Source organism: Podarcis filfolensis (assembly GCF_964270895.1).
Source record: "Podarcis filfolensis genome assembly, chromosome: 2".
NCBI classification, from domain to species: Eukaryota; Metazoa; Chordata; class Lepidosauria; order Squamata; family Lacertidae; genus Podarcis; species Podarcis filfolensis.
In genome coordinates, this window is record NC_139605.1 from 72,802,786 (window position 1) to 72,866,959 (window position 64,174).

Here is a 64,174-nt window from a genome sequence, read left to right on the forward strand (position 1 = left end):
TCTCCCTGCGCGAAAGTCTTCTGCACAGGGTGGGTGTGGGCAGCGGAGGACCCGTGCTCTCCCCGCTGGACTCCGGCGAGGAGTCCTGGAGCCCCCTCGCCGATTCCCCCATCTGCCCCCATTTATCCCTGGTGTTACGCTGATTTCCTTCCCCAGCCGATGAGCCGCCTCTCTCCCTTCTGGGCCCTTCTCCAGCATCGCTTGGGAGCCTTGCCTCCGCCTCTGGCTCCGATGGCAGTTCCCTGACAGTGGGATATCCTGTTGCAGCCTAATTCACATGGGCTGCAACTCTAGAAAGGCCATTTTACATTTCTTGAACTTATTTAGGTTAACCATGGATGTTGATGGGCTTCACCTTCTATGCGTTTGTCTAAGCCAGTGTAGCAGATGATATATGTATATTCATCAGATTGGTGAGCAGATGTTTCTGTTTTGCTTTTGGTACATTTCACAAAGCTGTTTGCCCGGAGATAACAGGGGATAAGTAAAATGGAAACTAGTTGAGGGTGAGGCAGTTCTGAGCAGTCTTGACAACTGATACCAAAGGGATCAGAATGTGGGGACAGTTGGGGCAGTTAGGCCCAACTGTAGTGATTGTAGTAATTTAGAGACATGTCCTTAAAAGAAACACTGGGATGGGTGTTTTAGAGATTATCCCTGGAAGACAGTGTGCGGAAGTGACGCCTGACTGGCTGAAAGAGGTCCAGCAGAAACTTCTTGTTATAGCCGCTAATTAATTAAAGACACTATGTTAAGCCTTGTCTCAAGATATAGAACCCAAACATATTACATTTATCCTTTGCGTTGTGGCGATGACTCCCCTAAGTATATTTTTTACTGTGGAATTGTGCCTAACAGTTGTTCACACCATTGGGTGATATTTCTGTTCTCGAACTTTTTTTAAAAAAACCCCTGAATATTTTGCTGTTTATTTTATCAAACAACAACACACTTCTATGGCTATTTAGAGGACTCTGTTCATAATGAATCCTTGCAACTCCTTTGTTCAACTTGTCGTTCATTTTTTAAAGAAGGCTCAGTGAGAATTCCTGTGTCTGCTCCCAGAGGTGAAACATTAAACGGGTAAATATAAACAAGGTAAAACTTAAAACACGTTCCCATCCTCCTACAAAGGGTCATGGGAAGTTCCTGTTAACATCCCATAATGCTGCATGGGAAGCTGACAAGTACATGATAAATGACATATATATTTTCACACACTGAAGATTAACAACCCCTTTTCTCCCAGGACATCAGGCTAACGTGGGGGAGAGATCTCCTCCAAATTTCCCAGCTCCTGAAGCCAAGGGGAGGAGAGGAGGCATATCAATTACACATGTGGGTAATGTGGGCATGCTTATTTGCTGGGCGAGTCACTGTCATTGAGCAGAGATGTAGCCTTGGTTACATCCTGTTCGGATTAATGTAACACACTCTAATTGGGGCTTTCTTTGAAACGTACTCAGAAACTTCCAACTGGCTTAAAGAGCTGCAGCCAGACTGTTGACCAGGGCTGGATATAAGGATCATATTGTTGGCAGGGTAGCTAAATTGCAGTTAGAAGGCCAAACAATGTGCAGTTTTGATGCTTTTCTTGAAATTAAAACAATGTCCAAATACTTGTTAAAATATTCAGAAGCTTTTACTTGCAGAATCTATAGCTAAAGAAGAATATATGCAAAGTATATATGCAAAGTATATAGAATATATGCAAAGTATATAGAATATATGCACAGGTTCATCAGTTACCCACACTCTTAGCAATCCCGCTCCTGATTAGTATTCTAATAAGTATAACAAATCCAGGGGATCTCCTCACCCCTTGTTACTAGTTTGGGAGTCTTCTTTGCCTAGAAGAACTCTCCCCTCCTGGCTAGAAGGAGACCGGGGGCGTCTGTATTCCCACAGCTTCTGCCTCTCCTGGCTCAGACTCAGCCCTCCAGCCAACTCCTGCCTGTATACCTTCCCCACACAGTCAACCTGCTCTTCCTATCTAAGCTGTGAGGCTCTTTCCTCATGCTTTAGATAGTCTCCTCAGTGTGGATGTTCCACTCAAATCAGAACCCGTTCTCCCACAGTCAAATCCTATCCTAATCCCTATCTCCCACCTCAAATCAAGCCCTATCTAACTCTCTCCCTCAGAAACTGCCCCTTTTATTCTCCCTCCCAAAGTGCTGCTCCACCCCACTATGGCTTGCTGTCTTGGGAGCCAATCAGAGAGAGGCTCCATCACTCAGTGGAATTTCTGAGGGACTGCATCACTGGACTCTGGTCTGGCCCTTCTGTACATCACAACTCCCTTGCTAGAACAGCTTGCTGGCTACCAGTCTGTTTCCAGGCACAATTAAAGTGCTGGTTATTCTCTATAAAGCCCTACATGGCTTAAATCTGGAAGACCACATTCCCTCATACAAACCTGCCCTGGTTTTGAGATATTCAGGGGAAGCTCTTCACTCAGTCCCTGCACCCACACAAGCACCCTTGGTGGGAACATGGGAGATAGTGTATGCTTCAGCAGAAGGAGGTCTGCTCACCACAACATGACTTTCCCCTCTCTTCCACTGTTCTTCCTCTAAATTGTTTCCCCTCAACCCTCCAGAATAGATTTGGGGACACATGGGGAGGAGAGGGAAAGTCCTGTTACATGAGTGGACCTTGATCTGTGAAGTTGGACCTTGGGCAGAAGTTTACCTGAAACCCACCATTGGTGTTTTTTTTATATATATAAAAAAACTTGAAGTATAGGTGGCAAAGCTAGGTGGCTATTAAAGAGGGTTTCATTGTGCATTCATCTCTGTGTGGTTCCTCACTTGAAACATAAACGATATTCACCAGTCTGCAGTGGAGGGAAATAGGGAAGGCAGGGTCTCAATCACTCTTGCTAAGAAACCAGCCCCATCATAACAAAGTACAGGATACATAGGCATTTTGGATAAAAACCTAGTACTGGAAACATAGTGTGTGCACAGTAAACAGGAGTGTGAACACAGCCTTAGGCTGCTTTTGGGTTAGATGTTGAGCCATGGCTCTTCCACAGTTTGGGAGCTGGCAAGTAGGCAGGCCTTGAGGGTTCATCAAAAGTCAGACTGAGATCTTGGCTCAAACATCTGAAGATGATAATATGAGAAAGAATCACCGAGAAGACGAGAGACTGGGACGCAGCATCAAAATTCAAACTGGTATCTCTTGATCCAAATGTCTGCAAATCTTAAGGAAACATTGGATCCAAAGTACTGGTGCAGAGATAACAGAATAACCCCTTCTGATCTGCTGCCTCGTACCTTTTAACTAATCAACAGAGATCAGGATTTTTACAGAGCAGGGTGTAACTCTGAAAGTGGAACAAGATCACCTCTCAATAATTGATTCAAATACTGCAGCAGCTGATGCATACCTAGAAGTCACCACCTCTACCACAAAAAATATCAAGTCAAACACTTTCCTCCCTGGCCAGCAATGATTACCCTACCACTGATGAACCACCCAGAAGGGAGAACTTTAATGCTCTTTAATCTCAGTCAAATGCCTACCACCTCATCAAAAAGGACAGGAATGAATCCCAAGTCATTAAACCCTGGGCATAGGCCATAAGTGGGTAGGTAAGACATCTCCAGGTGCTGTGAGGCCATGCGAGGGAGCCACTATGCCATAAATGTAAAATGTTGCCATGGGCCTGGAAGGAAGCAGCTTCCTTTAGTTTGATGCTAAAGTATGCAGTCATCTAGACTTCATAAACTGGTCATTGGTGGGTTAATCCATTGACCATGGAAATTGTTTACAGAACAGTACACAGAATCAGATAAATAACAACTGGTAGCCTTGAACCTCCCCCCCCCCCCCCCGCCGAGTGAGACTATGGGGGCAAGCTCTGTACAGCTAACTGTACAGAAGGAGGAGGAGAAGCAACAGATTTAACCAAGATTTCAGAGAATGGGAGGCACATTTCAGCATAATCTGTCTTCCAGGCATGTGACAAAGTGATCCCCATTTTAGGTCATGCTGGATGTAGTAAATAAGAGCATCCCAATCTCATTTCAAGCAATGACAAGGACATTTCAAGTGAACTTTTACATCAGTGCTATGAATGGAGCCTGCGAAATGCATAAAGAAAACCCGGGAAAACGGGCTTGCTTTGGAAATGGGCATGCTTTGGATGAAAGAGACTGACAGTTAAACCCTACGCAGCCACAGTGCTCATTTTAGAACCTCATATGCTTAGCAGCCAGATCCAAGTGCATAGCTCTCTTTCTTGCATGACAGCAAGTCGCTTTTTATGGCTAGAACCTGGATGGTGATCAGCATCCCAAAGCCCATTCGCCTCCACCTCTCAGGTGCCATGGGTGGTGTATTCAGAGTACATGTAAGAATATGCAAGCATGGATATACCAACATGTGAGGCTATACATAGATAGGATAATAAAACCAGGATCATCTTGGGAAGCTGATAACAAAAAAACTCTATTCTGTTTCTGTGCACTCTTGCTGCTCACATTGAATAATTCGATGCTACTTAACATCCACATGAAACCATTGGGGGAGGTCATAAAGGGATTTGGAGCAAGTTGTCATCAGCTCTATTTCTTTTACTTCTGAGTCAAGTGAGGCCATACAGGTCCTATAATGATGCCTATATGCTGGACAAGGACCAATAAACTGAAGCTGAAAATGGAGGCCTTGTGGGTGAGTGTTCCCAGATCCAGGAATTAGATGAGTTGTCTGTTCCAGAGGGACGCGGGTGGCGCTGTGGGTAAAACCTCAGTGCCTAGGACTTGCCGATCGTATGGTCGGCGGTTCGAATCTCCGCGGCGGTGTGAGCTCCCGTCTTTTGGTCCCAGCTCCTGCCCACCTAGCAGTTCGAAAGCACGTCAAAGTGCAAGTAGATAAATAGGTACCGCTTTATAGTGGGAAGGTAAACGGCGTTTCCGTGTGCTGCGCTGGTGCTGGCTCGCCAGAGCAGCTTCGTCACGCTGGCCACGTGACCCGGAAGTGTCTGCGGACAGCGCTGGCCCCCGGCCTCTTAAGTGAGATGAGCGCACAACCCTAGAGTCGGATATGACTGGCCCGTACAGGCAGGGGTACCTTTACCTTTACTTTACTGTTCCAGACAGGTTGCACTCTGCTTGAAGTAACAGGTGTATAGTCTGGGGTACTCCTAGAGCCATCACTGTTACTGGATGTCTGAATGACCACAAAGGCTAGGAGTGTTGTTTACCATTTTTGGCTGGTATGCCATTTATTTCCAATCCAGAATCGGATTAACTTGGCTACAGTGGCCTGTGCGTTGCTAAACTCAAATGTGGATTTCTGTAACATGCTTTATGTTAGAAAAGTCACTTAAATAACACAGAAGGACTCCTGAGAGAAAAGTATTGATATCATTTTACTGGGGAAACTTAACGTAAAACTGTACAGTTGAAGGAGAAATAAACAGTGAGGCCTTGTACATAGCAGGACAACATTCAACAAAATATTCAGAGAGAAAACTCCCTCAGAACTAGAGCATGTGCCACCTCAGTAAACATTGTGCCATCCTGTGTGGTTGCCAAACTACACACCACTACCTGTCCCCCTCTTGGCTAGTAGATTTTAACACTAGAATTAATCCCTCATAGACAAACCGACTGATCCCTGCTGCTGTATGTCCAGCGCTCTATGCAGGGCTGCCTTTATGCTTGGGCAGAAGCTGCAACTAGTTCGCAATGCCGCAGCTGGACTGCTACATGCATGCAACACCTCTCCTGAAGGAGCTGCACTACTTGCTAATATGCTACCGAGCCCAGATAAAGGTTTTGTTATTGGCTTATACAGCTCTAAACAACATGAGAGGACGTCTTCTGTCATATGAATCTGCCTGCACTCTAAGATCTTCACAGGATAAGTTGTCCTGGCCTGGACCTGTCCATCTAGCAGTAACCAGAACGAAGACATTCCTTGAAGTGGCATTTGTGTTATGAAATAGTCTCCCTTCCCAAATATGGTGGGCACTTTGGATGTTAAGTTTCTTCCAGCAGTTAAAAACTTTATTTTTACACAAACATTTACTTGCCTTCTATATAGAATTAACTGTCCTCTGCTTAATGTTGTATTTTGTTTACTGTGTATTTATCTTGTTTGATGTGATGTGATTTTTATTTTATCCTTGTATACCACTTTGATTTTTATTTTGTTCTTGTACACCGAAAAGAAGTAAATAAATATTTTAAATAACTCCATTTATAATTACATTAGCGATACTGGCATAACCATACCCATATCTTCCATAATTATTCCAGCATCTCAGTGATGGCCCCCCGAGGACTATGGAGACATGATCTGAACCATTACTGCAGAATACATTAGTGGTTTTATGACCATATATGTGTCTGCACATGTAATGTCTGTCACCATTCACAAAGAAATACAACCTACATTGCTGTTCTGCACATAAAACACCTCTGTGTTCATTTCTAAAGCACACAGTCTCTTCTTTCTAGTTGCTTTAACCTACATAGGTTATATTCAGGCTGTTACCAAAATCAACTCACAATAATCACAAAAGCATTAAAAACAACAACATTGCACTCACTATAATATCAAACACAATAGCGAACAACAACAAATTCATCCAAACAATACCATTCAATGAAGCCAAAGTAACGCAAGGATACTTTCTAATCTCATGAACTCTTACTCCAGAACAACAAAAAATGGATTAGCTGCAGACTCCTCAAGTGTCCTGAATTAATTGGGACATCATGAATTGACAGAAGCTGCCCCGGCTTTTGTTCCCAATCCTGAATGTCCTGATTTTGCTGCCCTGTGCTGGTGGTGCCAGCAAGGGACCAGAAAATGGACATGGTGAGACTTGGCGTAGGCTGAGGCGGACTTCCGGCAGGCTGCAACAGTCTGTGCCACATTGGGAAACTTGGCGCAAGCCGGGGCAGCCTTCCACTAGGCCATGCCAGGCCATGCCATTTCTCCCAATGCAGTGCGGGCTAGGGCAGCCTTCTGGTAGGCCGCTCCAGGTGTTGCCGCTTTTTCCAATGCTCCCCGGAGGCTGGACAAAGGGAGGAGGTGAGGGAGGGAAGAGGTGAGCGGGCAGGCGAGGAAGGGACCAGTGGCAGGGAGGGGGTGAGTGACAGGGTCACTTTCTGAGAGTCCCAGGCCCTATAGATAGCAGCTGGTCAACTTTAAGGGGGATCTTCATGACTGTTGGCATAAATCCCAAGGGAGAGAGGAGCTTCCACTTCTACCCAGCAAGCTACTATCCCTCAATGGAAAACACAGACAACATTATCTCAGTGGGCCTCCCTCTTCGCGCTGAAGAGGTCACTGTCACCTCAACCTGAAGGTGACTTGTTTACCATGGTGAAATGGAGATGTCAGTCAAATGTCAGGAAAATGCTAATGAATGGGAACAGCTCATGTCAGGCTGAATGTACACTTTGCTCCTGAATACTGAAGCATGATGGCACACAAATGACTAAGCAGCCTTGATAAAGATTCAATAGGCCAATGTCAGCTCACTTTGATTAAACAGTCCTCTTGTATTGGTGTCAAGGCATTGAAAGGTGCATTGGGTTTTCTCTTCTTCCTGAGTCTAGCTCATGGGTAAGCAAACTAAGGCCCGGGGGCCAGATCCGGCCCAATTGCCTTCTCAATCCGACCCGTGGACAGTCCAGGAATCAGCGTGTTTTTACATGAGTAGAATGTGTGCTTTTATTTAAAATGCATCTCTGGGTTATTTGTGGGGCATAGGAATTCGTTCATATTTTTTTTTCAAAATATAGTCTGGCCTGCCACATGGTCTGAGGGACAGTGGACCGGCCCCCTGCTGAAAAAGTTTGCTGACCCCTGCTCTAGCTCCTCTTCAGCACTGAAGCTATGGAAACAACTTTAATGGCCAGCCTAATAAAACAGGCACTCAGTCAGAGGCCCCATATGCACAAGGACCAAAAATCACTAGTAGTACAGAAATAGCTAGGGTTGCCCTCTTGCAACCCAAAGATGCTACCTATATTTTACCATATTAAAGCAGCAAAAGAGGTTGCCATTTCTGCATCTTCTAGTCCATACTTCTGGTCTATGGCTGTGTACACACATCACCTTTGAAATGCACAGGGGTCATTTTTTCACAGTGCACTTTTGTACATAGTGGTTAGCAGCTGCACACACAATAACATCATCTAAAATGGCAGCTGCTGTTCATGTGGTCTGTATGGACAGGTGGGCATGTTTTCATTCTAGTGTGCAACAGTGTTCTCTACTCCCCTCTCCTAAATTAATATTTCTACATACCTTTTTTGTTTTTGTTTAATGCAGTCTTTCAAAAGAGAGGGACTGGAAACTGCTGTGTTTATATATACAGAGGATATATATTGGTATAAAGAGTTGGCAAGGTTAAGTTACTGTATTGCTTCCTATTCTGCCTATTTCATTAATAGACAAGTTCAACATGGGGGGGGGGGCAGTGGGACAGCCCTGCCCCATCAATAGATCTGCCCCACAGGAGGTGACATGGGAGAGAACTCTTTGCATACACCTGTAAGAAGCAAGAGCATTCTTGGCCCAAAATGGATTACAACCTTTCCATCAGAATGTGGTTTAGACTGGCAAATAGTGTGGGACAGGGATGACATGGGGATGATGTGTATACAGTACAGCACATTACCACACAGTGTGAGCATGCCCTACAGCAGATAGGGGAGAAGGGTCGGAGGTGCAAACAGTGGCAACATCTTGCACTGTATCAGTAAAGGTAGGTGATCTGTGGTGCCATATTGCAGCTCCAGAAGTAGCATCAGTGCTTTCCCCCACCTTCAATGATCTTCTGTATCGTTCCACAGAAGGTGCCAGGTTTAGTCTTCAGAAAAGGCTAGGTCAGGTACTGCCAGAAACCCTAAAGAGCCACTGCTAATCAATACACACAATACGCAAGATTAGCAGCCGAACTTCATATAATCAAAGTTGTTCTCAACTTCAGTACACCCACAAATCATGTCCCTACATACATGCAAAGGTGAGACAACAGTGTACTTACCTTTTATTTGCAAACAAGAGCCAATGCTGATCAAAGCACCCTCAGGCTGTTGTGGAAAGCAAAACGTAAGCAGATGTGTATACCATTCCAAGTCAAGCAGAATTTGAAGCTATAACTGAATATGAGTGGATATAGCGAAGTGATACATCTACAGAAGGTTTGTGCCAGTTGAATTGCCATGGCTTCACCAAGTCATGTTTGGTGATGAGTGTGCTGAAACTCCTCTGCTAGAGATCACTGGCTTTTTCACACAGAACGACAGCTCTGAGTATTCCCTGTGGGGAAAGGAATAACAGTTAACTCAGGTTGTCAGAAGTGAAGGACAAGATGGTGCCTCCTCCCCATTCTACGTAAATAAGTTGACTGGACTCTTACTTCAAAACTGGTGATGGGATTGTCTCTTCCACCATGCTTGAGGTAACAACCCAGATGGGGGAGTCCAGGACCAGCTGTGTGGCAACACAGGGGAATGACTGGGAAGGGTTCAGAAGGAAAACCTGGAGGCTGCTACTGTTGCACCAGAACATGTGGTGCCTGAGGCACTCATTCACCTCTCTGCCTAATGGTAGAGCAGGCCCTGTGTAGATGTGCCCTGTGTGGCTACTATCACAAAAGCAAAAGTTGCCCTGAATATTGTGACCGGGGGGCAGGAGTCACAATACTGGTAAGAGTAGATGTGGAGTTAGCCAGTGAGAAGCTTGATTCAAACACCAGTCAATTCTGTGCTGCCATTCTGTGTCGTTCTAGCCTCTCCTGTACAAATCCTACACAATCAGATGTTTTGCTTAAAAAAAAAAAAGAGCCCCTCACCCTCCATTTTTTAGGTGACTTGGGCAGATCTAGGATTAAACAAACAGGCCTGCTGCAGTCACATGCAGCTTGAGCTACAGGGCCTGTGCTATAATTGAGCTTGCCAGACTGTTTTCTGTTTTATTCCCCCAGAGAACGTGCATCTGAACTGATTTGCATCTCTAAACAGGGCCAAAAAATAACAGCAAGGATGTGAGCTGGAGCAAACTGATAGTGTTGCCCATGGAGAGATGCTTATATCTATCATGGACTTTGTCTGAAAACAGTAAAAAGCTCCCTGGTGCTGCATTCACAAGGGAGGCTGCAGTGCAGTGGTGACAAAATATAGGATGCATAGCTGTGTGCAAAGAGCTTTGTATGGATTCCAAAGAACAGAATGGAACGTGTCATGAAAACAAAGCTGGAAAGGAAGTTGCCTCTGGCCCTCTCTTCCATTGTCAATAAACCCCCGTTCTCAGTGAAGTAGTGAGCCTGTGTCCATATTAGGATCATGGGAAGCTGCCTTGTACCAACTCAGACCATTGGGCCATGTAGTCCAGACTTGTCTCTCCAATGACCAGAAGCATCTCTCCAGTTTTTCAGATGGGGTCCCTTCCCAGCTCTATGCGGAGGTGCCTGGGATTAAGCCTGGGATCATATGCGCGCAAACATAGCCTCTAGACAATCCCTCTAATCTTTCTCCCAGGTGCAGACTCAGCAGACTCAGCTCCTCCATTTATTTATTTTTAAATTCCCTCCGCATTAAAAATTAAATATCAGGGAGAATGAGTGTAGCATTCTCCTTGACATGCTAATTTTCTATGGTGAGGGGCCAAGGGTTAAACTAGGTGGCTGCTTGGATCTCCTGCAGGTTTCCTAAAAATTAAAACCAGCTATGGAGCTTCTGAATCAGATCAGGGTGACAATTTCTTCTCCACTTTCCCACTAAAAATTTCCTTCTGAAGCTGTTATTGGCCCTTCAGATTTACCTTTACCTTTACTTTGGTCAAAACAAGATGAACTAGCAAAAGAAGGACAATCAGATCTCCTACAGTCTTTAACAGTCGGGAACCTCTGGAATCTTGCGTTGCTCGTAGATTGTGGTGGCATGCAACAATACAGAAATGTATTATATTAGGGAAATTATTGTGCATATTTTTGTCAAAACAATATAGAAAAATGTGCTTATGAGGAGAAATTCACACAAGAATATTGAAGGGTTTTTAGAAAGAAAATCTGCAAATTGCTGCCGGGAGAACCGAATTTAAGAAGGGAAAAATGAGAACCTGAGAGAATCAAAACTGACAGATCCTTCTATTCCTAGCCCTGATGAAGGCAGCTGAGCATACAAATTTGTCGAAGAATTCCAGTGATTAGGGAGATGCTGCATTTTATGCTGCTAGAATTATTTCCTAATACGGAAAATAAATAACCTTGAAATATTGGATTCCATACCCTCTGTCAATCGGATCTTCTCTTCTGTAAGCAGCAAGACTGTTTGACTGGCTAATCTATGGGTGCCTACTCTGGGTGGCTACCCCTCATTCACAGCATTTACGGTACTTTGATCCATTTTCCTGGGAACTGAACATCAGCTGCTGCCTATTTCAGCTTTATTATCTCTCCGTCACTGTCCTGTTCCTGCCCTGAATGCACCTGATCACGAGGCACCCTAGCTCCTGCGCTGTGCATTCAGATTCAGTACTTTTTCCTGCTTGCTTCAGCAGTTTTTGGCAAAGTTCAGTGGCATTCGCTGGCTTTGAAACATAATTTCCTGACTGCAGCAGTGACTCCGGCTTGTGGAAGCAAAAGGGGAGGGGGGAATAACCAAGTGGGTGGAGACACAGCTTTGATGAATACATCGGAGGCAGTGGTGTTTTTTTTCTTTTTCCCAGGGATGGGGAGCATCTATTTTTAGCAATGAGCGAGAACTAAAAGGAAAATTAGGAAACAAACAATAGCTATTAGATAACATTAAAGCACACACATATGCAGGCTCACGGCCAGCTGAAAGCTTCAGAGAATCATTTACTCATTCTTAATTCTATTAATAATTGAGATTCATATGCTGACACCCACAAATTTGCCACTGAAGCTTAGGTATTTATATTTCTCTCTCTCTGTGTGTGAATTTAATTCCCTGTTGACACCTCTGTGCTTGGATTTCATCTCAGAGGCATGTCTGCAAAGCTCAATGGAGACGTACCAGAGCTCCACGGAAACTGATTCTGTGTAGTGGTTTTTCCAAAGCAAATGCATCATATGAAGCAGATAGATATCTAGCTGTATGATTGGCCTGTCAGATGTGTCTGTTTGTCAGATTGCCTCTGTGCTCAAGTTTGCCAGCCATAATAACCCAATTTCCTAGAAAATCAAACTGTATGCTCCTTTCTGCTGTGTGTATATTACTGCTGTCAACAGCAGCTACTGTGGATAGAGAAGAAACAGCACTCCTAACTCCAGAGGGGATTACTGTCTATAGTTTCAGGAGACAGGAGGATGCCTGGGAGGGAAGGGTGATTTAATATTTGGCTGAATTTTCACAAACTTGTTTAGCTCTCCTTGGCTTGAGCAACCAGGGTGGTAACAACTGGATTAAGAAAGTCAAAATGGCATCTTGTGAAAGATGTCTGTATGCAGGCCATTATACAGCCACCTGGCTGAAGGTAAGTTTGTTTGGGTCTATGTATTGCTTCCTTTTTTATTCCAGTCTCGCCATCTACTTTCTTTAAAACTATTACTTATATCATTTGATGCTTGTGGACCTGGGCCAGAGTTTCTAGATCCGTGAAGCAACACCTAGGAATCTTCTTAAATAACAACAAAGAACATGGGAGGAAAACAAGATACACGTTCAATGATATTAGAAAAAGAATAAAAAGCAAAATGCCACCTCACCAATGCATTGTCCTAAATTAAGGGCTGGCATCTAAAAGACAGAGCAAGAAACTTAGAATTACAAGAATTCATTCTACTCTCCATTTGGAAAAAAACACCCCAAGCCTTTTGGACATATAAGGCCAGGAGCAGTGGACCTCTGGCCTAGGAGCCAAGTGTGGTTATGCACACACACACACCCCACACACATACTGTCAAGAGCCCCATTGAGAACTCTTGGCAGGGGTGGCTGGAGAAGGAAGAACGGGACGAGAACCTGGAGGCTGACCCAGGGGAGGGGTCCAGTAGTTTAGGAAACTCTGAGCAAAATGCTGAGGAATGGCTGAGTAGATTGTCAGAAGAAAACCCTGCCTCAATTCCAGTTGACGACTAAAGCCAAAAACCTGAGGATTCAAACACGCAATGTATGTCCGATCCCAGGTTGAGGTTCAATATAAGCTGGGACCTTGTCACATACTCCTTGCTTGGCTGTTTTAGGCCTGCTTTCCTGACTTCATCAGGACCCTGCAACCTTGATCCTGAAGACCCAGTTTAGCAGACCAGTTCAGTGGCACCCAGACTGCCCTTTGTTGCAAGAATGGTGGTCTTTAGAGGAGGTCTTTTGATACGCTGATTTGCAGACCCCAGCTTCACTCTGCTTGAGGCATGCTTCAAATTTCCACCAGCTATAATGGTCAGGAATTTTGTCGCCACATCATTTAAACCCACAGAACACTGTGGGGCCACAGCACCAGCACCGACAGCAATCCGTTCAGCCAGACATCTGGCTCCATTTCTGTAGCCTTTCCGTGTAGCTAATGATCTTGCATTCAGGTAAATATATTGTCTAGGATTTAACTTGCTTTAATATCCCTTATCTGTGCGCCATGCCAATAACACATTGCAAGACCATCTGCAAGCAGGGTAGAGGAAAGGTATAGAGCGGGTGTGTGGCGGGTGGGTTGTCTGTTCCATTAGCTCTTGATGAAACAAAGGAGCTCTCCAATGACATCCCATTTTATAAAGCAATGAGATAAACTCCATTCAAATGGAGTCCAGGTTGCCAAGGGATCAGTTAGAAAGATACTGCATCGCCTGGCAGTAAAAAAAAGAGCGAGGAAGCGGCCTCTCCATCCTTTTCTCTCTCTTTAAGACACACACACACCCCAACTAGATTACACTGGTGCATATTGACTGACTACTTAGCATACCTGAAGTTTTGCTCTATCTGCTCACTCTGTCTGCTGCAGACATGTAAACAAAAGCACTTGCATCTCACTTACCAAGGCTAGGAAGGGATCAGTCCAAGCTGAAGCGAAATGGATGAGCTTCCTATGGCACTGTAATGTGGTAACCATTTGGCAGCACCAGAGGCTACACAAGCCCTCTTGGCAGTTGCTTTTCGCAGATGTCGCAGCGGTAAAAACTTGGTCCTGTTATTTTAATATGGCCAGAGTGGCTTTAAGTGGCGGGGATTCAAAAGCCATTGAATGGCGAGGCTGCGCTGTGACTCAAGGCCCAGCTCATGCTACACCGAGGAGGATTAATTGGACTGGAAACATTCATGACATCATGTTTGACTCGTTTGTTTTGAAAACCTTCCACTGACGTAGGTCCCCCAACCTCTTATACTAACTTCTTGTTCCACTGCCCAGCCACTCTCTAAATCAAAAAGGGTTTCATAATTCCGATGTTTAGATAGCCAGGCACTTGTATAAAAGGGAGTGCTACGCACAGGATTACAATGACCCAGGCCAAAAATCATTTCTTTAATTCCGTTTCTATCTCACCCCTTCCTTGGGGCTTGGGGTGTGTAATAAGTACAGTCCATAATAAAACAACACAGGCAGAACAGAAACAAAATGTCCCATTAAAATTCACCCATGCCTTCTTAACCCTGGCTGTCCAGTGCCAGCCCAAAGAGGAAAGTTTTATGGCTCTTCTGGAAAGTATTCAAACTCAGCTGGAGCACACAGTGCATATTCAGACAACTTTTTTAAAAAAATAAATCTTCAGTTCTGAGACTAATCTTATTGCATTTTTGCCCCCATTTTAGTGGTTATAGTGAAACATTGATTTTGGCCTCTTTTATTACAATATTTTATACATTTGGAATCTAATCTAATGTCCCCAGGTCTTTTCTTCTGGAGAACGCTGGGTTTATTCAATCTTTCTCGCTTTATCATCTTTCCGGCTTTCCAACATTTTTTAAAAAAATACAAAGCACCCCTTCCAAGATCTAATCTTTTCTGAGTAATGCAGAGTAAAACATTGCATTTGGCTTTGTTTGGTCCTCAAAGAAGTTATTCTGTGTCCCTCTGAGTTCAGTAGGTGTGTTTAGGACTACAGCTTAATTTAGCTGAAATAATTTCGTGTAGCTGAACGAATGGTCAGGGGATTAGCTTTAGACTGGCTGAAGAAAGAGCTCAGTGGTAGAGCACAGGGGACCTCAGATTCAGGTCACAGAGTGGCTGTGTATCCTATTTGATTTGATGGTGTCCTATTTAATCCAAGTCTAGTTTAAAGATAAGGAATCATAAAGGGATAGCAAGAGCATTGAAGTTGCCCATCCACACACAAGTCACCTGGCATCTTCATTGTGAGATATTGTACTTCTGTTTAAATTATAGTGATTATTATAGTGATTATTTCTAAATTAACATCTAAATTACAATATGCATCTTCTGCAAATTCAGGTCCTCTTTTGCCTTCTTTTTTGGCAATATGTAACTGGCCACTCTGTCTCTGGCATCTCAAGTTAGAAAGATCACGTCATAGCAAGTCATGAGGAAGTCCTCTGCTTGGGAGCCTACAGAGATGCTGCTGCCAATATGAGGCTAGATGGACAAATAACCTTATCTAGACAGTATAAGACAGCTTCCTATGCTCCTTGCTAAATATATCATCAGTTTCAAACAAGATGACTTCTTTGTACAGCAAAGAACCCCTCAGAGCCAGTCAAGAGGTCTGCTTCCTTCCTTACAGGTCAGTAGTCTGCAAGCAATGCTCAGTAAAATCCTGGGGTTCCTTAAAATCTTATCAAAGTTCCTTGATAATATATATTACTTGCGGGCAAACCTCACCAAACAATACTTTGCTCTCAATCTTCCCTTGCAATTGGCGCTCTAGAGCTCAGTCCTGGTTCACACAGGGCAATGGTGTGGCCTTACTCCAATGGACTGAGTGTGTGCCCTGACCTCAACGTGCCCCAGAGTCTTCAGCTATGCCTGGGGCTCTGTGGAAGATGCATACATAGGTGTTCCCTAACAGGCAAGTAGATGTGGAATGCATTCGCTAAAGGCAACTTGACAAACCACCGTAGCCCACAAATGATTTGAGCTGGCCTGAATGCTCTTAAATGGTTATCAGCAACATGTTGTTGTTGTTGTTGTTGTTTAGTAGTGTCCGACTCTTCGTGACCCCATGGACCAGAGCACGCCAGGCACTCCTGTCTTCCACTGCCTCCTGCAGTTTGGTCAGACTCATGTTTATAGCTTCGAGAACACTGTCCAACCATCTCGTCCTCTGTCGTCCCCTTCTCCTTGTGCCCTCCATCTTTCCCAACATCAGGGTCTTTTCCAGGGAGTCTTCTCTTCTCATGAGGTGGCCAAAGTATCGGAGCCTCAGCTTCACGATCTGTCCTTCCAGTGAGCACTCAGGGCTGATTTCCTTGAGAGGTTTGATCTTCTTGCAGTCCATGGGACTCTCAAGAGTCTCCTATCAGCAACATACTATGGGCCAAACCCTAGGTAGGGTGCAGAATATGTGACTGGATCTCAGGGAAAGGCTATAACTCAGTGGTAAAGAAAAGACATAATTTTGCATGCAGAAAGTCCTAGGTTCAATCCCTGGTGTCTCCAGGTTGTGTGGTATGGGGGAACCCAAGGCTTTCATCGCAGGCACATGGGGGAAGGAGCATTGATTACAATCCAAAGAGCAGTAGGGATAAAGGGTTACAGCCTCCCTCCTGCTTGCCAGCAGTGCCGGATTTATGTATAGGCTAAGTAGACTGAAACCTGGGGCCTCTAAATTTAGGGGGCCTCACCAGCCAGCCCGCTCCCCAGTACTGCAGTCTCCCCTCTCCCAAATTTGCAATCCCAAGACTTCATGCAAGGGCAGGGCAACTTGGGCCCAGCAACCATGAGACTCAGGGCTAGCCAGTGGGGCCCATTTTGAAGCAGTGGGGCCCAACTTGATTTTTTTTTTTTGTAGGGCCCCAGTTCACAGCCAAAGTCTGCAAAATCTTATAGATATAACTAAAATCCATCTAGATTGCCCTGGTGCGAGGGGAGGCGCTTAGGAGCTGTCCGCAGGGCCCAATTTGGCCAAATTGCTCCAATTGCCTTAAGGTCAGCCCTGATAAGACTGTGCAGGGGTTGGACTGACAAGCCCTGCACCTCTCAAGTCCTATTCAGAGTACAGACTCAAGGACTTGTTATAGAAATAAAGGGGAGGGCACTTATTGGAAATCAGTTTTGTCACCTATCCCCCCCCCCAACAAAGTGGCACTAATAAAGAAAAGTTCCAGGGTGGCAACAGAAAGGAGACTAAAAATGCTTTCGCAGTTCATCAGAAATATCCAGCAATATCAAGTTATAGGAAAACTGGTGCTATTAACCGTAACCCTTCTAGTTGGTTAATTGATTCAGAAGCTTCCATGCACATGACGTGTAATGCTAATCCCCCCCTCCCCCAGTTAAATGATAACTCATCAGAGGCAGCTGCAGCTGCAAATGGAAACAAAATATCTATGAAAGGAAGAGGAGCAGGTTTGCTCAAATGTGTTGCAGATGATGATGATGAGGTAGAAATACTGTTTGTAATGAAGTGAGAACAATAGTTTACTTGCTCGAATTATCAAATAAGAAAGTTTTGAGAATTTACATGCTAGATTAAAATTGATTAATTCATTGAGAAGGGGATTTTAAGAAAACCACTGGGGACTAATTTGAATAGTAGAGCGCCTGGTATCTGGTGGGCAATCTCCTACTTTATTTCCACACTGTGGCTGCAGACCAAATCACCTGTCAGGAGAGCTATGAGATTCAGGTGAGGGTCGTATGCCTTGTCAATCTCAGCAGGTATATAACAGGAAGACCGTCCCACCAAGCCTGCGTCCCAGGTCTCCAAGAAGTAAGAGGTGGAGCAAGCAATTAGAACAAAAGAAGACCAGCAGGAGGCAGAGGATGACTTGCCGTATATCTGGCCTTGGGAGGGGCTGGAAGCCAGTCGAGTCAACTGATTCCGACAGTGAGGAATGAGTTGTGGAAGCTCAGACTGCTGAAAGCCTGTTATTGCTAAATAAACCTCAACTATTAAAACTGCCAGCATTCCGTGCCTTGTGTCAGAGAAGTGCTAAACCTGACACCAGGCCTACATTGAAAATGACAAACTTAGAGAAACAAATTTTGATGAAGTTTTGGATGATTTTGCTATGAGGAAGGCTAGGGGGGAAACATTTTAGCCTTACCGTATTTGATGGTTGTAGTTTACTTTTTAATATGGATTTTAAAACTGACTTTTCAATGACAACATAAAGTAGATTCTAAAAGTGCCACACTGTCAGGAAATCATGATCATATTATTTACACTTCCCAGGCAATATAATTTATAAACTTTTTTTGTATTTTTTTTTAAGAATAACGTTATAAGTTCATTTTCCTAAAAAAAATTATGCTTATTTCACAAAAGGTTTACAAAGTTAAGTTATTGCAAAAGTTTTTCAGTGTTATTTTTTTGCATTTTTTAAAATCACCATGGTATTTAACAATTAGATCTTACGTCCTTTAGAGGAGAAATTGTGAATTGCAGAATTTTAAATACCCGTCGTCATCCTTGGTATCACTCAATTTTGTTTATAACACACTTCCATTTTCTTCTAGTTGTGAGGGTGAGGGATGGGGATAGGGAGGGGCCTCACAAGTGGAATAGCCTAGGGCCTCTCTTCATCTAAATCCGGCCCTGCTTGCCAGGGTCCCATTGTGGTCTCCTCTCTCCTAAGGTTAAGGAAAAAACAGCTGCACAGGACCAAACTGCATTGCGTCTAGTTTGGCCCTATGTTGCTGTTAGAAAATGTAAAGTGCAGTGTTGCAATTTCATTTTCATTCCCACTGGGCGGGGTTGAGGTTTGGAATTGCTGTGTGAGATAATTCAACCAAACCAATATTACCGGGTAGTTATGGTTATGATGATGCAGCCAGTCCTTTTAATGCCCAATTCATTTTGCCCCATTGATAAAGGGGTAAAGGGACCCCTGACCATTAGGTCCAGTTGTGGCCGACTCTGGGGTTGCTGCGCTCATCTCGCTTTATTGGCCGAGGGAGCCGGCGTACAGCTTCTGGGTCATGTGGCCAGCATGACTAAGCCGCTTCTGGTGAACCAGAGCAACACACGGAAACGCCGTTTACCTTCCCGCTGGAGCGGTACCTATTTATCTACTTGCACTTTGACATGCTTTCAAACTGCTAGGTTGGCAGGAGCAGGGACCGAACAACGGGAGCTCACCCCGTCACGGGGATTCGAACCGCCAACCTTCTGATCAGCAAGTCCTAGGCTCTGTGGTTTAGCCCACAGCGCCACCCGCGTCCCCATTAATACCATGTTCGCAAATGGCTGGACTGCCCTCAGTTTGCTAAGTTCATGTCTGTCAGGACTGCAAGGCTGTGCATGCTTCCCTGGGAGTTAGTCACATTGAACTCAATGGTAATTACTTCTGGATGAGATCTGTGTATACTTGTGCTTTTAAGTGCTTAATGGAGTGGGGGTGGGTGGTGGGGAATGGCACCCAGTGATGTTATGGTAAATACAAGAAAGCTTTGTCTAGAGGCAAAGCAGAAGTAGAGACAATGTGGCAGGGCTAAGGGAGAGAGGGAGACATTATAAGCTTGAGCAGAGAGAGTTGACAAGGCAGAGAGACACAGGGAAGGAGTATTGCATAAAATGGATTAAGCCAGAAAGGCAGAAAGCATTAGAAAGAAGGGCTCAGGGTAGGAGGAGGGCACTCAAGGACACTGCAGCAGAATGTTCCAGCACTGGGTATCTGCAGTGAACTTTACATTCCTAGCAGCATTCATTAGACTCTGCTGGGGGGGGGGGGGGAACGGACTTGCTGAGGTAAAACATGCCTTAAGACTCTGCAATATTTATGTAGTCATGTGACAGCAGTGTCACACAACCAAGATCATCATCACCACCATGGTGTGGGATTGAGGAGCCGCAACACAGCCATATAGCACCAGAGTGGGGAGGCAATTTTATTTTCTCCACTGGGGTTTGCTGACGTCCTGCCAACTGGACTGCCCAAGAGGCACTTCACCTTGGGAGGAATTTGAATGCCTCCTTTTCATCTCCAGAGTGTCCCAGGTTCTGCCGTCTGCATGTCAAAGGCATGAAAGGTGGCTTGTTTACTAGGCCTGAACACTCTTTCTTTCTGAGCAATTAGCCACTTGACAATCTTGATACTGTCTCTTTCTAAAGGACAGTATCAGCAACTGTTTAATTATGGGCCTCTGACAGATAATTAATTGCACACACACACAAAATCACATCAAGGTGTTGCCAGTACCATGACTGTGTCATGTTCCAAAGGTCGGCTGGCAGTGAGAGAGCTGCGTTGAATGGTAAATTCCTCAGGTGGCTCATAGGGAGAGTGAGCCATATATCCTACGTTCCAGAGATTAGAAGGTACTCTCTTTTTGAAGGGCTATGTGGTCCAAATCCTATTTAAAGATAAAGAACGCTAGGAAGAGAGAGTGGGGGTCTTGAAGTAACAATCTGCACCTTAACAGCAGGCTGATCAGGCACCCAAGTCACATGTCTACCCCCGCTGTGCTGAGATGTATTGCATTTCTATTTATATTATAGTCATTAATTCTAAGTGTGCATCTCTACAAATAAATTAGCATATGCAAATTTTATGCAGATCTGTGCCCTTTTGGGTGCTATGAGGCATCTCCTTTTTTTGGTGATGTGCAAGTTGCCATTCTGCTAGTAGAAGCCAAGATTCAGTCACAGGCCCACCCAGACAGAGGGGGGGGGGCCATATGGGCCACTTGGCCCGGGCCTCCGATTCCAAAGGGGGCCTTGGTCAGCATATTTATCTATATTTTCCATTTTGTCTTTATATGCAGATACGGTTCAAGCCTTGAAATAAAATTATTTGTCAGCATAACTTTTGTGAAAATTATTTATATACTTACTTATTTATAAGACTTCAGTTATCCCCAGGGTAAAAAAAGGGGGGCACATTATCTACCTGGCCTGGGCCTCTGCCTGGTTCTGCAAGGTCCTGTTCAGTCATGCTAGCCAGAGGAGCAAAGGGCAACCTGCGAAAGGCAGGCAGAGATGACATGTCAGAAAGGGACATGTGAACACGCGAAGCTGCCTTACACTTAATCAGACCACTGGTCCATCCAGCCTAGTGTCATCTATTCTGATTGGCTCTCCCAGCTAGAAATGTGAGAAGATAGTTGTTTGCCAGAAGCAGCACCACTTCTGGCGGCAGCACAAACATATATGTAAGCAACCATAGGAAAGAGGCTATTTGTATAGGGCCCACAACATGGGGAGAGGTTATATATATATATATATATATATATATATATATATATATATATATATATATTCCCCCTTCCCATTCCCCAAAGCTGCTATTTGGCCTGCAGGAAAAAATATGCATTGTTTCCCCTTGAGGGGCAAATAATAGTTTGGTGAGGGGAGTATCTTGTCTATCACTGTCTGTCCTGAAGAAAGATTTACTTGTGCCTCTACAGGTTATGCTGAAGAACTAGAGGTTTCTAGGGGTTGTTACCTCTCCCTCCTCCCTTCCGGTCATTAATTAATTAGTTTTTCAGCCCCCATTAGCATGTATTCAAGTGTATCAACTTCCCAGCTCTGATATCACTGGAATTCATTGAATTAAAATTCAGCAGGATTGGGTTACTTGCCTGTTGGATAGCGAGCGTCATTCCATAGCAACGGGCATTGTGTCAGGGCCAAAGGGCCGGAGGATCACAAAGAACACCAGTTCCCCGAGACCTGCCAAGCGAGCCCACAAGGCCATGACGACAACAGCAACAACAAAACGTTTGTGCCGTTTCAGAGCATGACAGAATGTACACGGCTCTCAACCACTGAAAGGTCTGAGACTTTGCTGATTGACTAACAAGACCAAAACCGATCTCCAGGGTCGGTCCCAGCTCTTGCATATTCTTACATATATAAAGGCCTTGTGAACGAATGAAGTTGCTTACAGTAATCGAAAAACAGAGATCCTTGCTTTTACTATGTAAAGAACACAGCAACCTGCAGCACATAAATTGTTTGGGTGAACCTGTTTCTGGCAGGAAGATAAGTGGAGAAGATAAGTAGCTTCCTTTGGCCAAAATGTGTGTGTCAGAGTGGAACTAGACATTTTATGGGTTGTTGAGTTTGGGAGGTAGGGAGGCCAGGTGTGCGCAGGGCTATACTGCCCTGGAAGGAACAGATGCTTAGTTTGGGGGTGCTCCTTGATCCATGTATGTCTTCGAGGAATAGAGGTGTTAACCTGTCCAGATACTAAGATGAGCAAGGCTGACTGGGAGTGCTTATTTTCAGCTTTGATTGGCCCGCCAGCCTTTCCTGGATAGGGATAGCTTGGCCACAGTGATTCAAATGTTGGTAACTTCCAGATTGAATCATTGCAATGGACTCTACCTGGAGTGTCCTTAAAGATGGTTTGGGAAATGCAACTAGTACTGCAGTTTGCAGCAGCAAAACTGCTGATGGGCATTTCTGGGCAAACACATATTATACCAGTCTCGAAAGATCCACACTAGTTGCTAATTCACTACCGAACCACTGAAAGGTGTTAAGTAAGTAAGTAAGTAAGTAAGTAAGTAAGTAAGTAAGTAAGTTTTTATTTATACCCCGCCCTCCCCGGCCAAGACCGGGCTCAGGGCAGCTAACATCAAATATCAAATACATTAAAACACAATCAAACAATTGATTAAAATACAGCTTAAAAATTAGAATCAGAATAAAATTAAATAATTGCCCATGAATTACAACCATAGGGGTCGGGAACCTCAAGTTTTCATCAGCCAGCTATCCATGTTGGTCCCATATGAGCCGATAAAAGGGCCAAAGAGGTAACTTACAGGGTCCCATAGAGGGGGGTCAAACTGGGCCTGGACTGAAGGCCAGGTGGAACAACTCCGTCTTGCAGGCCCAGCGGAAGGATGTCAAGTCCTGCAGGGCCCTGGTCTCCTGCGACAGAGTGTTCCACCAGGCTGGGGCCAAAGCTGAAAAGGCCTTGGCCCTGCTTGAGGCCAGTTTAACCTCCTTGAGACCCGGGACCTCCAAGATATTATTATTTGCGGACTGTAAGGTCCTCCACGGGGCATACCAGGAGAGGCGGTCCCGTAAGTACGAGGACTTACGTAAGTAAGTCCTAGGCCGTATAGGGCTTTAAAGGTTAAAACCAGCACCTTAAACCTGATCCTATATTCCACCAGGAGCCAGTGCGGCTGGTATAGCACTGGATGAATGTGGTCCCATGGCAAGGACCCCGTAAGGAGCCTCGCAGCGGCATCTTGCACCCGCTGGAGTTTCTGGGTCAGCTTCAAGGGCAGCCCTGCGTAGAGCGAGTTATAATAATCGAGCCTGGAGGTGACCATCACATGGATCACTGTGGCCAGATCAGGGTGAAAGAGGTAAGCGACCAGCTGCTTAGCACGATGAAGGTGGAAAAATGCTGCCTTTGCTGTAGCTGCAACCTGCACCTCCATAGAGAGGGAGGCGTCGAAGGTTACACCCAAACTCCTGACGGAAGGCTCTGGCATCAATTGAGCCCCTGCAAGAGATGAGAATTTGCCCCCCAACCCCATGTCGTTCTGACCAGCCAGAGGACCTCTGTCTTCAAAAGATTTAATGCGGACCAATAAAGCCCTAAATGACGTTGGTCCCAAATCTCTAACACCTGCTCAGGTGTTAAGATCAACAGGGGAGCCTATGTTGGTACTGCTGCTATCTGTCATGGATGTTTCGGCGCAGATTCCTGCATTCAGGTGCTTGGACCAGATGACCCTCAGTTCCCTTCTAACTCTACAATTCTATGATTCCATGACACCTGGTTCCCCGTCTGTGCCTTAGTATATTACAAGAATTTTTCCTTGCTTCATACCTTACCGAAAAGGGAAAATCAGGGTCATTTTTGACTGTCAGTTTCTTTAAAAAACAAAACCCAACAGGCCTCATCCCTACAAACACTGAAGCAAATTAGGTCACATGGGGTAGCCAATAGGGAAACATATGGAACTACTCAGATCAAGAAAGCTAAACACATGCATAAGCTGAGAAGATTCTGAAATGCTTTGGAAGGGCTCAGCATTGTATATACTGCAGAGAGCATATCCCACAACGTGAGTGACAAATGTACCAAGGGAGGAACATAACACTGTTTCCTCCAGCTATGAATCTTAACAGAGGCAGGCAGGGTCAACTGAAGCTCTACATTCTTTGGGAGAGAATTATGGACTGGGCAAACATTCCTTCAGCTTCTCAACTGTTGCAGTGATTTGCCACCTCTATGACCAAGCTGCTCACTCTGTAAATCTCCAGGTTCTTGAAAACTCTGCTGCTTCCTCCAGTTGCCAAGGAAAGCTAAGTATGGCTTTGACCCCAGCCTCTCGGAACATGAAACACATGTTACTTTAACCAGAGAGATATATGGCTTGAAGATTAAATAGCATTCACACACAATGGAGAACAATGTTGGCTGATATACTGGTAAAAAAATTGTCTAGGTGGGCAACTGAAAAAGAGCTCCTGCTTCTTGAGTGGTGGTGCACAAGCCGCAATTTCTGTAAAAGTAGCTTGTCATGCAAACTATACTGGCTGAAATTCCATCTTCATCTTGGCTATTAAAGGCACAGGCACCCTGGACTCTTTTTCACCAGGACATCCCATTGTTTTCTGCCCTAGCAGTTAACTGAGCACCTCTGTTCTCAGGCTGGCAACTTTCTGCTCCTGTACCATTAATTGCTGCTTGATGAGTACATGTTCAGGGTGATTTTATCCCATGCTATGAAGCTTCACCTGATGATTCCTGCATATCAAGCTGCTCTTAAAGGTGCAGGAGCAGGCCAGGGAGCTGCTTTTCTGGCCAGTTGGCAGTCCTGTATGGTAGTGGCTGCAATCTCTGGTTTTAAAGCAGCTAATCAACATACTTCTTGCTTATAAAAGCACAAAGTGCACTCACGTTAGATCACAAGTTCTCTTGTTCAAGGGCCCTTGAAGCTACTGTCAGGATGGTGTGTGCATGTGCTACTGAGCACAAGAATAGACTTCCTGAGAGTCTCATCCTTCACTTCAAAACAACAAAGCAGGCTTTATAGCCTTATGGCTATAAAAATATGCACCTTGCATTTACATAGGGCTTGCAAAAACAGAAAAATACACAAAACAATAAGGAATACAGTATAAGGTATGAACAAAAGGCAGCAGCAGCAGCATACTTTGCATAATTTATTTGGGCTGCAGCATTCAGGTTTCCTTGGCATGGAGTCTGATTGCCTGGGCGCAGACTTTCAAGTTCAAAATGTTTGATAGATGCAACCATAACTTGCAGACAGGGCTGGCCTGAGACATTTTGGCACCGGAGGCGAAACACAAAATGGTGCCTGCCTCCCACCAGGGAAGAAGGGCAGAGGAAAGTTCTACATCAGGAAGAAGGAGGGAAATGAAGATCTACATTGGGAACAAAGGGATGAATCAAATCAACCTTACCCAGTTGTTGAAGTAGGGGACAGCCCCCACCATTTCCTCCCTAGGGGTGGGAGGAGAACAGCGATGCTTCCTATTCACTGAGAGGCTATTGTAGCGGCGGCATTGGTGATCCAGCCTCCAAAGAGCATGCCACAGCCATTGCTATTGCAGCAGCGGCAGAAGCAGTGGGTGATGCATTCCTTGGAGGCTGAATCTCCTGCCCCTGTGAATCCTGCCGCCCAGGGCCAATGCCTCACCTTGCCTCATGAATGGGCCGGCCCTGATTGCAGAAGTGAATTTCTGGGTATAAAGGTGAAGGGAGAGTGGCATACATGCTTAGCTTCAATATACTGAACCTATCTTAGAACTTTAACCCTCAGAGCATCTTTTCTAACCACAGGTAAAGCAAACTCCAAAAACCGGTTAGATATGTGCCAACAACTGGAGGTACAGAGATGGAGAAAATAAGTGCTGAATCTTTTAAACAGGTATGGCTGCAGAAAATAAGGTGCAGTCGGAGTGCATGCCTTGTTGCACCGGAGATGTGTAAACTCACCTAAACACGCCAAACAATGATTTGTCATGTGGCAAAAGTGGGAACAGATGGGTAGTAGCCTCAAGATAACTGTTGCAGCCCACAACTGGCAAACAGATGCCAACTGATACAGTATGATTCATACCCTGGCTCGGTCTCATCCACACTATGATTCCATTCACCTTTGTTAGGAGTCAAAATTGCAGTTTCAAGTTCCCATGCCGCAGCACAAGGCAATGCTTGGCTTGCAAACACTGCTCATTTGTCAACAACAAAGAGCTCTCTGGGATGACCTCATTTGCACCCCTCCTTCCCTAGCCCCTATGAGGCTCTATACGGATGTAATACAACCAAGGAATACAAACATTCCATCAACGGTCTCTCCCTCTTCCTTCTTTTCCTAAGCTCTTCCCCTTCATGCCCTCCCCACCAATATAGCAAAGAAGCTGCAAGGAGTTTCTTTCAGAGGTATCCCTTGCTGAAAAAATACCTTCTTTTATCATTTGTGATTCCCCTGTAGGGTTCCCAAACTGCCCACGATCCAGGTTTCTCTGCCTTTAATGTGTAGTAGGGAGACTGGCTGGAGGTTTGGCTTTTCATATCATCACGGGACAGCAAGGAGAGAAGCCTCATCTTCCAGCATTCTCAATCGTATTAAAATTCCAGTAGCAGAGTGCCTTATAGAATCTGCCAATATAATGCTAAATGTAACTCCCAAATGGTGTATGGGTGTGGGTGGGTGTTTGATGGGATGCAATTGCCTTCAGTTGTCTGCTAAGGGTCAGGGCCACCTCACCCATAGGTGCTAGGGGTGTGGGGGACCTGGGCGCCGGGCTCTCAGGGGTGCCAGGCCAAGATTCCGGGGCCAGAGAGTTGAGTCCGGGGAAGAGCCCGCCCATCTGCGCCGCGAGTTCGGAGGCGACCAAGCCAGAGATATGCTGAGGCAGCCGGCTGGCTCCGCCCTCCTGCGCGCCTGGGACTGGGCAACATGGGGAGGATATTTGCACCCCGGCGCCGCATATGCTTAAGACAACCCTGCTAAGGGTGCTGGGAATTGTAGTTCTGTGAAGGGAAAACCACAGTGCCCAGGAATCTTTGAGGGAAGTCATGTGCTGTAAATGTGAGAGGTCCTATGACGCTGACTGTTTATTGATGACCGTTCGTTCTTATTTGTTTGTGGTGAGGTTAGATGGTGTGGGAATCACTTGTTATTCCACACTTTACAGTGCATATTCCTGCCTTTTTCACAACCGCAAAAAGTCCAATGGCTGAAGTGGGGGGTGGGGGTGGGGGCTGTTGTTGCACAAGAGTGCTAAATCCACTTTAATTGTACAACTTGAATTTGTGATTGAATCCCACCTGCAAAACAGCGAGAGCCTGGAAGCATCCTGGGGCTATTTCTCTGCTTTGGGGGGTGTTATGAGTTTTTTCCTTTCAAAACTGGCCTTCACGTTTGCAGTCTGCAGTATTGAAAAGTAACCATCTTATAAATCATTCAAAGGCATGCGGTAGTGGTCTTTCAAAATCTTAAATTTGTAAGCAACTTAAAGGAAAGCTTGCAAGATCTATTTAGAACATGGCTTGGCTGTTTGCTCTTACACCTGCAGTGGTGAAACAGAAGTAATACAGCAGCAAAGGCCCGGTATGTTTTCAGTAGAATGATTTCAACTGGTGCTGATTTACAAAATGGAAGAAGACATGAAAGCATTACAAGAATTTGATCTTCCTAGCGAAGCTGATCATATAGTGGTCTCACACACATCACAAAAAAGAGAAAAAGTGCCACTGGAAAGAGGGAACATTTGCATAAAATTTGCTTGTGCTGATTTATAGAGAGATGTGCATTTAGAAATCATTGCTATAATTTAAATAGAAATGAAATATATCTCTGCACATAGCGGGGGTAGATGGGGATCAGGTGACTTGTGGGCATGCTCAGTCAGCTGACCAGATGCTGACTGTTGATGCGCAACAACAAGGCTCCTCACTATTCACACTGACACAGCACACTCCCCCACTCCCCATATCAATAAAATGATAACGATATAGCAGCACCAGACTATGTAAACCGTTTTCATTGCTTCAGCTTAACCCAAAATTTACAATATTAATCCTGGGTTGCATTACAGCCTCTCTCTCTCAGCCACAATTTCTCAAACCAGCAACACGAGAACAACAGGCTCTGGAATTTTTAGATGTTTTTAGATGTTTAGAAACTATGTTTGCTGTGGCTGGTTTTACTTTGCTTTATATTTCATGTTTGTGTTTTCTTCGTATGGTTTTAAATTTTACCCTAAACTGCACAGAGAATCTTCATAAGTGGGCAGCAAAAACTGCAAATAGAGTAAATAATGAATAATAAAATAAAATAAAAGCCTTTCGGAAGAGAAACACACTTATTCTAGATTAATTGCTTCTAAGATTAACCCCTTCCAGAACTGTTTCCCCTTATGAATGGGGTTTAGAGTCAACATTTGGAAGCAAATTTTCCATAATTTCTCAAAAAGTAGTGAGCACATTTTGAGCAGTGTTTTATTCACCAAAGCCATGCGGATAAAAAATGAAATTCCTTGCTTCTTTCAATGCATGCTCGCAGTAGTATTTTGGTAATCCAGGGTGTCTTTGTGCTCGGGTTTAATTAACCTGGAGGGTTCTTGCAATCATGAATACAGATTAGAATTGCCACTCCACATCAGGAACAGTGAAAAATATCCAGCCATTCAACCCATCAGTTCTACCACATCACACACACACAACTGCTTAACCACTTTAATTTAGGAACTGAAGTGTGGTCATATTACTAATTAAAATCTATCACTATTAAGCAGTATTTGAGAATAACCCCTCTCCAGTGACTGAACTCTGGCTGTCTCTGCCTTTGCCACCTGCATGTAAATGAACAAGTAAACAAAAGAATTACATAGATTTCCCTGTGTGAGAGTAACATGTAAAGTTACCCATAGCTGACAGAGAAGAGGCAAAGGAACGATCAAAGCCCTCCAATGAGGAATAGCCATGGGACATAAGGAAGCTGCCTTCCGCTATTGGTCCATCTAGCTCAGCGACATAGGCTGGTAATAGATCTCCAGGATTTCAGGCAGAGAGTCTCTCTCAGCCCAACTAGGAGATGCTGGTGATTGAACCTTGTGGTATGAAAAGTTGGGCCGCCCCAATCTATAGATGGTGTCTACAGAACAAGGCATTGCATTATGGGTAAATTAAGATGGTGAGCAGCCACCGCAGATGGGAGGCAAGTGGGGCTCCTATTCAAAAGCAGCACAGCTGCCTATCCACTGCTAAAATTCCACCCACAGGATCAGCAGAGAGGGCAATGAGTGGTGTTGCTGCTTCTGCTGCTATGAGTACAAAAGTGGTTGTGGCTGTGTGAGCAGGTGCTGGGCAGGCGATGGGAGCACCATTGGTAATACCATGCCAAGAGTTTGTTGGAGTCTGAAGCTGACCCTGACAACACGGCTGATGCCCTTTCCTCTGTTGCTATTTCTCCTTATCTACAGTATATTGAATAAACATGGGCATTACTCCAGAACTGCTCAAAGCAGTCATCAGCCAGGAAGATCAACTCACAAGTAACAGATCCATTTTAGGATTGCTGTATCTCTGCTGACAGTTTCCCCCTCCTCACACACCCAGTTCATTTAGAATACCTTTTCTTTGAGAGTCCACAGCCTTTGTTGTTGTTCAGCTTTTTATTGCTGTGCAGCTCTTGCTAGTACCTTTGCGGTACAGAAGGTGACTGATACCTTCACAAAATAAGTAAATAATGCCTGCAGCACAAAAGAGGAAATGTTAAGATTGCAGCTTCACAGCCCCACCTGTCAGCACAATCCTCCTCCTCCCAGCTACGGCGCCAGAGGAATGTGTCGATTGAAATTGCCAGAGTTCGATAATTGTGTGTGACTGAGTGTGTTTGTGTGGGTGCATTACGGGCAGGGTTGCAGACACAACCTTCCCTCTTCTGCAACGATTTCCTATTGACATTCAGTCTGCATTTCAGCAGATACTATGCCTGGCTAAAGCCACCTATTCCAGATTTCTCTGTCTAATCATTGGCAAGGACAAAGCCTTTTGAAAGTCAGTAACTGACTTTTCAATTTCATGGCCAGAGGTTGTCAAGACAGTTTAGGAAAACCTGCCAATTATTTCTCCTGGGCACACAGTTTTACTGCCGATGTGAGGCGCAGCAGTTCAAAAAGGTCTCCTTCCTTCTTAAAAATAAAATAAAATAAAGCACATCTTTTAACACGAAAGTTTCCTCCGTGCAGTTTCTGTGACTGAGCCCTTTTTATTTCCCAGATTCCCAGTAAAACGAACAAACCCAACACCATACTCTGGAGAAATGGCTTTGTTGTTGAGCCAGACACCAGTCCTGTCCATGGGAAATGATTACAGAAGGAAAGTCCCCAAAGGATCATTTTGCCTCAGCCACAAATGCCTTGCACAAGCAAGCAAGTCTCCTTCTTGTTCAGGACATCATTGATAAAAAAGACCTTCAGGCTTTCAAAGAACAGTGGTTAGCAGTGGGCCCAGGGCTGAGAGGAGTGATGCAACTCTCATTTCTAGAAGTTACATGGCATGCTCGCTCACCACTGCCACCAACACTTCTCCTTTTCATGGCTGGGAAACTTCTGCAGCCAATTCTAGCTGAGCCCATCTAGGGATGTTAGGATCTGTAAATTTTGGTTCTCTCCATTTCTCATTTTTCCAAACTTAAATTCATTTCTCCACATTTCTGCATTATTTTTTTTGAAAAATCACCAGTGGCTGACATATATCCCACTCCCAATTTAGTCCCCTAGTGCACGGCTGGAAGTTCAGGAAGGATTATTGTGGGGAAAGAAGTGCTACTTGCCAATTTCAGGGATTTGTTTATCTTTCTGTTGTGTGAACTGTGCCCTCAAGTCTCAGTTGAAGCCATGGATGCTTCTGTTTGGACTTCTAAAGGATTGGCACTGAGCTGGCACAGATGTGATGCAACCTGGGGAGGTCAAATGCACAGAATCAGCCTGCAGACTGCCCCCCATGCATGCCAACACAAACCCTTGTGCAAATATCACATTAGAAGGCCTAGTGTGGGACCCTTTGAAATGCCAAGTGAAAACTGGAGTTTAGTGTTCAGATCCCTTACCACCTAGGCCAACACTTGCATTCAGATCAGTCTTTTTCAGGGTATAGGTTTTATGCCTTTGAATGTGAGTATATCTCTTCCCCCGCCCCGCCCCCCCGCTGACAGATGGTGCTGGGTAGCTTGCACTGCTTCTCAGGGCAGCTGAATTTTAATCAGGCACCAAGGACTGTGCTTGCATGCAAAATTCTGCCTCCTGCCACCTGCTTCAGTAGTCAGAAGAGATGCTACTCCTGTACTTAATGTACACATTTGGGCTAATGGTCTATCAGCTACAATGACATCTAGTCATGGGAATAGATATACCTAAAAGTGACTCCCACAGCAGGAAAATGTGCTGGCATGGCAGTTGAAATTGCCACCAGGAAGCTGTGAGCTCATGCACTAAATTATCCACATGAGTAAGCTCTCATGTGGGAGGTTTATTTTGCATGTTTGATCTGGCCTATAGTAAATATCGGTGACAAGTCCAAGAAACCAATCACCCTTCTAGCTTTACCCTCTGTGACAGAGGAGAACCAGAATGTTTTGTGAACTTCAGGGACAGCACGCAACAGTCTGCTTGCTGCTTACAAAACGCTGTGAAACACCTGCAATTAAGAAACAACTCAAGAAAACCTTGTGCAGGCGGATGTTGCGAGCGATGGTGTCTGTGGTAATATTGATTAGGAAAACATCCATTCCTATGGCACAAGAGTTTAGTTCACATAAATTCCTTCCCCCTTTCTTCTACTACCTAAAGTCTTGACTCTGTCCACAAGAATGATGGATCAGTGCTCATAGGATTGAGGTGTCAAGCTTGCTCTTTTCCTTGGAACAAAACTCCAGTAGATCTCACAGTATCTGGAGGACCTGTTGATCTTGCGCATTACAACCAATAACTGAGGCCCAAAATTTTCAAGGACTTTGTTGGCTGAGAAGAAACCAACTCACTTTTCCAGTTGAGAATGGCCCATTGGGCAAATGGATGAGGCACTCTTCCACAAATCTCAGCCCACCTTCATATTCCTGCCTTCTTATTTTCATTGAGTCCAGGGAATGGCACTGCCTGTCATTTTACTACTCCTTAGTCTCAGTGTTGCACTTTGTGGAACTGAGAAGAGAGGAGAGTGAGTGGCAAAACTAGAATGTAATTGGCTCTGGCTCCTTCTACTGTGGGACGCAGGTGGTGCTGTGGGTTAAGCCACAGAGCCTAGGACTTGCCGATCAGAAGGTCAGCGGTTCGAATCCCCACGACTGGGTGAGCTCCCGTTGCTCGGTCCCTGATCCTGCCCACCTAGTAGTTCGAAAGCATGTCAAAGTGCAAGTAGATAAATAGGTACCACTCTGGTGGGAAGGTAAATGGCGTTTCCGTGTGCTGCTCTGATTTGCCAGAAGTGGCTTAGTCATGCTGGCCACATGACCCGGAAGCTGCACGCCGGCTCCCTCGGCCAATAAAGCAAGATGAGCGCTGCAACCCCAGAGTCGTTCGCGACTGGACCTAATGGTCAGGGGTCCTTTTACCTTTACCTTCTACTGTTGGCACCTCTGCCTTCCAACCAATCAGTCCCAAGGAGCACCAGCTACCACTGATTTTTCCAATCATTTCAGTGGGCTGCCAGGTAGCATTGTGTGCTTCAGTGCTAACATTGGAATCCAGACATCTGAATAGTGGGGGAGGTATACCCTTCTGTCTGAGGCACACCCGCCCTTCCCTGCAGGGCTTTTTCCCCTCCATCAACCATGTAAGATCCATGTTGGAAGTGTTCCTGTGTGTCAAGGGAGATGGAGAGCCATGGTTGCTGAGCTGTGCTGCTGCTGGCTGAGTGTTTGCATTTCACTCATCTTGTTCTTGCAAGGATTTATTCTCATAGATTAGTTGCCATGCAACAAGTGCACATTCACGTGACTCATAATCATCTGGGTATCCCCTGTGATAATTTGCGCATTATTATACATGCAAATTACCCAAAAAGGCAGTTAAAAGCAAGCTGGCTTTTGTGTTGCTGGGATTGAAATGTGGAGGTTCACAAGAGTACATCTCCCCAAATTGTAAAGCAGCCCTATTTACTGCTTACATGAGATCAAGGGCACAAGTCAGCGAAAGCAGGTGAATTTTACTACAGTATTTTTCAACCTTCTTCTCAAAGCTACCAATTCAGAGCAAGCCTGCTCTCCACACCGCCACCTTATTTAACAACTGTGAAGCCGCAGTACCCTCTCGTGGCCAGTTTACATATCACACTTAGGGCTCATCAGCACAGCTTTTTAGGCACAGGTATGTGTCTGAGTACTATTTTATTTTATTTTATTTTTGCCCAGCTTTCCACGGGAAAACCTGCTCTTTAATGCTGAATGAGAACAAACAGAGATCCAGGTTTTTCATGGATTGCCATTTGCTCCGATTAGGTTTTTTGCAGGGAAAGCGCTGGAGGGGGGGAAATACTCAGACAAGGAGTTTTAAAGTGCAGACCTCTACCTAGAAACATGGCACAAGTCTGCATGATCCCTGAGTGACAACTGCAGACATGGCAGACATGTTAATTTAGTTCTCCTCCAAGGAGATCAGAGGGTTAGCCCATTTTAACCTCACCTTAACCCTGTGAGATGATTCAGGCTGAGAGAGGCATCCATGGCTGCAACTCCCAGTTAGTCTGCATTTTATAGTGAAGCAGCCTGATTCAGGTAGCGCAGTGGTCAGGGGTGGAAAGATGCAGGCAGTAACTCATGTCTGAATGGCGTGGCAAAACTTTTAAAGAGTTGGTTCTAGTGGAGTGGAATTGGGGATCTGTTTCAGGCAGCATAATGTAGTGAGCAATGTCATCACACAGAAGCATTTAGGCTTTGCTGTGGGTACATTAGAAAATTATTTGGATGTAGATTAAGTGACTCTAAATGTTTTAGGTTGAGTTTAGGCATTAAGAAAATGGCTTTTAATTTGGAGAAGGGAGTTAGGAACATTTATGATATATACCCCACCTTTCTGCGAAATAACTTAGCTTGGTGTACATGGTGCCCTTTCCCACACTTTTATCCTTGTAAAAACAAAACAAAACTGTGAAGTAGGTTAAACTGATAGATAGTTACAGGCCCATCATCAGTCACTGAGCATAACAGCAGACTAAAAATTTGGACCCCTATTTCTCAGGTCCTAGTCCAACACTCCAACCACCACACCACCCTGGCTCAGCCTGCTGGTTCTACTTTCTACTTTTAACTATGGATCGCTATGACGACTCTCATTTTACATCCTCATGGAAAAGAGGACGTGTCCTGGGGGGAAAAGAGGACATATGGCAACCCTATGGGCAAGCGACTGACAACCAGAAAATCCTCCTGCTAAACGAGCAGCGCGGGCACATGAGGCCGGGGGTCGAGGAGGGAGTGCACAGCCCCGTCTTTTCTGGCCGCCCGAGGACTTGGGGGTCGCTCCCGTCTCTGCAACAATTGCAGCACGCAGGGCTGCTTTCCTTATCCCCGTTGCCCTTCCCATAGCTCATCCAGAACCCCACCCGCACTTGAATATTGGCGGAGCACGATGACTCCGCGCCAACCAATCCACAAATTTTGCAGGCTTTTGCAGCTGGGACAGCTGTCAGCGCGTCCCAACGGAGCCTGCCAGATGGCTATCGCGATAAAAGCCTCCTGGGAGTCTGCGCCCTCCTAGCCCAGAGAGAGGAGGCCTCTGATTCCCGGCATGCAGCGGGAAGGCATGATGCAAATGCTCCGCGACGGCAACGTCACCAACAGCTGCCACGGCGCGATCAGCAGAGGGTGCCGCGGCGGCGGCGGCGCCGTTGCCACCATCGCCCCTGCAGCAGCAGCACCTGGCGGGAGCGAGGGCGGCGGCGGCGCTGCTGCTGTTCCGGCGGCCCGTCGGGCGGCGCTGGGAGGGCCGGGCGGGGGGATGGCGGAGCCGGGCGGGGCGTCGTCCGGCACGGGCGGAGGCGGCGGGAGCTCGTCGGGGCCTGGAGCCACGGACCCGGCCTCGCTGCCCCCTGGCGACGCGCAGCTCATCGCCCTCATCGTGGGGCAGCTCAAGAGCCGCGGCCTCTTCGACGCCTTCCGCAGGGACTGCCTGGCCGACGTCGACACCAAAGTAAGCGCCCCTCCCCGTAGCAGCCGCGCGGAGGGTGTCTCTGCAGGATCGTAAGGGGAGGCCTTGGCTAAGGAGTTGCCAGGATTACAGGGACTTTTCTTTTTATTCCCTTCTTCTCCCTAGTCCCCACCCAGCCCCGTTATGGAGGAACTCGTCCCAGCCCACGGGGTCAGCTGCCAGGGGTGGCGAGAGTTGCAGTCGGCAGCATCAGGTCGCCCGGCTTCCCTGCCTCTTCGGCTGGGGTTGTGTGTAGGAGCCGACACACGAGTTCGCAGGAAAGCCATCTCATAGCCTGCACTGTATCCCCTCTAATCCAAACTCCCGGAGGTGGGGGAGCTTTGCTGGCTCTTGTGGTGTGGTCTATTCTGGGAAAGGTATACACAACCCTAGACAAAACATTTATTTTCCTTTGGTGGTCACATGGCTTGCACTCTTGTCTTTGTGTTTTGTGCAAGTCAGAGTACAAGATACACCCATGTTAACATTCTTATGGGGTCACAGAGGTTTTGGAGCATCTTTGTAGCTTGTCCTTCTCTTATAACTTCCTGTATATGTTTCCTGGGGGGGTGTGCTTTATTATTATTATTAGGAAACTCTCAAAAAGAATAAAATAAACCAAAATAAATACATTCCAGCCCATGTTACCACTGAAAGGACTATAACTTAGTGGTAGAACTAGAGCATCTGATTTGCAGGCAGAAGGTTTAATCCTTGGCATTTCCAGGTAGGGTTGGGAATGGTTCCTCTCTGAAACGCTGGAGAGCCATTGCCAATCAGTGTGGACAATACTGAGCTAAGTAGACCACTAGTCTCACTTGGCATAAGGCAGCCTTCTTTGAACATTGAGCAGACAAGCATCATATAGTGGTGTCCACATCAACAACATGGTTTTTTTCCTTCATGTTTTGGAAGTTAACCCCACAGCATTCAGTGGTCTACATGTAAATAGGCGTAAATGGTAGTCTTTCTAAGCCTTATAAAGGAGTAGGAGGAGGGTATGTTGGTCCTGTATTCCATCAAGATTTTCTGGGGGGTGCAGGTACATAGATATTGGCTGAATCTCATTGAACAGGGTATTTAGGTGTGTAACCCACAACAACTTAATTTTACCATGGCTTCGCATACACTGGTTGTAGTCTAACTGGAGTTTTATTCCAGGATTTGAATGACAGAGCTAGTTGATTATGGAAAAATCAGTTTAGGATATTCCAACTAAACATTAGGAAGGACTTTCTATCTATAAGAACTGTTTAACAGTTGAATGGACCAACTCAGGAGGTGTTGGAATCTTCTTCAACTCCAGCTGTAGTATACTTATTCTAAGGTGTGTGTGCTCATGTAATTTTTCACGGCTACGTTCATAATTTGGTTTTTCATAGGTAAAAACAAACTTGCTAAAGGCAAATGACGCCAATCCTGTTGAAATTTAATTGCAGGGTAAAGAAGTGTGTTTCAGTGTGGTGTCAGTGGTCTGTGTGGATTTTGAAAGAAATACTTCAGGATTGTATTGATTGATCTATTTTGTTTAGCCAGCCTACCAGAATTTGAGACAGAAAGTGGACAACTTTGTGTCTACCCACCTGGATAAGCAGGAGTGGAACCCAGCAATGAACAAAAACCAGTTGCGGAATGGCTTGAGGCAGAGCGTTATTCAGTAAGTAAAAGCTGCTAAAATATAAGGGACAATAATGAATGGTTTTTTAACTCATGAAGGTAACCTTCTACATTTGCACAAGACCCCTAAATTTTGATGGGATTGTCTAAGAAACACTTCTGGTAGATTGTGGCTCTCCATCCATTGAAATTACTCAAAATTTCATTGCTAATCAACACCATGTTTCTTCAGGAGTGTCACTTGTGGCTGTCTAATGGAGATCTGCACGCATCCACAGCTTTACGAGGGAAAGAACATCTGATGAACCTGCAGTCTTAGTTCTGTTTGCTTTTACCAACTTCCAGCATGAGATACAGTAGCATGATGAGCTTAATGTCACTGGGGTTGGGTGCTGTCCAACAGAGTGAAGTAGTGTTTTGCTCCTTGAACTATTGCTGTAGTGTAACCAATCCAGTTCACTAAACACAACGTGTTCTTTGCAAACACATTCTTCCCTAATTTTGTTGAATGCCAGGCTGGGTTAGCTGTATGTTCAATGTACATAATTTTAATTTTATATAATAAGCTGCTGTGTTCCTGACTGATAGTGATAGGATTCAAGAAATGGTTATTGAAATGTGCTTAGAATGAGAGCGGGAGGTGACTTGTAAGCTTTACGGAGTACTTCCATGAAGTTGCTTGGAAGTCAGTCCCATTGTATGCAGAGATGCTTTTTTCCATATATGTGTGCATAGGGTTGCAGCCTTAATTTATTAATTTGTATTATGGCAGATTAGTTATTTAGAAGACTTGTAGCTTGCCTTTTGGCTACAAGAGGCCGCATGGTGGCGTACAAAATAAGTTAAAAACAAATACAGATTTAAATCACAGTAATAGCACAATAAAATTAAAAAGAACTAAGTTAAAAACTAAAGCAGTACTGAAAATCAGCAGAATTCAAAGTTAAAATGATCCCCAGTGCCTGGTGAAATAAGGTAAAGGACTCCTGGATGGTCAGGGTCCAGTCAAAGGCAACTATGGGGTGTGGCACTCATCTCGCTTTTCAGGCCAAGGGAGTTGGCATTTGCACACAGACAGCTTTCCGGGTCATGTGGCCAGCATGACTAAATCGCTACTTGCACACAGAGGACCGTGACAGAAACCAAAGTGCACGGAAATGTCGTTTACTTTCCCGCCGCAGCAGTGCCTATCTACTTGTACTGGTGTGCTTTTGAACTGCTAGGTTGGCAGAAGCTGGGACTTCATACAATTATTGGAAAAACCCTTCCTGCCAACCTTCTGTACCTCTGAAGGCAAGGAGTGCAAGGTCTCTGACAGTCATAAAACAGCAGACAGACTCTGGTGGAAGATGGTCCTTTGAATTGCCTCGCCTCAAATTATTTAGGAATTTATTGGTAATCACCAGCACCTTAAATTGTTCCCGGAAAGAGATCAAAAGCCAGTGTCTTCCAGTAAGCTGGTTACTACCTTTTGTACTTGCTAAAGCTTCCAAACAATTTTTAAGGACCACCTCACATGAAATATGCTGCAAAAATCCAGCCTGCGTGTGGCCACATCTGCTGCTTCTTCAAAAAGGATGCAGCCAGCACACTAGTTGAATCAATGCAGAGACATGCAACAGCCAGATTCGCTTTAAACTGCACTTCCTTTAAAGGATCAGGTCCATAATCTAGGGGTGTTCCTTGATCTGGCACTGCTCCTGGATGCTTTGGTTGCTGCTGCACTCCTAGAGTACAGACTTTGGGGTGTTTTGCTGTTGTCGTGTTCAAGCAATGGTTCATTACCTCCATTGGATGAAAAAGAGAAAGCTGGGTGTTATATACATTTGGCAATATCATACGAAACTTCACCAGGAAGTGGTTTGACCATGACAATGCGATCGCTTGGACAACCCTTCCTGTGTTTTCAAACCATCCATTTCATCATCACCAAAGACTTAAGTTGAGAGTGTGCCTTGCTACATGTATCGATTGATGTCAAATTGAGGCAGCCCCATGGCTGCCATGAAAACCATGAAATCTAGAGGTGGTCTTGGCATGAATACTGGAGAAGCCTTCATTGGGGTGTGCAGTCAGAAGTAAATGAACATGGGCTGTAATAATTATGATGAAGCTTAAATGTAAAAATGACAGGGACCATTCACAAAACAATATTGCTAAAATACCTGCCATCTGGGCATTGAGTGTTGGCATTAAGCTGTGAGTGTTGTCCATAGTTGCAGACAGTGAACCTATAGGGTCGTACATAAGTCTGTCTCAGTGGCTGTATGACTCCATCAACATAGCTTACATGCTAGGTATTTCTCTTGTATGATAAGCTCATGGTAAGTTATTGTTGAAACATCCTGAGTTGCATTTATAAGCCATCTTCCTTGATGGAGGCATGTTCAGGTTAAAACCTCTAGTTCCATAATTTTCAATTGTGAAGTAGGACAGTGAGGGCTCATCCACAGGTCCAAGTGTTTTTGCTCTCCGCCCCACCCCCCACCCCCGGAAAACCTTTTATCACTAAATTGGAGCAAATGCCAGTATGGATAAAACACAATTGTCGTTTGCTCCAATTCAGCAGTAAACAGTGGATTTCCCCAGGGCAAAGCAGCAGGGTAGCAGGTGGGGGTGAGCCTTGAGACAGTGGTTACTATGAGAGCTTTCCCCAGGCCATCTTGTCGTCAGATTCATGTGCCTCTGAAGTGGTTCAGCCATGGAGCAGAAGTTGCTTATGCATTGTGCTCCATCGATTCTGTAACAGGTTGTTTTGCTGCAAGCAGTCAATGGCGGGGAGACATGCTAAGCTCGTCATGTCCTGGTTGACTTCCTTGCTCAGTTTTTGTATGGTTTTGAAACATGTTGTGTACACCACCAGCTGAGTTCTCTTTTGTTTGCCTTCATTAATTCTGGGGATGCACAAATGCAGACACTTCCAGACAGCCTGTTTAAATGTACAAATTTGGTTGTTACCCCATTTCTAGTGCAGTTAGCACATCACTTTTCTCACTGGAAAAAGTCCGGTAAGAAAAGTGATCGGAAATGTGGCTAGAAATTGTGGGACAACAACCCCTAGCTGGCAGTGCCATATAATCTCCGCACAAACATGAACGTTCAATAAACTGGTGTTGTATAACCTCCGCAAGTTTTGTATGACTATATTGGCATGAATGCTTTTCCAGCAGCCAGCCTGGAAGCTCCTTGTGTCTCCATCTGCTACTCTAAGTACCCAGGGGGCCCTGCGATGAGAGTATTGCTGCAGCTGTAGAGGGCCTGCCCACCAGGCTGGCAGCACAGCAGCACCAACCTGTATTGCACGTAGCTGCCATTTTTAGTACGTGGCACAGTGCACAAGCTGCAGGAGCTGGAAGAGCGTTGGAACAATCTGACCCTGGAATTTGTGCCAGGCCAGGCATGCCCTTCATGGAGACCAAGTGTCAGAGACTTCAGATCTTCTTAAGAGCCCACGTAGACTCAAAACAATATTGGCTGTTTGGGTGTGTTTTTTCTACCCAGGCAGCTGCTTCCCAACGGCTGTGCAGTGTCTCTGTGTTTGCCTCCCCTGGCCTGTTGCAGACATGACTTAACCCCACCAGACAGCCCATGCCCTGCTCTTTTTATCCAGCACAGCCTTGAAGTAATAAGTCGCTTTTTGGTTGCTGACACTGTTCCCAGAAAAGCTCTTTGTCTTATGTTGCTTGTGTTTATTTTTGTTTGTCTTGTAAAAAGTGCCGGTGTGTCTAGACTGGCAGATGTGGGGAGCAGCTGATCGTGGCAGGTCCTGGGGTGAAGGCCGCCTTTCTGCTTTTTCGTCATAAGTGCACTAGCCAAAAAGATCACCTCCCCTCATATCCCGCCTATCTCCTCCAGTGTGATGTTTTTTCCTCTTGTTGATGCCAAGTCAGGTTTTATTTGCTGCTTTGTGTGCCATGGACACCCTGCAGTGGCTCCCACCCAGTATACATTTTTTTAAAGCAGTTGGGTGAGCAGATGTCTGCTGCAGGTTCTGCTGGGGCCCTCAAAGGCAGCTGGTTCAAACCTCTTGGTTTTCTTTTCACCGGGTAGAATGCCTGTCTAGTGATACAGGAGCTACCAAAAGAGCCATAGTTCACACCATGTTAATGCTAATTGCAGCTGACATGACGGCTGTGGAGGGCTCCAGTGGGGGAAGAAGGGAAGCTTTCTGGAGGAGCTGAATGACTCCTTTGTCTCTGCCCCAGGTCGGGGATGCTGGAAGCTGGAGTGGACAGAATTATTTCTCAGGTGGTGGATCCAAAACTAAACCACATCTTCAGGCCGCAGATAGAGAAGGCAATTCATGATTTCCTGGCTGCACAGAAGAAAGAGGACTCGGTGCCAGCTCCTCCCCCGGAGCCGGAGAGTCAGGATCCTTCCCCTCCATCTCAAGATGCCTCGTAAGGTCTGGTATTGCTGCTTTTCTCCCTTCCCCCTCTGCATGCACTTGCAGCCCTTTTGTGTCATCACTCATGTGACGAATGTCAATGGCACTAGCTAAAAGGCCAGAACATGCTGGGCTAGTGCCAGAATTGCTGCGAGAGGAAAGAACAAGCTGTGATCTTTCAAGATCACAAGCCTCCTTAACGGAATATGATTAGAAACTTCACTTTATTCTTCTTGGCTTCTTTTCTTTTTAGCAGCAATGCACCTTCAAATAGGCTATGGACCTACTTGGATTACTGAGGAACTGCTTGGGCACAGAAGAGTAAAAGATATGCATGAGGAAGATGCTATCTGGAAGATCTGGGAGCAGAGGCTGGCTCTAATGAGAGTCCATTAATTCTGTGGACCAAGCAGTTCTTGGAAAATGGGGAGAGCTACTTTAGTTTATTTGCAGAGGCATCCTGCTTTGGTTGATTTAAAGTGCAATCTTATGGATGTAAAGCTACAGGCCAGGCAAGCTGTCTGAATAATAAAAATTGCTAGTGGCGTTCTTCTATCCCAAGATGCCATACTTGGCACTACAAAACTCAACATTCTGCATCAAGAAGTAAACAGCTTTGAGGGTCAAGCAGTACATAAATTTTATAAAATAAATTAAGTGATGGATTCTGCTAGGGATCATAATTTTTATTGCTTTGTATCCTCTCCTGGTCACATAAGCGTTCTGAGGTTGTACCATCTTATCCTCTAGGTCTGCCTCCCACAGCCTGTTGCTGTCCAGATGTTTTCGGCTATAATTCCCATCAGCCCTAGCCAGTGATCAGGGATGACTGGAGTTGCTGTAAATCAACTTCTGGAGGGCACCAGGTTGCAGAAGGCTATTATAGCGTGCATGACCTCTGCAGAAGCCAAATGGCCATGGAAGAAATGGATCGGGCAGTTTGCCATCTCTTGTTAATAGCAGCCTACCAGCAGATGTCCTCTGTTCATCAGATCTGACTTGCCCTTCTGTAGATGGGTTGACTGTGAGTGGACAGGTGGACAGGCACAGGTCCTGGCACTCTTCAATGCAGAGGAGATGGACTAGTGTGCAGAGGTCCAGAAGTGGAGAGAGACGGGAAAGGGCTGGTCTCTGACATCATGCTTTATGTGCCTCCAAAGTCTAGTGCAAGGTCTGACCCTCTTCTGGGCTCAAAAGAAGGGTGGAGATTCTCCCTGACATCATACTGTGCATTGGAGGTGCTCTGAAGCTGCCATCTTTGCTGTTTTCAAGCCTCTCATTACTTCCCACAGTGTTGGGGATGGGATCCTGCCCCTCACTGATAACCACAGCTTCTGGCTTTGGAGAGACTATATCTGTGGTTCTCTGCCCTTGTGCCAGTGCTGAAATTATGTCTTATTGCCACTGCATGCTGGTGCACAGGATCAAGCTGAAGACAAACTGTGCAACCAGGTTTAAGGTGGATTCAAGGCCCTTTTTGTTTTTCCACTACTAAACTTAAATCATGCAACTTTGTGGTATTTGGTGGCTTCAGTTTTTGTATGCTCACATGAAACTCCCAACTAAAACTTTAAATCCCAAAAAGGTAGCCGTCTCAAAATTGGTGCAAGTAACTTTATAATTAACCAGCAACTGTCTTTTAACTTTACATTAAGCACTAATTGTTGTCTATTCCTTTTGCAGAGCATTTCTGACGTTAAAGCGGCTGCAGTTGCAGAACCCAGACTGAATCTGGCAGTGGGCTACATACATATCTGCAGGAATACAGTTTATCAACCGTGGCTGAAGGGAGGTTTTGGCAAAAGTCATGTGGTTTCTACGTAGTGCAGAGGGATTGGTTAAATGTTGAAAATGTATTGCTATGGGCAGAAGTAGCATGTGTCTTCACTAATTCTGTATTTGGGGGATTCTTGCTACCTTTGTGGAAGCAGTAGGGTGAAAAATGGTTCTGGTGTGATATTAGTGAAATTGACGGTGGTTGGGATGTAGCAATAGGAATAAGGGGGTTTGGGGTATGCTTGGTTTCCTGGGAGGCTACAGTCTTTCTAGAGGGGTTTGGACAAGGGAGCGTTCAATGTACGAGCATGAAGCTGATCATTTACCAGCAAAGGATCACAGAGTACTAGATGCTTACTTAAATTCAGTAATAACTCACAGTGCCCACCTACCTCTGACACAACTGTATAAATGGTCCATTGTTGGCTTTCTGGGTATATCTAGGGGCAAGCAATCAAGCCTCTGTCAAATTTCTGGAAGTGGTATGCACCATGTCTTGCAGCTCGGCTCTTTGGCCAGGCTGATCAAGAAAGTGTGTCAAAGTGAGTGTGGAGCAAGAGACTTCTTTTGTGAGCCTTTCAACCGAGGGAATGTTCTCTTGCCTGTGATATTCTTCAGGTGCCTGTTAGAAGCTGCTTAGAGGGTTGCATAAGCTCTCAAGTAGGCATTTGTGCTCAAGTATTTGACTAGCAAATATCCAGAATTTTTTTATAATAAAATACTAGAAAAGCCTAGTTGTGTGAGAGATTTTCTTTCGATACAGTTCTTCTCATACCCAGGAGGTGATGTGCCAACACAGTGGTCTCCACTGAAAGATAATTGTCCACCTTGAATTTCTTCAGTGTCTATCAGGTTGCAAAGCTTTTTTAAAAAAAATTAACTTCTCGACATTTGAATTACTATTAACATCACATTGTGTTTCCTTATAGCAGTCCCTTCACTGTGACTAGAACATAGTACTCTCTATAGAAAGCAGCGCATGAATATTTCTAATATTCACAGAACAATCCAAAGCCTGGCTGGGGAGCAGTTAGGCAGAGCTGAGCAGTGGATCAGCAACCACATCTGAAGCTCTGCCACTTGTACCAGCCAAAGTGGGCAATTTTGTTAGTGATTTTTGCTGCACCAGCTCCAAGGTTGAAATGAGAGACCCCATTTGAGCCCCCTCTCAAGGGAGATGGAGCAGCTTTGCCTCCTTGGCTGACTGGTCCGCCTCTTTCCTTATAATGATTTAAGTCAAGGACCTACACTTGCTACCTCAGCTGCCTGCATTTTTCAGGGGGCACAGCAGTGGCCTCTGCAGTGGGGGGGGGGGGGCGCTGCTGGCAGAGCATCCAGCAGCCCAGGTCTCAGGGTTTAGGATTGCTCTGTAAGGAAGCAAGTGATAGGAGAACGCACAGAGGTGTTATTTAAGGGTGGGTTTTTTTAACATTTTAAGAGGCTGCAAGCTTTGGAAATATTAAATGTAAGAGTCAGTAGGGGAAACTTCCTGACACTAATACAAAGGAATGTGTTAGCTTCAAGCAATTTTTTTGCACAGTGTATTTATTTATTGTGTTCTGAACTGTTTTGAACTTTGTTAATTATTGTAACTCACCGTGGGATCTTAGGGTGAAGAAAGGTAATAAATCAAAATAATAATAATAGTAATAATAATAATAATAATCAGCAGCTTTGGGAGATGGCTACCGCTTTTGAGTTGTAACAGAAACTCTTGTGTATCTGCCTAGAAAACAGTTGACACCAACAGAGTTTCTGTCGAGACGTGTCTTTGCCCATGCACCTGAAGTTTGTGCACCTAGTGCCAAATGATGACATGAAGGATCATCTCATTCCCTTATATATCCAGTCGATCACTGTGCTTCGTAGGCGAGGGCATCCTGCAGATACTGTCTTACCAGGAGGTCCAAGATTGGGATTGGACCTATCCTTTAGAATTTCCTCCTGTTAAATATTAGACAGGCGCCTTTTCTATTGTTTTTCCCCAGCACCTACTGAAGACCTTCCTCTTTTAAGTAGAGGGCTTTCCCAATCTGCATGTGTTGAAATTGTTTTTAAAATGTTTTAATTGTTTGGTGGCTTGTGTATTTGCTGTCCTGGGCTGCTTTGGGAGGACGATGAGAGACAAATTTAATTACTGAAATATAAATCCAATAAATAGTGGCAAAAGGTAGAACAGGAGGAATTCTCAATTGCTTTAACAATAGAAGTAACAAAATGGCCCCCTGCCCAAATTATATTGCTGAAATGAAAGTATGAAAGCTTGGTCTGACCAGGAGTAGATTTGTGTGTGGAAGGACTGTGAGCCCTGCTCAGTTCTGGCACTCCTGGGCTTGGAATTCTTTAATTCTAAGTTTGTGCCTTTTATACCAGGTTCTATTTGGTGGGTTTCAGGGTTCTAGGTCTGTTTTTGACGATGTTATACTAGAGTAAGTATTTGTAAAGTGATATTCTAATTTTGGTAGAAGGCTTTGGATTCAGTTAGAGTAGAAGTGTATACGTCTGTTTTTGATTTGGATTTCATCTCAAAGGTAGGGTATTTTTAGAAATGGGGATGGGGGTTGGTTTATAAAAGTGCAAGTTGCTGTATCAGAAGCATAATGCACCTGCACTAGATTTGTAAAAGATATTCATCCACTTCATCCTTTCTTATCCACGCTTTCTTTATGCCAGCCTCAAATCTCTGCTTCAGCAACCTTGAATTGAAAACTGGGGAGAAGGGAGTACTTCTTGACTCACGTGAGCCATGTGAAAGTACTGGTTGCCCTTAGCCAATTTTTTGGCAGGTTACAAAGTGTCCCAGTCATTTGCCAATCCCTTTCACTGACCTGTGCAGCCTGGCCCCTGTGGCTGAATATAATATCCAGTCCACGGACCTGGCTTCTCCCAAGCCTATTTCCCCTCTCCCCTGCCCATATATGACCATTATTTAATCTTGTTTCCCCTCCTTGTCCTTTCATAGCAAGGTCCTTCACCTTGTGGGAATCCTGCAGAGTCTTGGACTATTCTAGCAGAGTAGCTCCTGGCAGCAGGCAGCTTCCTGTGCCATTTTTTGCTTTCTTGGTTTCTCTCACTAGCATGGTATGGGAAATGCTTGCAAAGAGATGGAGTGCAAATGCTCAGCTTTCACAGGAGCCTGATGACACCTTGGCTTCACACTTGGGACTTCCTTTTGTCCATCCCAGCATACGCAGGAAGCAATGCTGTTGAAAGGCTATACATGGCTTAAGAGGAGGGAGAAGACTTGGAGGAAGGTCATAAGAACATTGCAAGTTGCCTTGTCCTGAGTCAGAGCACTCGCTTGTCTAGCTTGGAATTGCCTGTGCTAGGCATGGGGAACATGTGGCCCTCCTCCAACTTCCAGCAGTGCCTGCTGGCATGGGCAGTGGTCAGGGATGATGAGAGTTATAGTTCCAACATCCAGAGGACCATGTGTTCCTTAGCCCTGGTCTACACTGAATTTACAGTGGCTCTCCAGGGTTTCAGACAGGTGTCTTTTTCCAGCTTTATGTGGAGATGTTCTATGAATCATTGGTTATTTACTTTGGCTCTTAAGGGGCAAAATGCAATCATCTAAAAATTCTGACACCACCTTGCATTGCCTCTGAGGAACTAAGCAAATAAAGGCACCCAGTGTTGATGAGAAGTCACCAAAGAAGCTGTCTTGCATTTAACTAATGAATGCAGATCAGGTTTCCTTAATCTTTATTCCATGCTGCTAGTCAAAAGAGCAGAATTGGGGAGCTGGTTGTGCATGATCTTTTATCAGACCCTGGATTTCTACGGCATAGAGGAGGAATAAGTTAGAACTTATGTATTCCAAGGCCCTTGTGTAGATGGTGGTGAAGGGTTTAATAGCGTTGTAAATCTGGCTGTTGGCTGAAGTCTGTCCCTAAAAGCAGCATCACACTTCACACAGTGAGCATTTCTGCATTCCCACCCGTGTTAATTAATGGGGGTTAAATTTGGAAGGACATGCATACTTCTTTTAAACACTTGAGAGCACATTTCCAGGAAACCTGGACACACATTATTAGCAGCTAAGCTAAACTGCACCAATATGGTATCTTCTACTAGGCACAGTCATGCTGTCTTTTGAGTTGAGTCTCAGCTACCTATCTTTGTTAAGAGTCATTCTTACCCAAATTGCCCTTGGCTTAGACAATCTAGAGGAGTTTATTCTGTTCAGTTGATGCCACGTTTTCCATCCTTCTACCCTGTCCTGTCGTATTTTGAGATGGTAAGTGCTTGGGTGAGGACATCCTAGAGGTGAAATGACTAGAAGTGGTAGGCCCAAGTGATGCTGGGTAGAAGAAAAGGAGACCCCTTTTCATGGTTTCTGAGAGATTTGAAAGAGTAGACCAGCCAATGAGAAGAGAGGAAGGCAGACTCCCAATTCTTCTGACATGTTACCATTCGAAAGAATCATCCTGCGTGAGTATACCTGCCTAACAGTTTAAGAAAGTAATCCTAGTCCTACACATGTTTAGAAATAAGCCATTTTAGGTGCTGGGGCTTGCTACCAAATCAGTGTGCATGCTAAGACTGCAATCCTAACTGCATTTAATTGAAAGTACCATTGAATTTGATTTATTGGAAAAGCAAATGTGCTTAAGAATGCAGTGCAAAGCCAAAAAGTAATGGGCCCACTCTGTCTGGCCTTTAGCCCCCACTGAAGCATCTTGGAAAAGTTGCTGACTTTCTTCTGTCTCCTTGGAAAACATCCCTAATTATTCCACAATGAAAAACATGATGCAATTTAATATTTTAACATCTAAATATTTAACATTGACAGTGGAAGCCTGTTTTACAGCCATCCAAGTGGATTGCCTAGGGCAACAGTGAAGGACATTTAGAGCAGCCGGTTTTATTTATCTGTGTCATTTGTATACCACCCAGCTAATGTCCTCTGAGTGGTTAACAATAAGTTAAAAACCACAAAAACAAACAAGAGTCCCTAAAATTAATAAAATCACCCGTGCTAAAAAACTGAATACATAAATTAAACCACCACCAGCAAACTTACACAGCACAGCTAAGTATTGGAGATCTTAAAGTACCTGGGGAAATAAAAAGGTTTCATGTCATACCAAAAAACCAGGGGAGCTTCTCTGTGGACGATGTTTCATAATCAGGGCACCCCCACCAAAAATGCCCTTTCTCTTGTAGCCACCAGTCATACCTCAATGGAGGGCACTGAGAAGAGCCTCTGAAGATTTAGGGCCCAGATAGGTAAGTTTACAGCATCTGAATTTCTTTCTGTATAAAGGCTGAACCCCCACAGCTGCCATGGCAGCCATTTTGTGGCTATGCCCTCAACGCTTTTTCAAATTTCCAAATATTGGGTCAAAAAGATTGGGAACCCCTGATACAAGTTGATCTATTGACAACAGCTGAAATATTTAGGCGGTCTCGTGGGTGACATGATTGTCACTTTTTCCAGCATTCCTGGGAGCAAAGTGCTTAGGTGTGTTTTGTGGCACCCAGGGACAAAGGAGACACAAAATGGATGAAGCTTGGGTCTTAAACTAGATGTATTCTTGGGTAACATGAAATACTTGGAGATGATGATGATGATTGTTATTATTATCCTTGAAGTCCCCCCCCCCCCCCAGATTTCCAAGGTTGTGAATCTTGTAACCTTAAAGGCATCCTCCATGACCACAGGCCTTCTTATAGGAGCATCCTTTCATATTCTTAGTGACTTCTTGGAAATCTGGATAGAAGGCTTTCAAGGACTCTTTGTTTTAGTGTGCTTTGTTGTTGGCATCTGTCTGTCTCAAAAGACAATGGAGTGCACTTCCGGGAGTGAAGTCAAACTGCTGTATTAGCAGCACTGAAGGGACCTCCCCAGGGCACAAGCCTGGGCAATGTGTATGGAGGGCCTGGGCTGCCCAGATATCAAGACCCCTCTCTCGGCCTCCCTGATGTGGTCCAAAGGAAAGCAGAGCCATACATTTGGCAGGAGCTTGGCTTGCCAGAAAGAAGTATTCAAGGCACCATCCAAGCATCTTAGGGAGTCCACTCTGGATTTGTGTAGGGTTTACTCCTTAGCTTTTCTCTTTTTTTGTCCTGAAGATATCCCAAAAGGCAGAGAAGGTTTAGGATCGAAGTTTTCCTTCTAGGTGGGCTACTTTCCCAGTTGACAAGCCCCATCCGCCCCTCACTTCCCTCTACAGCAAGTGCAGAAATGGCCGCCTTGACCATTGGATCCACTCTTGGTTTTGTCCACCAGAGCCTGTCTTCTCATGCAGGGGAAGTCCCTAACTCACCAAGGGTTTGAGACCCATTGGCTACCCTCTCCTGGTTTGGCTGGCCAGTTGAAGCCATTCTCAGGGTGTGGCTGCTATTGCATACTGACAGCTTCTAGGAACCTCAAGTGAGAGCTGAGTGCAGGGTGGGGACCAAAGGTGTACAGACTACCCCAGAAGGAGCATGATGTGTCTCCCACCAGAGGTACTACCCCTCCCCTAACACTCCATGCACCCCAGTGTTCTTTAAATGCTTAACATTAACTGCACTTCACAAAATACCGCTGCACTGAACCTGTATTTGTCATGGTACTCTTAGCTGGCTGTCATGCCAAGTGAACTCTAGCTCCGTAAACTAAGCATACTCACATGGAAGTAAGTCTCATTGATTATTTTTTTTCAGTTGGACTTGTAAGTGTGCTTAGAATGACAGTTTACATGATATTTCTGGAGCAAGAGCCATGTATACAAAGTAAGTGGAGCCATCACACAGAGAAGGTCATTGAGTTGGCAGTTTTACATGCGTCTCTGATGTTCTCTTGGGTTTTTCTCTTTTCAGCGCAGCTCAGGAGTGGGAAGGGTTTCTGTTCCCCCTCCCCCCCCCCCCGGTATTTCCTGGGCAGCTGGTGAATCGGCCATTTATCTTGTCTGTCTGGCTTTTAGCAATGGCCTAAATTAAATAGGACAAGCCATGTGAGCACTGCGGCTTGTCTGCAAAGATGAACGAGTCTTATCAAAGGTGTAATTTAAGAGGTAATTGGTTGCTTTCCTTGGAAAAGGTGCCTGAGGAGCAGACAGATAATATTTATGGGTTGTGGCTCACAAGATCAAGTAGGCCTTTTTCTTCCTAGAATATTTCTTAGGTTCCAATTGAAATGGTTCCTGTTTCTTTGAGCGGTCATTTAATACCTTGAATGTGCTCACTTGGAAGAGCGTGCTAATAGGCCTCAGGAAGTTGCTGCATTTTTTCATCGGATACATTTATAATGTGAAAGGGCTTAAAGGATTTTCTGCCGTCTCAGCTTTCTCCTATCCTGGCGTATGTATTAACCTGCCGAGTCACAGCAGACCAGCTGTGGATTTATTTATTTATTTATTTATTGGCAGAAGCTCAGGCAGTGGTTGGGAATTGCATTTCCAAAAACCCACATAATTCTTTCAGTGGGTTCCATCTATATTCACAGACTGGCTGATTGCAAGGTCATAGATCTTGCTAAAAAAATCTCTCAGTACATCAAATGGAAAATTTAACCTCCTTGAAGGATGCCTTTTTTTTTATTTCTTTCTCATTCATACTTTAAGGAAATCTTTTGTCCTTCCCTTTATATTTTAAGTGTGACAAATGATGCTAATGTGTATTTGAAGCTACAGGAATGCAAAATTTATAATGTTTATGAAGTTCATCGACGTTCTCCTGGTACCTCCCATTTGCAGGCTTTAATATTTTTCTTTTGGGGGATAAATAGTCTGAGAGATGCCCTGTTCCTCAGGCTGTGGAGATATTCTCTGGTCCAAGTGGGTGACAGACTACCCCAAACATTCAGGTATTTAACTATTTGGATAGGTGGGGTGCAGAGTTCTTGGGTTGTTTCTCACACAAAAATTTATTGCCCTCCTCTGTACTGCAAGGATTTGGAGAACCTTCCTGAAGGCCACATGGAGACAATTACATCAAGTGGCAGTACCTGAAGAAAGGTAGATTGGCACTCCTAATGCCCCCCTTGCTTGCTTGCCACCAACCAACTACTGCAGCTGCCTCAGAGTGAGGCAATTCTAAGCATGGTGACTCATGAGAGCAGCTCACTTACCACTGCTTTTGCTCATAGCTTGTAGAAATTCTGGTTAAAGTTATTTTTAAATTGGGTTAAAAAAAGTTTAAAATACAATTTCTAGCTACTGTGACAAAAGAGCAGCAGTGCTCTGTTCACCTTACCTGCAAGGCCTTGCTAAGGGAGAGTGAGGCCTGAAGGCCACAAATGCTGTCCTCATTAATGGGGCAGCAAAACAATAATGAGTGGGGAGAGGAGGAGAAGTAGGTGGAAGAGGCATTTCATAGCTAAAGCAAAAAGTCAAAATGACTATCCTCTCCTATTATGTTTTCTCATGCACAATACATGAGTTAGAAGCAGGGAAACGGCACCTTATCTGGAATCTGCTACCTCAGGCAATTGTTTCAGGGTAAGAATGACCCTGTAACAGGGCAGGTTATTGTACACTTGACTGGAATTAACACTGGTGCAGAGGGCTAAGAATAGAAAGGAGCTGGTATCTTTTGTCCTTATTAAAAGGAGAACATGTGCTGACTCAGCGGCAACACCGGCTCAGCTGCTGGGATGCACATTCTGACACCCCACAGTGGGTCACACTTTGGTCAAGGATGTCACAGTGATAGCTAGTGGGTTATGCTAATCAACTTTCTCCAGCTGGCTCTCTTGGCAAAAGCACAGCCTTCAGAAATGAGTCAGCTGGAAGTCAAGCATCGGACCCACATTTCTGTGGCTTTGTTGCTGAGTTGTGGATACAGAAGCTGGTACTTTTTATGATGCACAGAAACTGGTATTTTTTTTTTATGATGCTCATCTCCTAGGACTCCCCTCCCCCCCAAAAAAACCTATCTTCAATTAAACCAAGATTACCTTTTCCCTGAAGGGTATTTGGGGTTGTCTACTGCAGTGGTGCAGCTCCATGCCGTTGGTTGTGGATATCTGAATGCAGTGGGCAACTTGAAGAAGTAGCCAGAGTAATTATTTGAAAATCTAGAACAAGGTTGTAATGGGTGGGGGAAGCTGAAGGGTCTTTTAAAAAAATGCAGGCATAGGAAGGAAGGACACATTTGAGGGTGTACTCAAAGTATTCGTACACGATGGTTGACTGCAAATAGTATCAGACAGTTTATATAGTAGTTGGAGTAATATGTAGGCCATTCATGTAGACTGAGCAAGGGGATTGGGGGTCTCTTTGGTTGCTGTAAAACGCAGGATCTGCTTTAATAAATATAATGGGAGGAATTCAGCGTTGTGCTAAGATGATTGTTCCATCAGGGCAAGCATCTCCTTCCTCCGCCACACTGTTCCAGAGATTCTCATTTTGATAGGACTACTGATAGGGCGGGGTACAAATAAAATTTATTATTATTATTATTATTATTATTATTATTATTATTATTATTATTATTATTTGAACTAGATCACTGTCAATGGCCCCTTCCAGCTCTACCATTCTCCGGTTCTATTCTTTATGGGACCATTGTTCCTCTTCTTTTTCCATATGCAAGAGGTGCTAGCCCTGTTCAGAAATCAGGCTAATGCATGAATGGGAAGCTGTGCTAAGTGGCCACCAACATCACCCCAGTGTCCTAAAGTGCAGTGTGAACTGCTGCATGAAGGGTGCCTTCACATATGAACAGCTGTATACATGAAGGCTGCTAAGTGATGGGTTAGTTGATGCACATGATGGGGCCTGCATACGCAGACTGCCTCCACTGCAGGGCTAGTCTGCACAATGTGCAATGTCAGTGCGGCTACCTGCTGAAGCGCCATTCTGCACCCATGCATTGGGACTCCTGTGTGAACATAACATCTTGGTAGGGCTATTGTTTCTTTGAGATAATAGCATGTTTTTATGTTTGGGTATAGAGGCAGCTGTTAAGTGATTTCTTCCTTACTGATAGATACTTCAAGCTTTGCTTGTGGGACTTTCTCCTCACTGTGATAATCCATCTTGTCATTTCCCCCTTTCTAAAACAAAAACTGCTACTCTGGTGAAATCCTTGTCTGATTGTGAAGCCTAAAGAATAGTTGTAGTCATGAGCAGCTGTACTGCAACCAGCCATAAGAGGGAGATAAGATATCACTTGATTTTTCCTTCCTCCATCTTGTACCATACCTGGCTTCATTTAAGTAGCTGACATGTACTGTTGTAGTAGCATTATTAAGGGAACATGCATTGAGCATGATTAACTTTAAACACTGAACGTGCTGTGGTAAATTAGCCAAATTTCATCGGTGGACAACCTGTGGCCCTGACCTCCATTTTCTAATGCCTTCTGAAGCTGCCCCCATCCTTCCATCCCATCAGAGTTCCTTCTTCCCTGTGGGCTTCTGCTTTACTTCTCCTGGTTTTTAAAAAGTACAGTTCATGTCATTTCAGGACAATCGGTAATCTTTTTATTCCATGATAATTCATTTAGAAACATACTTTCCTGGTTATACGGCATGGGGAATCTCCCTCAATCTTCAGTTATACCAGTTATTCCTGGTTATACGGCATGGGGAATCTCCCTCAATCTTCAGTTAATCTTCAGTTAGATAGGGATTGCTTTTACTTGCTTTCCTCTACGCTAACTATATTAACTTGTTGCACTGATGGAAGAAAGGGAAATCCTCCATATTCTTAATGTGAGTAGCCCTATCAAACCCAGTGGGGTTTACTTCTGCGTACACATGCCTATGATTTTTAATTTTAAGCTCTGGTCCATGGGGTCACGAAGAGTCGGACACGACTAAACGACTAAACAACAACAACAACAAGCCATGGTGAAAATGGAAGCGGTATGGTTCTTATTTTGGATTCATTTAATGCATAACACTTTTTTTGTCTCTGGCTCCACCTCAACAGCTCTGGCTTTGCCTATTGCTGGCATGCTGCCTCCAGACAGATCACCCCCATGGGAATGTGTCCCTTAAAGACAAAAGGCTGCCCACCCCTTGGCTAATTTATCATTGTACACTGTCTTGGTGGGCCATTTTGAGGTCTGAAAGGCAGCATAGAAATGTTTTTCTATAACTAAATCAAAAACAAAATAGCCATATTAAGTTAGAAGATGTTCCAAGTATTCCAGTCATCAGATGTTTGGCTCAAGTAGTACTATAACTCATTGGTCGTCCCCTGTGTTGGTGACACTAACTCGACGTCAACACAAAACTGAACCTTTTGTCTCATTGGCCCAGTCCTGTGGAATGTTCTTCCCATAGAGATTCAGCAGGCGCCTTCTATTCTAACCTTTAAACAGTTCCTGGAAATTTTTCTGAGCTGCCAGGCTTATGCACGCAATTAAGAAAACATCTTCTTTAATAGTTAGAATCAAAGATCGCCGATCAACTATGTGAGTTTGTGTTTGTGTGTATTTGTTGTAAACTGCTTTGATATGTTTTTTCATGAAATGTTGGGGTATGTGGATATTTCCACGAATAAATGCTGTTGATCTATATGGCCGTGTTGCTGCAGGGTGATATGTGGGATCTGCAAAGCACTGAGCATTAGATGGTGTTTGTAAGTTAATTTGCACATTCTTGTACATATGGAGGAAGTTTCTGTACAAAACATTTATTTGCAGTATGGAGGAAGGGATATATGGGAGTGGATATTTGATGATAATTGTATCGGTTTGTTTCTTTGTTTGCTTACAGATTTTAAAATATTGTGGTTTTAAACAGTGTCAACCATGTAAAATATGAATCAATATTCATTAACACAAAGCAAGAATAAAACCTAAAACAATATGAGAGCATCTAAAAGCATGTAAAATAGGTTTTCATAACCATAAATCATTCTTTCATTTCCTATGAACCTAAGCTGGCCGCAGACCTATATACACATTTATCTGGGACCGAATAAGTCCCATTGAACTCAGTGGGGCTTAATTCTGTGTAGACAGTGTGACACACACCTCCCAAACATATTAATCCCAAACCTTCAGTCTGTTGGTGGGTATAATGAAACAGTCCTGAGAACCCAGAATTTCAAGAGCTAGCCAATCAGCTTGAGAGGACAGAGGCTAAAACAAACACTTTCTGCACCATCCTCCCAAATAGAAAGGATCAGTGCTGTGGCTCAGATATTGAGAGTTGGCAAATTTGGCTGCATCTGAATCTACCCTAGAACTTCTCAGCAGAAAGCCATGAGGAGAGTCTGTCTGAGTAACCTGAACAGGAAGGAAGAATGTGAGAGGATATGAGGAAAGAAGGGGAAATAATGAAAGGAACTGTTTTGTCCTGCTACTGGATCTCAAAAGAGCTGTGCTAAACAATGGGCGTAAGTGCTGAAAACCAAACACAGGATCTGACTCAAACCTAGACTCATTGTTCCCAGGGGCCTTTTATGACGGAGTTGGTGATTGTCTATAAACTTTGATGAGCTGGCAATTAGTTCTGCGATGAGTGCCCAAAGTTTGGCAAATGTTCAGATTCTGAACTAATTCCAGTCTTAAACAAAGCTTGTGACAGTTCAAAACCTCAAGAAGAAAATGGCTACATCAGTTGCCAGTTTGTTTCTGGATCCAATTTAAGAGGCTTACATTAATATTAAAAGCATGAAATGACCAAGGTCCCAAATATATGAGAGGCCACCTCCTTCTCTACAGTCCCTATTAGGTGTTAAGATCTGCAGAGATGTCTCTCTTGGTAGTTTCACTACCCTCAGAAGTAGTTGAGGTGGGGATGGCCCAGGAGAGTGCATTCTCCACAGTGGGCCCAAGCCAGGGAATTCTCTCCCTTTAGAGTTGGGTCTGGAAACATCCATCACATAGTTTTTATCATATGCTAAGGAGTAACCTCTTTACCCTGACCTTTGATGCATGGCATGAGATATATTATAGGACCCACCCTATTCTTTTGACTGTAATTTGATTCAACTATTTTTAATATGGTATTTTTAATGGTTGTTACTTGCCTGTGACCTCATGGTGAAAGGCAATGAGATGATGAACATGACAATGAGAAGGACAATAATAATAAACAATACATAAGTCATCTAAATGTGACCCTCCATATTATATGTCCAAAAAATGAGGCAACCGCTGTCATATTTTTGTCCCACTCATTGAAAGGAATGCAAGGTAGCAAGCATAGTTTTCTCCTTTTCCCCTTACAAGTCTATGAGGTAAACCAACCTCGGAGTTAGGACCCACCTACAGCACACATTTAAAGCACTCCTATTCCACTTTTAAGAGCCATGGCTTCAACCAAAGAATCCTGGGAAATAGTTTGTTAAAGGAGCTGAGAGGTGTTAGGAGACTATCATCAAGCTACAGTTCCCAGCATTCCTTGAGGGAAGCCATGATTCTTAAAGCTGATTCTGTGCCGAACTCAGGCTTGAAAGACTCCCAATGACCAGTCTCAGCCACAAATGACAGCTCTCTCTGTTACCTTACCCCCTCAACCCCCAAAGCTGTAGTTGTTTCAGATATTACAAATGTGCTAATATTGCCCCCCCAAAAGGTGGGGGAAATCCTGTGTGCATGACAGGCACACACTCCCAGTCAGTATTTGCCTGGAAGTACTAATGGTACAATATTTATATTATTGCGTAATAGTCATTGATCCTGTGGCTCTCCCAGATGTTGTCAGATTTCAACTCTCATCAACCCCAGCCAGCATGACCAGTGGTCAGGGATGATGGGAATTGTAGCTGGGCCACAGGTTTCCCATCCCTTCATTACTGCTTTAACTTCTCTCAAAAGGTAAATGAGGCTCATCTAAAAGGGACTTTCTCATTCCTTTTAGAAATGTTCCAGCCTCTGTTGGATATGTATATGCAGAGATGTCAAAAACTATCTTTGAACAATGGTGAAGAATTGGGGAAATAAAGGTGATGAAACTCCTAACTGCCGCATGTCTTTCTCATGCTGTCACCTGCGATTGCAGATATGGATACTCCAAGGTAGGATGTTTATTACAACTTTGTGTGCACTGGATTTATCTTCCATAGATGGTGATAAATGATGCTTCCTGGGCATATCACATTATCCCTCCTCTTGCAGTCTGTGTCAAAACACATGTCGTTCTGCATCAAAGACTGGGAAATTAGTTTAAAAGCATATTTTGATGAAAGGAGGGCAAGCATTTTGGACTCGTTGACATTAATGACTGGAGAATGAGGCCAGCAGACTTCCCCAAAAGAATTTAACTCCAGCTGGTACCCATTCCCTAGACTGTGTTGTTCTTGGATGGCTCAGTTAGCAGTGTAAGCAAGTTCAGGTGTTGCATGATTCTTATATGGAAGAGCACCTCATTGTTGATTAGATAGTGGAGACCATTCTTAAACACTGGGGATGAAAGTAAAGAAAACATTTGCATACTCTTTAAGGCTTTTTAGGTTGTTATAAAGGGGGGGGGATTAAAATTTTCTAAATAGACTTTCCTTCTAATAAAGAACTGTAGATTTCATTTACTAAGAGCATGTCCACATTTGAGCATTATTTAGCTGTTAATTCACTTCCCCCTCCTCCACTTGAATTAGACAGGAGAGTTTCCCACCCATTTATATTTGAATGTGATTATGAGGAACAGTTTTGATATTTCTTGTCTGTGCCAACAGGCGTTTCCTTTTGTATTTACCCCCCCCCAATTTGTTGATTCTGTTATGCTGATTTAGTACCAGTGAGACATGTACACAGACAGCTGTGTGCACCGTGTCTTTTTTAAAATTCCCTGCCTCAGAAGGAATAGCCATGTCTGCAAACTGCATCCAAGTGTGCCAGATAAATAGACTTTTTTCTTCTAATCAAATTGTAAAGCTGCCTTGCACACACCCCTGGATGTATTCTCCCTGCAAATTCCCTGAACTTGGGCTCCTTTGGGAGAAAGGGCAGACTATGCATCAAGTAAAATAATAAATAAATAAAATTGGAAGATATAATCCTGTTGAGGCTTCTGTGCCTCCAAATTTCATCCACTTCTGTGACAAGAAAAGCTATAGCCACATCTAGATTCCCCATCATAGTGGATGGAGGAGGGGGAAAACAATTTTTCATTTTTAATAGATACAGTTTGCTCCTAAAGAAGGAGTTGAATTGGAAAGTCACAGAGTGACTCTAATCAGCGTTTCTAAAGCTACAGAGACTGGTACAAGTTGGATCTTGATGCCAGTGCACACTCCTAGTAATATTTTGAGAACATAAATAGGTGTGTTGAGAAGTGGTGGACTTGTGGCTCCTCTTTGGTGGATGAATTTAAGCAGAGGTGAAGCTGAATGGTCCACCTGTCAGGGATACTGTAGTCGGTTGTATCCTGCACTGATTGAACTGGATCTCCAGGCTCCCTTCCAGTTCTATGATTATAATATCTCTAGAAGAAACCTATATTGAGGTTTTGATAATATATCCATCGGTTAAAAGTCAGGTTAATCAGATAAGTTCCATTGATGCTTTCCTTTTGTTATAAGTGGTATATGCATGGAGAACAGAAACAGATTTTTCTCTAAACACAACACTCTGAGACTACTGGGTTTGCTGAATGTTCTTAAATGTCATAGCCTTGCAATCCAGTTTTGCTAAGCGATCTGAAAGACAAGTTGGGTCCCCATCACTCCCACAGCTTATATATGTCTTATGATCTATAAATACTTAACAGATGGAGTTAAATGTTTCTGTGGAATGTGCACAATTTAGGAGTAAACGGGGGCCCCTCTACGAAGCATTAATTCTGTGTGATTTGAGTTGATTAAGTGTTGCAAGAAATGTAGAAAGGAGACTTGGCTATGATCATGTGCATAGTGAGCAGATCGGTTTTGGAGAGTGACTTTTCTGTCCATTACTGCACTGCAAAATAATGTCACATATAGTACTGTGCTCTGGTCCATGGGGTCACGAAGAGTACGACACAACTAAACAACTAAACAACAACAACAATCTGTATTATAAGATACATAACATAATTTATTTTAAGGTTTATCCATTGTATGGCAAGGTGACAAATACTAGTAAACTTGTGACGCTTACTGTTTTGATAGTGTTAGCTGAAGATATCGCAGCTTGTCCTTGCTCTGAATGTGACATGGTAGCATTCATGAATATATGCACATACACTGTCGCACGCCCACAAACAAGGTCCTGCAGTTTCAGTTCAGCACAGCTTTATATCAATAATTGGAAGCAGTAGCATATTGATGGAGTGTGGGATTGGGGCCATATTAATGGGATTTTGCATGCCTTTCTGCCATGTCATTCTTGCAGACTTCACAGACTGCTAAAGGGTCAAGATGAGCTCTGTGTGGTTTGAGGAAATTGAATGCACTAATGTATTCCGTATGAAAAACTTGTGTGACCAGGCTCCCTGGAACACTGGCTAGCAATCCATTTCAGAACCTCATACGCATTTTAGAATGTGTGCTTAAATTTTGGGTAAGAGAATGATTACAGCATTGAGTGCCATTGGACATTAGTAAAGCAAGAAGGATACTTCAAGCTGATGTCCTGCAACTACTGTTGATGGCTTCCTACTGAGTGGATCAGAGGGATTATTGACTGAGTCTGTTAATTGTCTCTTGAACAGCCTTTCGTAATTGCCCTTTTTGTGAGTTTCTTTTCTAGAAGAGGCTTTAACTTCTCATCATTTTCTCCTTTTCCTTTTTACAGCGAAATAGCAGTATTTTAGTATATAGAAGTGAAAACAAAATATAATGGGCGGAAATGTAGTTTTCAAGCACTCCTGCCCAGGAACTGACCTTAAGAGGCAATTAAGAAATGCTATCTGAAAGTCAATTAACGGGCAAGTTATCAGCAATCACGCCGTGCACAACAGGAAGTACTAAAAGTGTAGAACTGTCAATTAAGAAGCTTTTAATTAAAGACACAGGAGCCAGCTTTGCCTACCAACACTGGATAGGAGGACGCTGCAATTGTGTTGGAAAATAACTTAAATAACTACAAATCAGATATGGGGGAAATATAGAAGAGCAATGCAGGCAGACAGTGATTTGACAATGACATTGTCTGGATTTTCCATGCAAAGTGAGCAAGCAAATAATGGCAACGTGTGCGAAAGCAACCTTAGATGTTACAAAATATATGAAGTCGCTAATATGTATTTCTTGTCCCTTTGACCCATCTTGCTCATAATCTCTAGTATAAAGCAGTGCGTGACATTGCAGCAGTGTCTAGTTCTCTGCTCCCACTACTGATGCCTAAGGATGTGAGACTTGGGCAGGAGAATGGTAATATTATTGTGCCATGTGCTGTGTGATGCAAGACACCGTGAGGAAGGGGGCTGGGGAGAGAAAGGCAAAGAGTGGCACCAGCATCTCTTGTAACATTTGCTTTTCTCACAGTAGGAGGAATATCCCAGCATATCTGGAGAAGCCTTTCTGTATCCCATAGGTGAAGTGTGGGATGTAATCCACTGAGAGCAGTCAAGTACAACATTCCTTGTTTTACTAGAGTGGACATGCAAGGGAATGTTTGGTCCAACCAGTCGAAACTTCCTGTTCCTCCTAGCCTGGAGCATCCTTCCTTGCATGTGACTAGTGGGTGGGCGTGACCTTTCCAGACCTGGTAAAAGGACAAGGCATGCTGCCACTCTCTCTCTCTTTTCCATTTTCCTTTCATCCTGCAAACTTCCCAGACTGCTAACTGCAGTCATTAGGTCAACGCACATATGGGGTAAACCTGTTTGTATATGCTTGTAACTTTAAGCCTTAAGCCTGCCTTCAGGGATCACACTATGCTCTGCCTGATCGTGAGTAAACTTTCTTTTTATTGATTATGAATAAGACTGTGGTGTCTTTATTCTTTTAGGAGGGATTCAAGGCAAGGGGTCTTACCAGGAAAATATTAGAACACATTTCAATATGGACAAGCCAGATTGAATTGCATATCGTCTTAAGAAACTCACACGAGTTTGCAACTAGTTTTCTACTGTGTAAAGGGGAATGCACTCTGCTAAGTAAAGGAACTTGCCAGCACAAGTTAGGAAGGATATTAATAAACAAGATATCCTCTCCTGCCACCCTGAACATTCCCACACGAAGGTGGGGAAAACCTCAGGCTCCAATGTGGCCCTCCAGGACTTTCCGTTCAGCTCTTGGGACTCTTCCCCAGGCCACACCCCTCACTGGTCCTTCTCCATGTCCTCCTTGAATGCTATTACCTAGCTAGAATGTGTCCTTACATGTTTGGATGGAGAGGGCTTTATGTGTTTACAGAAGACTGAAATATTTCCTGCTGTAGAAGGGTAAGAGCCACATTCATTGCCTGCTCCACCCACTTTTGCCTCTGGTCCCCCACACCCCTAGCATGCAGACCCTCACACCCCAAGTTTCCCCACAAAGGACTGCATCCTTTGGGCTGGAAAACATTCCCCATCCCTGCCACAGATGTACCCCTTAGAAACTAAATATCTTTGTCATCATGACTATTTGAAGAAGACAGTGTCGCAGTTTCACTTTATTTAATAATTAAAGATCTTCTGATCTCCAGCCTCAGTTTAATAACAGATCATTTATATCTCTTGGCTACATTCACTTTCTTCCTAGGTGAACTCCTAACGATGCATGGACAAGAGTCTTCACATTTCTGTGTCGTACCAGTTGGTATCCTATCCTCAAGTAATTTCAAAGCCTTTTACCAGATGTCAGATTTCCTTTCCAAAACCAAATATTACTAACGTGGCTGGAATTTACACGCTCACAATGATCATCATGATCAAGATACATTATAGTCTCTCATTACCTTGTAATAAGAGTGGCCAGGCATAGCCATAAAGTTTCATGAAGTTCTGAAGGTTCTGAAGACTTTGGATGTTTTATTAGGTGAAACGGTTATTCTCCATTAAAAATAGCATCGAGTTTCATTAGTAAGTCTAATTTTTCCACTGTTAAAAATGTTCCGTCTCATCAGGGAGTGGCAGATAAAGTCTGCAAAGTTTTATGGCCTACTTGTCCCAAAAAAAGAAGCCACCTCAGCCGGCTGAGGCTGCAGCTCTGACCATTCTTTCTTGGGAGCAAGTGCCCTTGAAGTCGTGACACCTCAGAATAAACATGCTGAGGACTTGGCTGCAAATAACTTTACTCTGTGACATCGAATATGACTATGCAATAAAACCCGCAGGTTGGTGGGATATTGAACCATGGTGATGTTATAGCACTTAGCACTTCTGGACTTCCACAGATGTCGGAGGGAAAGCTATTTTTATTTTTTAAATGCTGGAAATTGAGTTTGCCACAAAGAACAATTTAACACGATTCCCAAACTTTGGAAACAGAATGTGGTCTTGGAACTGATTGGGAGATGGGAGTTGTTTTTTTGGGTGGAGGGACTGGCAATTTTACATTCTTGGTGCAGGATCAATCCTTTGTAGTAGGATAGTTTCTGTCTGAAATACAGGAATATGCTTTTTTCCTACCCAGATATAGCCATTTAATAGGCTTTAATTCCAGGATTTGACGGTGGAAAGGTAAATGTTCTTTTCTTTCCTATTTTTCAGGCCTTGCCCATCTGAAGCATTTTACTGCTATCAGTGGTCGAAGTGGATAAAAGGAGAGGTATAGAGTATTAGAAAAACCTTTCTTCTGTTTTAATAACCAAGCACAGAGCTGGTATAAAATTATGGGAGAGTCAGGAAAATACAGGATCCACTTAATTCCAGGGTGCCCATGTAAAATTATTAGCTTTATAAGAACTGAATACAGAAATCAATTCCATACTCTGGATATGGGTAATATCTAAAAACCTAAGAGTTCTCTCCTCCCTCCCTACCTCTCCCACAACCATTTCTTCTCTACTGAGGTTTTGAAACTGATCCGGGGCAGACTCTCAATATGTTTTAGATGTATTCTGTTAGATCTTGAATTCAGTTTTGTTAGCTACATTCTCTTCTACTTTTACACCTAAGGTCCAGTCACTTCTACAATCACTCAGGCATGTACCTAGAGGAGTTCAGCAAGATCTGGTTTTTGCTACTAAAAGCTCAACATTTCAAAAACCTGAGATGCTCTGGAACTGTTGATATAGGTGAAATCCAATGCAGTGCAAGCAGACATAGGCCTGTGCCCGGTTCTTTCCCTTCCTCTCCGCCCCCTCCCTGCAGCTCCCAAAACTTCTCCAGAGGATTGGGGGACACTTGGTAGCAGATTTGGGGGAGGGAGGGTACAAGGGCTACAGAGGAAGAAGAGAAGCTGGAGGTCCTGTTGCACAAGTGGATTTCCATTGTGGAAGGAGGTGAACAGCACTGGATGTTGCCACTTTAGGACAACTGCACAGAAATTATGATAGACTTTACCAGCATTGCCCATCCAAAGTTAAGCACTTGTGGCCTTGTTGATTTCTATGGGGGAGAATTAAGTGGGAGTTTTAAAATGATTAACTCTGTCTGAATTGTGCCCTGTGTGCTTGATTAAATGCAGTTTTGACAGACATGTTGAAAACATTTTTGGCACAGTCTCTGGCCACACACATGCACCACAGCATGTCTGCCGTTACCAGCAAACAGGAAATCAGTATTGTTCTTACTTATGTATCCGTCTCCCCAAGGCGCCAGTTCTCGATATTCCTTCTCCATTTGGGGAATTTTGGCTGAGAAGCAAAATAAAAATCCAGTAAACAAATAAATCAAATATAACAAAATATCAAACTTCCCAATTCAGATGAAAATTGAAGGGGAATTACAAGAAAATATTTATCCAAGGGACAAGTGGGGGAAATAATTTACCAGCTCTTCCCTACCCACCCTCCTCAAATATTGTCTGAAAAAAAGAACATCTCTTCTGATATATCTAATGTGATATAGCTGAAATCCTGATATATTAATTAGAGTTTAAAGAATCTTCCCCCACCCATATGCTACAATTACTTGGTCCAAAGTGATCCATAGTGTTCCAGTGGTAATAATTATATTGTTCTGAATGCTGACCGGCCAGGCTGGCAACATCTTTTGCTAGGAAAATTGCAGGTTACTCCCTCAGGGTGGTTGTTAGATATTTGTCTTTCGCAGGGATGGGGAACCAGTGTCACTCCTGAAGTTCATGGATTCCAGCTCCCATCAGGCTCAGTCAGCATGGCCGATTACCAGGGATAATGAAGTTGTAGTCCAACAACATCTGGAGGGCCAGGGGATCCCCATCCCTGGTTTAGGGAACTAATTGGTAGAGGATAGTTTCTCAATCATCTCTGAAAAGTAAGGGCCATTTTAGGGAAGGAAATTCACCACCCACACCCAGTTAGGGTGCTCTTAGCATTTGGTGTGGGGA

At 44.2% G+C, this 64,174-nt stretch overlaps 1 protein-coding gene and 1 long non-coding RNA gene across 2 annotated transcripts; one reads left to right on the top strand and one right to left on the bottom strand.

Moving 5' to 3' along the window:
• The first annotated feature begins 34,768 nt into the window (after positions 1–34,768).
• Positions 34,769–43,696, top strand: BOD1 (biorientation of chromosomes in cell division 1). The gene is made up of 4 exons (XM_083594235.1): positions 34,769–35,185; positions 36,715–36,839; positions 41,005–41,204; positions 42,870–43,696. The coding sequence occupies exons 1-3, from the start codon at positions 34,784–34,786 to the stop codon at positions 41,201–41,203; spliced, it is 726 nt and encodes a 241-aa protein (XP_083450361.1). The 5' UTR covers positions 34,769–34,783; the 3' UTR covers position 41,204; positions 42,870–43,696.
• A 9,787-nt stretch (positions 43,697–53,483) lies between these two features.
• LOC310753264 lies at positions 53,484–59,258 on the bottom strand. The gene is made up of 3 exons (XR_014543309.1): positions 58,840–59,258; positions 53,735–58,781; positions 53,484–53,679 (listed from the first exon to the last, which is right to left on the bottom strand). It is a non-coding gene; the product is annotated as an uncharacterized lncRNA (long non-coding RNA).
• Positions 59,259–64,174: the final 4,916 nt, after the last annotated feature.

What these genes read in the sequence shown, in the direction of transcription:
- BOD1 (XM_083594235.1), top strand. Translation starts at nt 34,784, where the DNA reads ATGCAGCGGGAAGGCATGATGCAAATGCTCCGCGACGGCAACGTCACC. An exon ending in TGGCCGACGTCGACACCAAA is followed by an intron (nt 35,186 to 36,714) that starts GTAAGCGCCCCT and finishes TATTTTGTTTAG; the next exon opens with CCAGCCTACCAGAATTTGAG. An exon ending in TTGAGGCAGAGCGTTATTCA is followed by an intron (nt 36,840 to 41,004) that starts GTAAGTAAAAGC and finishes TCTCTGCCCCAG; the next exon opens with GTCGGGGATGCTGGAAGCTG.